Raw genomic sequence first — 72,089 nt, forward strand, 5'->3', positions numbered from 1 at the left:
CCATAAAAATCTAACCAGTAAAAAACTTGAGGAGGATTTAACCTAACTACCCTCAAGGTAAAAAACATATTTATTATGAAAGAATTGAAGTTTGTACAATAGAACTTAGACCACTAACATTCTATTGCTACCTCGAGTAGAAAACCTACTACCACGACCCCATGATAGCTCCGAGTCCACGGACTACTTCTTTCCTAGGCCTTTGCAACATAAGTACCCACACTTGTGATAAAAAAACACAAACTCTCATGTTTGTGACTCCAAGACCACCCTTGAAGGTTTAGATCATCAGCACCTTTGATGACTAGAGAAGGCAGCAACTTCTACAACACTGGATCTTGAGATTCTTCAAGGAATAACACCTGTAGAAGATATGAGAGAGCTTTTTGGTACAAAACCCTAGATATAAAAGAGGCACACTCTCCTCTCTTCGAAAAGCCTTATAAAAATGTGCTTAAGGTTTCCTTTTGCATACTAGAAGAAGTAGATCTGAAACCCTAATCCTTTTTGGGCTTGAATTGCTGTTGGACCAAACTTAAAATTCTGTAGATATGTGTTTCGATCGGTTGAGCCTATCTTTCGATTGATCGAATCAGGCAGTTTCTGAACTCTTCTTTCTACAGCTTGTATATTTTGGAATCTTGACTTGTATCACCTTGAGCATTGTCTAATAATACCTATAGACTCTAGGATCTATATCTAGACAAGTTTTTATTCACGATTTGCCAATTGTTCTAAACTTTTAGAACTTAACAAAAACAAATATAAGTTAAGTTACTTGAGGATTATTGTGACGCTGCATGCAATAATACAGTCGTACGTTCTTGCTGCTAGTCCATTTCAGAGAGAGAAGGAAATAATATCTTTACATTTAAAAGAGAGACCAGATTTTCAATTTCATTTATCGTAGGACATTACCAAAAGATTTCACAAAGCCTTCCACCTAAACAGTAATGAAAAAGATTATAAAATCTCTCTCTCTCTCATTTATATATATATATATATAGAGAGAGAGAGAGAGAGAGAGAGAGTAATGCTACAAGTACAAACTATTTTACAACATTTAAAAAAAAATGTTAATGTAGCCAACTTTTTATTGGTTTTCATCTAAACCCGCTATTAATATTACTTTTTCATTTACTAATAATCACTCATCATATCAGCAGTTTATAAAATTTTTTGTAAAATAGTTTGTATCTCTAATGTTATATATATGTAAACTGAAACATAGTATTTATTGTTGCTAAACTCCTTTGAAGCCACCTTATCCATCATGTCATTAGTCACATGACTCACATCATTATTATCTTACATATTTATTTTTGGACAAAGTTTAGTTACAAAATTGGTTGTAATCTACAACTACCTTTAAAAATATTAACACTATTATATATTTTGAAAATCTAACTGTGGAGGTAAAATGATTAAAATATGTATTTGGGCCTTGGACCTAATTTGGTGGTGTAAGCCTATCCGAGCGGAGCCTGTGAGGCCTACAAGTCAGTTCATGCTACAAGGGTTGGAGGAGTTGTCATAGGACACGTCAGGGTGTTTGGAAAGAGAATTCCGAAAGATCTATTGGGTAAAGGCATGATCCACACAGTTATTGGAAGGAAGAACGTATGAGAAATATCAGAGGGAAAAGGCTGTTACCACCGCATTAAAGACCCTGCACCTACCTCCCTGGCCGCATTAATGGGGAAATGACCTCTGAACAGTAATATTCAACATTTCAGCTATTGTTTGAAGAGTTTCAAAAGGTGGCGGATGGGACAAATATCTATTTAAAAGATCTGTGTTACACGTAGAAGAAGAAAATGAAGAGTAAGATGGATATAAGAGAACAAGAGAAAAGAAAAAGGGAGAAGGAGGGGGGGGGGGAAAGGAAGAAGAAGGAGGAGAGAGAAAGGGTTGAATACTTGAACTGTAATTGTAATATTTTGCTTAAAGAAAGAAAGGCAATACAAGTGGTTCTCGACTTACGTCTGATGAGAGTTTCGTTGCTATTTTCATCTATTGAATACGTGGATAATGGCAATCTAGCCTGTTTTTCTCTTTATCCAATATTCATAACCTAAGTTTCAAGCCCACATTCTACAAATTTTATTGTATAAGGCTCTTTGGGCCTGAGTCCATCTAGTAATTGGACCGGATACAAATTCTGCCCCTACACTAACTGTCGGATATTATTATACCAATCAGATACTATTATTTACTATATGAAAAATGTCAAATTTTTCCAATCGAACATCACTACTATATTCGTTACGTTCTTAATACAAATGTCAAATTTTGTGGCAATCGGATATTGTTTACTATACAGTCTATAAACTTATATTTTATATATAATTTTAAACTACAAAAACTTACATTTTAAATAATTTAATGATGACACTAAATACTTTTAATGAATGGTGTTTGTTTTTTACATGATTTGGAGAAAAATCATATTATAATATGTCCATTTTTTTTGGTTAGGTTTTTAGTTTATTTGGAAAATAACAAGATAATCTGGACAATATGACGAAGAACTATTAGTATAGTCAAAGAAGATGGTCTTTATGTAGTCTTCTTTCACTGTTTGTAAATATTATGTTTAACAAATTAGCAACAAATTGTTATGTCTTTTTTATAAAATATTCTTAGATATGCTTGAGTAATTTTTTTAAGCGTTTACGAATATTTTATATCATTCTTCATTTTTCTTATCTCATTAGCTTATTCTTTGAGATTTTTTAGAAAAAAAATTCAATTTTGTGTTTAAAATTATTTATTTATCTATTCATTTTTCACATGTTGGATTAGATGTTAGATTAGATTATGATTGTATTAACACAATACTTCTTCTTTTTTCAAAAAAAAAAAAAAATTCACTACTTTTTCCCATTTGGAATTATACTCTTGGTTTTTTTTATTTTTTATTATGATAAAAGATGTACAATCATTATGTATAAAGCTATAACCAACTCTTTTGATTAGGAACAATGACATATTTCTATTGCATTATTTCAAAACCTTATTAAAAATTTTGAATTTGATTATGCATTGGATATTTGGCTTGATCATATCATATTTGATATTTGTACATCTTCGGGAGAAGGAGCTTGACTTTGATGTGAGTTTTATTTTGCCCTTTCTTTTTTATTTTGAATTGTAGTTTTACTAATTTTTTAGAGACGTTTCTTGGTGTTTTTTTATTGTACAGTAGAAAAAATTAGATTGGAGAAAGTTTGTTTAAAACTAAAAGAATAATTTTCAAATTAAATCTACTTTTTAATGATATACAAAATGTTATAAGTAAATTTTATTAAAAATAAATATTTTTCCTACCTTTTGAATTCATGAGATAAATTATATTGCTTTCATTTTGGTATGACATAAATTTTATATATTACATTTGTGATTGTCCCTATAATAAATGAAAATATGATTATGAAAGACATTAATATTTATTAAATTAGTCTAAATTGCAAAAAATAAATTTTATGGGACCACCCTAAAAATATTATCACGCGTAACGGAACCCATAGGTTGAAACTCTCTTAAAAAAAAAAAAAAATCTCTTGAAGTTTTAGTCCTCACTCCTCACTACGTTGTCTGTTTGGTATTCCATATTTTTTGGTAGTTTATTCGTTAGACCCAAAAAAAAGAGAAACCAACAACTGCTACAACATTTTGCCTTTTGCCAATTCCAGTCCTTTTTGCAGCTTGTCAAAACCGCAGCACATTCTTGTCTAAAAAAACAATCATGCTCCACAGCTACTACGGATTATATGCATGATATAGATCTCAAAGAGAAGATAAAGAGGGACTAGATATGTGTAATTTCCATAGTAGATTGCTTCTAAAAGAAGGATTAAGCGAGCGGTTGGATAGGAATTATCTATGTCTGGCATTTTGAGTTTTGCCTCTTTTTTTTTTTTTGGCACGCATTTCAAAAAACAAATTTCACTGTTTATTTGCTGTTCATGAATAGTAGCCGTAATATTTGACTTTTTAGTCACTTTTCAGCACACCAGTGGGTCCCGTGCACTATTTACGAGACCCACAGACTTCACTTTTCAGCAACTTTTTCATTAAAATGAGTCCCACGATACTATTTACACATTTAAAAATTATTTTACTATAGTGTTTTCAGTTTTCAGTTTTTAGTTATATCTAAACGGACCCAAAAAAGGTGCAAAAAGTAGGTTCTCTTTTTCTTTTGGGATAAACACAAAAAGTAATTGCTCAGTTTTTGAAAGTTTGTTTGATTTGGCATAGTTGCATTAATTGCTCTTTTGTATTTTCTGCCTACTTAAATTACACTGCATTCTATGAGTGGCAAAAATAATTTTTGCATATAATTTTTTTTTTTTGCTATACGTTTGGAATTGTTAATGTGCTTGTTAAAGTCAGATTTGAGAAAAGCACTATTAGTGATAAGAAATCCATTTCAAGATAAAAGATTTAATTTCTAATGCATCCAAATGTGTAAATCACATGGTATCACCTCTAGGGGTGTCCACGGGTCGGTTCGGGTCGGGTTTGTACCCAATCCGCGACCGACCCGACCAAGTCGAGTTCCAAATCTTCAGACTCGCCGCCGACCAGTCAAGAAATCGGATCGAATCGGACGATTCTTGCCAGAAAGTGGTTGGGTCTCGGTCGGGGTTGATTATTTGGAAAACGGCGAGAATCCGGCGAGGAAATTTTTAAAAACGGTAGAAATCCGGCCAGATCTCGCCAAATCCAGTGAGATCTTGGCCATTTTCAGCAAGATCTTGGCTAGATCTACCGAAATCTCGCCGGATCTAGATTTAATCTTCCAAAAAAATTCTCAAAACCCGCCGGATCTACCCAAAAAAATCTCAAAACTCACTAGGAAAATGATGGGTCGGTCAAATTGGGTTTCTTGGATTTGAGAGGAGGAGATCCGATCTCTGACCCGTTGATCTCGAATTTTGGAGAATGAAATCCGTCACCGACCGCTGGAGTAATCAGTTCGGTTGGCGGCGAGTTGGCGGCAGCGGGTGGGTCGATTTCGGCAAGTCCTTGGACAGCCCTAATCACCTCATTTAAATTCATAAACTACTTTTTGTTTTTTTGAGAGAATTTCAATCTATGACATTCGCTTCTAAATCTTGATAATAACTCTTTATCATCAGACCAAGACACTAATCGGTTTTGGTGCAGGCAAGAATTGAACTTCAGATCTCTTATTTAATCATCAGAAATTTTACCAGTTGAGCTAATTAAAACCCACAAATTCATAAGCTACTAAATAAGGAATCATAATTGATTTTAAATGAAATGGCACCGAGTTATCCTTTATACCTTTGGAAACTATCTTCAATACTTCTTCAATGTGAAATGGACATTCTATTTCAAAGTAAATTCTATTTCAAAGAAATGCAGAGGGAGAGGTGTTGAAGATTAGACTGTGCTACAAGTAGTTTAGATTTTAGTATGACAGAATGCTACAAGTCGTTTCTGTTAGTGTAAATATTACATAAGTGTGAGTAATTGTTTAGCTTGGAAATTTTCTATTTAGGAGGCAGTTAGTTTTTTTTTTGAGAAACTAGGAGGCAGTTAGTTTGTTTATCTTTCCTGCTCTATTTTTCTCTTATATAAATAGAGCATAATATATTTCTTTCTTAGTTATAAAATCACAGACAGTAATTAGAGATACTTTCTCATAGCTTTTCTCTCTGTCCAAGCACTGTGTTTCTTGATAAGAGGGTTAAGATTGAAGGGAGAAGGAGGAGAGAGATTCAAATCAGTCAAAGACAACCTTAGCCCCAAAAAAAAAAAAAAAAACAAAGGGTTAGAAGACTAATGACTAACGATAAAATAAGGAAAACAAATCCAAATAAATTTAAAGAAGCTTGGAGAACGAAATCTGGTTATCACAATGTACATAATGGAGTTAACGATTCAAATTATGTTCTTTCTTTTAAAATTGATATTAAATGTAATAAGAGCAAAATTTAGGTACAGTATTTAGGTTCTGTTCTTTAGGTCCCCTTTTAAAATTCAATCATGTGATTATACTTAATTAAAAATATACTTCCATCCTATAAGAAAAAAAGTTATATGATTGAATTTTAAGAAAATAACCAAAGAAACAACTGTACTTAAGTTTTTTCTGTTATATGGTATTTTTTTTATACTGGGCATCAATACACATTCACCCAAATATCATGACTTTTTTAGTGTAATTACAACTTCTTTAAAAAAAATTGAGAACCTAATTATTATAACATTTCATCAGTGGAAATCACATTGTATTGAAAGGGAAAGAGTTCAATTCTTGTCCAGTGAGAAAAGGATGGAATATATTAGGAAAGTTCCATGTGGATTATTCTCCTTTTGAACAGGGTGAGCCTGAGCCATGCCTGTGTTCCATGTAAACAGAATTATGCTTCACAAAACACGCTTTGGTTGTTGCAATCTTAATGAATCATGTTTTTAATTTGCAATTGTTTAGTCAATTACAATATTTTACCTCAAATTTATTCTTAACAATCCTATTAGTATTTTGTTTAAGAGGTGTTTCACGCTTTGGTGGCATTGAGGAGAGGTCATAAGATTGATTAAAATGCCAAGACCTTCCTTTCTATATCTTTTCCCTCCTTATATTAAAATGGTTCTCATTTCCGAGACAGACACTACAAGAAAAACAGGCTATTGCAGCGGATTTTTTGTGGCAGTTTCAAAACTACCGCTATATGCCCAATAGATTAGGGACTGTATGAGAATTTCATAACCTGAATGGAGAGCATATTTTAAGCTTTGAGTTCAAAATACTTTTCTAAGATTAGGGACTGTATGAGAATTTCAAAACCTAAATGGAGAGCATAATTTAAGCTTTTAGTACAAAATACTTTTTCTACAACTTAGGGTTCCAGAGTCTGGACCGCAAGTCTGCAACATGTGCCTCAAAGGTTTTGCATTAAATTGTACAAAGATGAACCAGCTTGCCAAAGTTAGACTACACCATATATTAATTAACTGACCTCTATATATAACTTCTGTAACTTCTGTGATCATGTGTGTGTGTGTATATATATATATATATATAGATGTATTCAGAATTAGCGATATTTTTTTAGTAGTTTAGATGTACAATGCAAAGTATATCATAAGGATTCAACTCTAAATTCTTAAAGTATCAATGGAGAGCATGCTCGTTCATGATCAAGAAGGGAAATACCATGCATAGGTTGAACCATTGTTATTAATACTGTTTCGGACCCCGTTTCGGTTTGTCTAGTGGAATAGAATATTTCGGTACCGGCCGATTTCGGCGTACCGTTTTAAGGTGTTTCGGGTTCCTAAAAATTAAATTATATATATTCTTGTAAAACATAAAATTGTCAATTCTAATAAATTTCAAATAATACAAATCATTTAGTCTTAACTCTTAAGTCTTAAACCTCAATACAACATCAAATAATAAGAAGATTTATAACAAGTCATTACTCATTACATAAGCCCATAATAATTAATAACTAATAAGCCAACAAAATTTGTAACATAATATTAGCCATCAAATAATAATAATTTTTTTTTTTCCATAGGCCAAATCATGTACCGGCCGGAATTCACATCTCGGCCGGAATGGCCGGAATGGACCGGAATGGCCCGAAATCTGGCCCGAGGTGGAACGATGGGTATCCTGGTACCGGTTTGCATACCGGAACGGAAAATTCCGGCCGGAACGGAACGGAATCAATAACAATGGGTTGAACCAGTTTCGTGTTAAAATAATTTTCTTTTAAAAAGTCATTAGTCAAAATTCCCAAAATAAATTTCTGTTGAGTTTGTTTTTTGATTAGTTGACTTGATATACCAATAGTGATTGGAGGAAAAAAAAATAATGGTTCCATACAAAATAGTGATGTAAATGGCAGATCCAAATAACAACTAATAAGAATTTGTAAAGTATATATTAATATTTAAAAAATAATTTATTTTGGGGGGAGGGTGAACATCCACCCCCCAAGTCCATGACTCTCTCAGTCCTGTCTCTGTCTGGCATAAACTAACAAGTTGTTGAATCGGGTGTGTCTCGAAAATTATTCTTCTTCCACACCATGAGAGAATAATAGTTTAGTTATATAATTTGATAATAATGATGGGATGCTATTGATTGAGGACGCTAATTCCTTTTGACCAAGCTAAGGCAAATAATTTAGCAATAAATATAAGTTAAAGTTTTTTTTTTTTTTTTAAATACAAGATAGAAATTCTACTTTAGCCTAATCTAAGTGTATATGTGTGTAAAACTCCCTCTTGGAGACTTGAACCCCGGCCTTTACCTTCCCACACCCCACAAGCACTTGTGGAGTAACCATTGCTAGATATTGGAACCTCAACACTAGATGTTGCCAACACTTCATCATCAATATCAAACATGCAGTTTACTTTTCTATGATCTTACAAGAAAATGGTAACAATTAATTATAAGGAATGAAACCTACGTCTACCTACCATTCAAATAATATTTTGACATAAGTTTGACAAATTTCTCACATTTCTTAAAAAACAACACTATCATACAAAATTACAAATACCACTGCACACTCTTGGTGCAATGGTCACACCACAAGTATAAGTACTTGTGGGGTGTGGAGGGGAGGAGGGTAAGGGTCGGGGTTCAAGTCTCTAGAAATGAGCTTCATACACATATACACTTAGATTAGACTAGAATAGAATTTTTATCTTGTATTAAAAAAAACACACTATCATACAATTTATTACAACAAACTCATTAAGTTTTCTTTTAAATTTTAAAAAAGTGACATTTTAATTAGTTATTAGTTATTACAACAAACTCAGCATAAAACTTAAAAAAAAAAGTACTTCTAAAAAGATAAGTAACATTAAAGTTTGTCGAGGACGTTTTTGTGACAAGGGCCAAAAATGTAAGATTAGCCCAAATCTCCCCTTGGGTTCTCTAGAAATGTTTATTTGTGTGGAGAATCAAGCCCAAAATTTCAAATGTATAATGAACAAAAGGTTAATAGTGCTTTAACAATAGAGAAATCAAAATGCCATAACTAAAATATAAGAAAATGCAAAAAAAGTACACAGGTTTGAAACTTCAACCCTCAATCAGCAAGAATTGTGAGAATGTTAGCTGACTAAATGAGCTTTGGGTCTCAAGTTTCAGCTCTGTGAGGAAAAATGTAGTTGGTTCATTTTGAATCTAATTAGGGTCTTTTGTATTGAGTTTAGGGTGCTCTAAGTTATTGGTTTTTGATCAATAGAAGAGGCTTTGAACCCCAAAGTCTCAATTGAAGAGGTTATGGTCAGATTTGCTTTAAACTGGGTAAGAGGGTTGGCTTGCCTTTTGCATAATTTGGGAAATGGAATGGCTTAAATTCACGGGCTGATGTTTCTTAGACATGGCAGGTCCTTGGAGTCTGCATTTGGTTGTTGCAGCAAACAAGGGCAACCACTTAGGGTCAGCTATATGTTTTAGGCCAAAAAATGGTAGAGCTGAAAAGTTAGGCAATAGTTAGTCTTAGCATAAAGACTCTTTTAAGGTGGAAATTTCGGGTACAAGACCTCCTCCATAAGCTAGAGGTGCTATTAGTGTCCCTTACCCACTTGGTAACATGCATGGGCTGGGCTCATGCAAAAGGTCCAAAAGGAACTGACTCATACCCTCCAAACCACACTCCCTCAATTTCTCCAATAAATTGCATGGGCTTGGATCATGCTTAAAAAATATATATACTATAAGATAATACATGAATTGAGCCCACAAGGAGTCAAGCTTGGTTGAATCGAGCTTGTACAAAATGTATCGTGAAAATAGGTATCAACAAAGTTTAAACACTTGCATTATGGACTGAGAATCACATGGCAAGTTGTGATTGGTGAAACGTAAAATAGAACACAAAAAAGTACAATTTTATAATTTTTATTAATATTAATCACTTCACAGTTCATATCTTTTTTCTTTTTTTTTCCTAATACAAGATAAAAATTCAATTCTAACATAATCTAAATGTATATGTGTGTAAAACTCTCTCTTGAAGATTTGAACCCCGACCCTTACCCCCACACCCTATAAGCATTTATATTTGTGGAGTGACCATCGCACCAAGGGTATGCAGTGGTACGTCACAATTCATATCAAACAATAACACTTATCACATTATTAGTAAATATAGAAAGAGCATAGTGCAGACAGTAGTGACATTAACGAAAAAATAAAAAACAAGTTATCATTCTCACAAAACACATAATCATAGCCATACCTCTCAGCTAATTAAACTAAGGTGGAGAGTGTGGGGATGCCAACAAAACAAAACTAACCCAAGCCACTGGCTGCGATTGAGTGAAGGAAAAATAAGAGCGAGAGAGCGAGACTAACCTAGAAAAATCTAAATGGGTAAAAATTGGGGATTTCTGATTTGGGTTTTCTGATTTCAAGCTTAAGATTGTTTTGTGTATATTTTATTATTATTATTTAGAATGGAATTTGGGTTTGTCTAAAGGTTGTTCTAGTTATTCTTGGGGCAATTGGGTATGTTTAGATTGGAATTGTGCCTTATTTTGTTGTTAATATTAGTTTGTCCACAGGTTATTCATGTTATCTTTGGGCAAATGGGTTTCTTTAGACCAAATTTGTGCCTTTATTTTGTTGTTATTGTCCAGAGGTTATTGTAATTATTCTTGAGGCAACCGGGCAAAAGGGATGGAGCATTTTTTTTTTTTTTGGATCTCATCACCAATTTATAAGTTTCTTCTGGAGGAGAGGACCAAGATTACATATTTTTGGGACAAATTGTAAATTTTCTTAGTGTATATTCATACTAAGCTTCAATTTTTTTGGGAGGGGGGATGGCCTAACCTAGGTCCGTCTTTGATTGCTCCATCTTCTCACATGAGAGGTGGGTCCCATGGCGGGACTCAAATGTAAGGGCCACACCTATGTGAGAGGAGGGAGTATTGCTCCCAAACTATCTAATAATTTTCCGTTATAATCACTTATCACCTAAAAAGTTACGTAAAAAAAAAATGAAATATATCCCTAACACTCAATTTTGTGAAAATTATGATCCTCACGACTTTGTCCATTTAATACCTTGTTTTTTTTTTTTTTAATAATATATTTGTTAAATACGAAAAAAAAACCGGTGAAAGTTAACTTTAAAGAAAAAAAGATACTAATAATTTTGTTAATTGAAAAAAAAAATAAAGAGAAGGGAAGACAACAAAGAAATGATCCAATCCATCCCTTTATAAGGTATCATAAGTGTCCATTCCTTTATAAGTTACGTCCTGCAGTTTGTCAAAATCATAAGAATCAATATAGGCACTCGACAGCACAAATTTGTCTTATAATAACTACAAAAAGTTTAGCACCAAAAAAAAAAATGCACAACTCCTGCCAAAAAAAACTATTATTATGGCTAACTATGATTGATGGAGAAAAAATAGTAGTTCCTTGCAAAACTGACAAGCAGCCTGTCATAATCTGCCAAATAGAAGAAGTGAAAAAACTCAAAAAACTATCATCTTGTACAAGAATATGCAACAATTCTATAGTTGATTGCTTTCAAAAAAATGATCAAGAATACACAGAAGTAGGATCTTATGCAGCTTTTGGCGACCATGTTCAGATTTTGAAAGATAGTTTGATTTGGTTCTTATGGCATAGTTGCATTAATTGCTGCTTGTATTTTCTCCTACTACTAAATTACAGCGCATTCAAATTCTTTTTTGCCTATTATACGTTTGGAACTGTTAATATTCTTGTCAAAGTCAGATTTGAGAAAAGCATTATTATTGTCTCAATTCTTTTTTGCCTATTATACGTCTGGAATAGTTAATATTCTTGTCAAAGTTAGATTTGAGAATGGCATTATTAATGTCTCAACTTGATGAATAGAATCGGGAGAAATGACATTTTGGGCATAAGAGAATATACATTGCTTCATGATTATCCTCAAAGACCAAAACTTTGTGACATTATCCTTTGGTAATCAACAAAACCAAGGCTTTTCAATACACTGATAATTGAGATTTAAGAGATTGCTAATTTCATATACCATCTATCAAGACTCAAAATTGATCTCTGCCTTAGTTCAAAATCATATGAGAACATGACATTCTAATACTCTCATCAACTGCTGCAAAAGTAGTCAGGCAGACACTAAATGAACAAACAAAGAAATTTTATGCTTGTGGTAAAGATACCGCGGGACCTTGAAAGAATGACTCAGAGATAAAAGGACATCCAACTTTCATTGATGCCACATGGATGATGTAAGCTACAAGTATCTTAAAGCTTCAGGCACTGCCTGCCCACATTGCTCAAGGATTTCAATCAATGGTCCAGCAAGCGCAGAGTTTTCTCTAGTTACAAAGCTGTGCAACACGCCATTGACGGTGTGGCGGGCCATCTTCGTGAGAACATGCACATAACTGTCTATTGGTAGTTCAAAACTTGGTATTATTACAATCTCATACTCCTCCAAATTAGCAGTACTTATCTGATCAACAGTGATCATAGAGACTGGAGGTTTCTTTTTGCTGTCAAAATCAAGAGTACACAATTAAGACATTATTTATATGTACAGAATAGTTATAAGCATCAGATTTTGTGCTGCAGAGAACTGACAAGAAATTTGGCAATTCTTTATAAATAACAGTAATTGAACTTTTATTTGAAAGAATAGATAACTGTAATTGAACTTCTACAGCTGAAATGATTTGTTTGGAGTTTAGGTATAATTTGAATGTAACATGGAAAGCTCCATTCTCCAGTACAATTTAAGGTGAAGATCTGAAGAACCCTGGGCTGCAACCTACCGTAGAAGTGGTATGAGGCCTGAAGTTAAAACATCTTTCTCTAAATGACACATTCATCTTTTTAATTCTTACTAGTAGAATATTCCATTTGCTGAAAACCTTTCTTTAGTACACAAAACCCCACTTTCACACCCTTGTTCTCTCAACACCATTGACCCTTCAAGTCTACCACCCTAGAACCTTTTTGAAAAGAAGAAGATTATTTGTGGCACATTAAGTTCAAGACCCAAAACTTAGTTCTTTTTTTGCCTCAGAAAAATAAAAATCCAAACCCCGCAACTACTCACTTGCAGCCTTATAGCCAACCATTTTTTTTACAAGTCATGGTACATAGCAGTATTCCACTTATCAGTGTTGTCATAAATAAGATATTTGAATTTGGGGGGATATCACATAAAAATGGCTGAGATAATGCACATTCCCAAGTTTTTAATTTTGTCAATTAAAGTCCCAAACTTGTGAAATCACTTCAGTTTGAAGCTTCTATCCATCTCCATTATTTTGGGTAATAACAAACGAGAGAAAAGCAAGAAGCCATTGATAAAATTCTGTGTTTCACCCATGGTATGTTGTTCATAAATCAATTTGGCAGCCATTGAACACAGAGGGTTTAGAGAAAGATCCAATTAGAGAGAGAGAGTTTTGCTTAGAGTAAGAAAGTGAATGAATCTTCTATAACAAAAAAACAAAACTAGTTACCTAGATGAAGGTTTTCAGTATTTTTCTGCTCTGTTATTGCTCAGAATAAAATAGATGAATGGAGGCTTCAAATTGAATTGGTTTCAAAAGTTTGGGACTTTATATGAAAAAATTAACTACCTCAAACCTAAATCTGAAACAGTGCATAAATTCTAGGCCAGTTTATGTAATTTCCCTTTAAATTTTCCAATACATTCACTGTAAAAATTTCTACCTTTTATCTACAAGCCTCACAGTTAACAACATGCAACCAAAATAAGATGAAAAGATCAAAAAATTATTATGAAGATTGATAAGGCTTGACTTGAGAAAATTTCACCAACCAAACTAAGATGCATGAACAAATTGCAGGAGCATTTCAAAACAAGAACTTATATTTTCAACAGGCAAATATGAGCAGAGTTTACTTATCAAAAAAAATAATAAGAACAGGATTTTCTGTTCACCTGTTTTCAAAATTTGATATGGTACATGATGATGGACCAGTTGATATGGAATAATCCTTGGCTTTGAGAGCAGTGACTAAATCACGGAGCTTGCTATCTTTACCACATATATATAGCACCTTCAAAGGCTGAGAGTAGAGTTTATTGCAATAAGCTTCGTCCAGAATTCGGATGTACTGCAAAAATCAATGATTGTAAGAAGATGCCATTTCAAGGAACCATTGTCCCATTGCCCAACAGGATGTAAGATGGAATAAATGCTATTTCTTCATGAAACAAATTTAAAATGTTTATTTATTTTTGGCTAAAATACGCTTTACACCACACCAAGTTTGGGTCTACTTCTAAATTGGTTCCTCAACCTTCAAAACTTACAATCTCACCTATTACAATGATGTCAATTTTCTGACCAAACAATGTTTGATATTCGCTCATATTATAATGCATTAAGAGGTTCCTCTTAGGTCATTTTCCCTTGTAAAGGTATATGGGGGGTCATGGTATCCAGACAGGTTTCATTCTTTGTTTGAACTACAGCTTGGGGGAAGACACACTAGTGATAAGTTGAGGAGGAGAGTTTTCCCTATTGTAGATTGGTGTTGTACGTGTAGGTGAAGTAGAGAGACCATGGATCATTTAATGATCCACCGCGAGAAGGCATATTAGTTGTGGCATTTTGTCCTCAAATCTTTTAGTATTTCTTGGGTTTTACCAAGAAGGGTGATAGATCTTATTTTTGGATGGAAGAATTGGTTGGGGAACACTTGACATTTGGAATTTGACTCCGTTGTGTTTGATGTGGTTTATTTGGAAGGAGTACAATAATAATACTTTTGAGGATGTGGAGGGCTCTGAAAATCAGTTTTGCCCTCCTTTGTTAGCACCTTGTTTGATTGGCCTTGGGTTTGGGGACTCACAACCAGCGAATCTCTCCTGATGTTTGTAGATTTGCTTTTTCTTGTATATATTTTCGTTTTTTTTTTTTTTTTTTGGGTATTCTTTGACTGCTTTATGTTTTCTTGCATAAAGTAGTCCTTTAATAATACTTTTCTAACCTAAAGAAAAATGATGTTTTTGGGTGAGTTAATGAAAAGAGGTAATAGTTGATGGTGTAAATTGCAAGTTTTGAAAGTGAAGGGACCGATCAAGAAGTGACCCCAAACTTCAGGGTGTAAAGTGCATTTTAGACTTTGCTTAGCTCAACCACAACTAATCAAGACAACTTTTATTATATAGTATCTGATATGAAATAATAGAATATATATAAGTAAAACAAGCATTATGAGAATAAGGAGAAATGTCTCATTCTAATTCCATCTAGCAAAAGCAAACAATGACGTCCCCTGAAAAAGAGATTTTCTTTCAGGCACTTTCATCTGTGCAATATAAGAATTCTTGCATATTATACTGATGGAAACACATACATACCTTTGATAGTTTTTCTTCTTCTGAGGCACACACATTCACAGACTGGATAATGCATGAACTTAGACTGGTAATGGCATCATTAAGAGATAATCTGAAAGGTGATCCCAACAGAAGATTTTGAACCAATGGAACAGAGGTATGGCTAAAGCAATCATCAAAAACCACAGTAAGGGGATTTCCGAATATTGATTTCCTAATTGATTTTATCATATCAGAAAAACCTCCATTTGAAAGAGGTTTGAGTCCATCAACAACCTGTGCAATCATCACAACATTAAATTAGAAATTGAAGACCAAGCTTGAAGCAGCATTCCCATTACAATCAAGGGCTATCATGGTAACAGAAGACATAATTTTGCCAACTATTTAAGAACAATTCATAAATCATACAGCAATCATTCAAAGGCTCATCAACTAAAAAAAAAGCAGAAAAATGGATGGGGTATGTATAAAACATAAAACGAAAACAAAGATACAAAGAATCTTGAGAAGATCCTGGATAGTATGAGGATCATCAAAGCATACACACAGGAACACACAGTTATATTGGAAACCACATCACTGACTTAATCAACTTCAGTCACACGAGCACTAGAGAAGGAATCTTTCACTCTAAAAGAGTTGTATGTCCCAAAACCTTCACTTGTTTGTGTATAATCATATTCCTAATTCATCAAGACTAAACAAATTTCAATCCTGACATTTGAGGTGACTTTAGTTCATGGAGTTGTGGATACATTTATAGAATTAGAAAAACTGTGAATTTGGGACAAGTATCAATGAAGCATGGTAGACAGAACTGGAATAAATTACTGGATGAGGTGCTTGTCGAAGTATCTGTGCAGATGGTCACAAGCAAACATAGTTAACATTTGTATGTCACCCATCCAAAACATTAAATTCCACATAAGAAATGCCATAGACAAGCTTTTCAGATGAATCTGTAATAATAAAGATACTTCAATATAATAACTAAGACTAAATTACCATTTGGATTTATTATACAAGGGACAAGCTGGTAACTAAAAACAGTAAAACAATCATCACATGTGAAAACACACACAAGGGGAGTAAAAAAAGGAAACTTATTTTTCATATGTACTACATATTCAACACACAAAAAATTACCAACAAGGAGACACCAGATATATCAATGGCCTTAGATGTAACAAGCTCCAGTAGCCTCTCAGGTGAAGACACAAGGAACTCAGGCTCACAGCTCTTTAAACTGCCAAATACAAAATAAACTTTTAATGAATAGGAAGAGAAAAACTTACAGTTTTTAAACAAGACTGTTACAGCAGTGCACATTGGGTGTGTAACAGTGGCATAAAATTAAAAACTATGTACATACATACATACATAAATAAACAAGTACACCCATGCAGATAGGCACAAGTGCATGCCTAAATGGTGCACACATACAAACACAGCTTATGCTTGATTAAAAGAATGTCCACTTGCAATAGAAAGTGGGTTGTGATCATGCGAACAAGCAAAATATTACCAAATGCAAGCATAAGCTACCTTTTAATGATCTCATCAACACTTTACATTATAAAAACACAGATGCCAATTCCATACTTACCCTTGAATCTGGTGATCCAAGGATGCACCTGGATGTATACTCACAGTATGTATTCCAAGAGCCTTCAAAGGCTTGCAGATTGAGCGAACCTGCACATAATATTGGAGGATAAAGAATTTATCACCAAAAAACAAATAATGACTTCATACACTGCATACCCCACAGGCAAATGCAAATTAGTTTCCTTATTATTCCATGTAAATGAGATAAGATCATTTGTATTTTTTAGCTTTTAGAGCTTATCAAAATTTTTCTGCAGATGGAGAGTATTATTAAGGCAGAAAGACAAAAGGCCAAACACCCATTCATTTAAGCATTTACAATGTCTATAAGACCAACAAATGATAGAATTTCCAATCACCCCCAAATTAAGGTACTGACTAGATAGTTAAAGAAAACATTTACGACTCAAACCAAAAAAGTCCATTGGGCAGTAAGAGAAGAGGGTAACAGTTAAGGTTGAGAATAGTAAAGAATATATATATTCACAAACCTTAGCAGCTTTCTCCTGGGATGGTACAAGGAATAAGAGAAAGGGACTGGCAAACGATTGACCTTCTTTCTCCTTTCTTGCAATCGTGTCAGCAGCAACGGAAACAATCCAAGCAATTTGCTCTATGGAAGAACAAGCTCCACTTGTCTCCAAAATATCCTTCCCAGCTGAATAACATTTCCAGAACTCAACTCCCCAATCATTAACAAATAGAGGCTTGTCCTCTTCACTAATGTAGGTACCATCATGCCGCAATGCATTTTCTATTGAATTCAAGCACATAAAAAGAAACTTTGATGGAGTTGAGTTTTCAAAGGCCCACCTATCTTGACCATGGTTACCTTCCTTCTCAATCAGTAGAACCTTTTCTTCCGGGTCAACAAGACATTTCTGGCCCATATCATTAACAGCAATCACTAAACCTTCTTCATCATCCATGAAATCCACAACCTTCACAATATCATTTTCTAGATTGCTAGATTGCTTTTCGTTCCCCAGTGCAGCACCCTTCCCTTCAACAAAATCCTCCTCATCCTCTTTGGAAGGAATTTTGTTCTTGTGTCCCTTTCTTTTAAAATTCTTTTTATCATGCCTGTTGTTGAAAGGATCCTCAGGAGTAGGAAGGCTAAAGCACATCCCCTGTAATGTCAAGATAGTAATGTCAACATAGAGTCATCATATATGATAATTGACTTGGGAAAAGAACAAAAAAAAATCACAAAGACTTGCATAAATTAATATCAGCCATATCAGATCATAAGACAAAATAAAGAGCACATTTTCTTAATTTTCACAGCTTCAGTGAATCTAACGTGCGAAGATCTAAATCACATAATTGCAAGAATTTTACAGACAATATGAAATTGGAACTTTTCATAAAGACTTTGATGCCTGTGTAATCCAAAGCAATAAATTCCATTAGAGAACAAGTCAAAAATTTTATTTTCAGCTATCACTAGTACTTAATTCCAAATAAATATGTATTTTCAGGCAATTCCTTGATTCTTACATCATTCACCTTAATATAAAAAATATATATTTATTGGAAACCAGATAAACATAAAACGCAGCATCTCTTTAGTAAAAATTCTCATTTCACATAACTCAAAATCAGAGAAAAACTACCATCTTTTTGGTAGCTAGATAAACTAACTTGTTTTAGATGAAAAGCTCTGAAGAAGCCACAGCCAACTAGGCCATAAAGTTGTCTGTTTTGGGCCCCTAAATCAGTGTTGGTAAAAGCGAGGGGTGCACTTAAGCGCAAGCCTAATTGAAGTGAAGTGCACATTTTTAAAAATAATTAATTAATGAGAAATGCAACAATCAAATTATCATATAAATTGAAATAATTTTTTTTATATAATTCATATAACATTTAGATAAGCCCTACTTTTGCAATTTTAACACAAAAATTGCAAGTCAAGTTATTTTATTTTTTTGGATCAGCTAGATATGAGTATTTCCTTGTAATATCCTTTCTTAAATCTCCAATATCCATAATTCCCAGTGACTAATTAGTAGTATTAGTTAATAATTTAATCACTTAATGAATATGTCTATAAGAATTAGTTGTTATGTTCAACATCAACCACTAAAGTAACTAAAAAGTTACCACAATTATATTATATCACACTTTTTTTTTCATGAATGACCTAAGAATATGAGGACATAGCAATATGGTAATTGGTACCAAGCAGATATCCAAAAGGGTAAAAATTAGAATTTGAAGAAGAAGCTGGGTGGGTTACTGTTTCAAGGAGAAAAAATCAAGAAAAAATAGAAATAAAAATAGAGAAGAACTGGGAGGTTGTGGGTTCAGGACAAGTTACACTCAAAATAAATAAATAAATAGATAAAGACACACACACACACACCAATAGTTTTAATTTAGTTTTAGTTTTTTTTTTTAAATATAAAAAAGCGTCAAAAGGCGCACTTAGAGCTTTTTGAAAAAGCGCAAAAAATCGTGCCTAAAGCGCGCTTCTTTGAATGAGCCTAGATTAGTGCCTCATTGTTTGATATGGTGCATTTGGCATGATAAGAGTGCTAGAAGCTTTGAGGGTTGTGAACGTTCTTTGCTAGAGATTAAGTCTTTTTTCTTGCACACTCTCTTTGAGTGGAGTGTAGTCTTTCCTCATTTTTCTTGTTCTTCCCTTCCTGTTTTTCTTGATCGTTATAATTTTGGTTCCTGATTTGTGCCCCAGTACATCCCCAATGTACTTGGTTTGCCTCAAAAGAATGAGCCTAGCTTTTGAAGCAAATAGTGCTGGAGCCTTGGACCTTCGCACTTTGAGCTTAAGCGCTCTTTTACCAACACTGCCCAAAATTGAAGCCGTATAGTTCAAAATCTTAATTTACTTTCTATAATATTTTTTCCCTAAACCAATCAGAGCATATATGTGCTTACACATACAACCAAATTCTCGTGATAGACGCAGCCATATATCATGGAAACAAAGGAATTGTCCAAGTGCCATTAGCAAAGCCATAATGTAACTAAATTACATACATAAAAACCAACTAACAATCTTTAAAAGAACCCAAAAAAAAAAGTTCTCGAATTCCATTACTCATTAGTCTTCTATTTCCATTTAGAATATCTTATTAATGAAACATTGCTTCCTAACCCATTTGAATAAAATTTATTTAAAACAAAAAAACAAAAAAGACAAAACTTCAAATATCAAAGGCCAATTTCAATTATTTTTCTTTTCCAGGATCCCTCAGCTTCCAAACAGAGCACAATAATGCAAACATGCTGCAAAACCCAATGCCCATAATAGAAAATCATCTAAAAAAACCAAACTTCAAACAACAAGACCAAGTTCAATCAAGTTTCCATCTTTTTCCAACATATTTCTCAGCAACCAAACAGACCCACATAACCAAAATCCCCAAACTCCAAAACCCAGTTACCAAAAACGCAACAAGAAGCGAAAAAGAAGGTACCTCACACATGCGGCGTTTGCCTGCCTTGCGGCGCTTCTTGGAGGCGATGATGGCTGCGACCCGAGAAGAGACCTTAGCCGAAGAGTCCCTCTCCTTCTTCCTGTTGGCTTTGTTTCTCTTCCTCCTCAATGCATCGTCACCTTTCGCCATTGCAGAGAGAGAGAGAGAGAGTCACAGAGGTCGGCTAGAAGAGCTGGGATTTCGCGAACCTTTTTGTAGGTCAGTGGCATGATCGATATTTGCGGGACAAGTGTAAGGCTCAAAGAGTCATTTCGATAACCTTTGGAAGTCTTGGAATGAAACCTTGGGCCCTCTCAATTTATTTGAAATTTTTTCTTTAGGCCCAACATTTTTTGAACTGATTTTAAAGCTATTTGGGCTGGCAACATGAGTATAATGTTTTTTATTTATTTATTTATAGATATTATTGATTTTTTAGTAGGTAAAAATTGAATTTCAAATATCTTATCTGACGATAATTAATAATTTATTTTACCGGTTGAGTTAATTAAAGTCCTCAGAAGTATAAAAGTTAAGGATGAGGAACTAGCAAAGATCCGGTTAAATTAACCCACACACTTGATTGAAATAGAATTTAAGTCACATAAAGTGACCTTTTGATATAATGCCACAAATTTTTGAGATTTCATAATTTAACATGTCATTTGTTTAATATACATTTTTTTCTTATTGAATTTAAATTCTACTTTATATTTAATAATAAATTTGAATGTATGGTATTTTTAAGTTAATAAGAAATGATTTAATAAATTTAAATATATGGTATTTTGGGCTAATAAGAAATGATTATGTGGGGTCATAAATTATCAAAAATATTGTGAAAACCTTTGAGGGAAATTTCTAATTAAATGACCAATTAGCACAATTTATTTAACTAATGAACAAGGTGAAAACTCCACAATGGGAAACTCAAACAACTAATTTATGAAAGCAAGGTTATATTAATATTACTAGCAACAACTATTAAACTCATTTCTCGTGGGAATGGGACTCAAAGATAAAGGAATATCTGATCTCCATTTTTTTTTCTCTCTCTTACTTAGTCTTTTTTTTCTCATGGTCCCCCTTCTTTGTTGCCATTCCCTTCTTTTTAATAGTCCATCTCCTTTCCTTATCCCTCCAGCTAGCTTACCCTTAACCGGATCTTTTTAGGATATTTTCCCATCTTCTATTGGTTCCGCCTTGTACATAACACCACAAAAGCACATAAGAATGCATAAGTGGTTGGATCTGGACTCTACACGTTGAGCAGCTGTGAGAAAAGGGAGAGTAAGTGATGGCTAAGAGATTTTGCCTAAGTCAGTGCTAAAGGCGTGATTGCCTTGGAAAGAAAGTGAGATTTACACCTGACACAGTATTTAAGTATTACTAAAAAAGGATATAGTGACTTTTCAGAGTTGAAGGCTATGAGGACATCTCTTATTAGTTGAATGCATAATGAGTCACCTTAGACATCCCTCTTGATGACCAAGACTTGTCTCCAAAACAGTGACAAAGCTACCTACCTACGGGTCCTAATGCCACGACGCAATTCTTATCCCTTAGACAGCAAATAACATCACAGTTGTGAAAAGATCTCAAAAGAGAAAATGTGATGATTTGACACCTGTCCTTGTACTCAGCCATGTTCCTTAGAGTATAAAAGGAATATGTAGCTGAACTTCTAGTGCAAGAATCCAAATAGATATTTTGACATGAAAGTGGAGAGTTGGTAGGAAGGAAAAGTAACTTCATTGTAAACTAATCTCTTTTTGATACATAATACAAGCTGAGCCAAGCAAGAATGTTATGTTCTTGCTCAAATTGTGGTTTTTTATCCATCCTCTAGGGTTTTTCACATACATCCTGCGTTGTTTGGGTAGTCAGCTTCTTCTTCTTGTTTAAATGTGCGTCTTTTTCGTGTCCTACCATCACTTTCTTTATTTCTTGTTTGAGTGTCATGTCAAAACTTGCATCTTTTCAAGCTTTCCCATGTAAATGTACTATTAGATAGCTTACTTCACTTTCATAAATAAGCTCAAATCTAACTTGCACGTACATTTTTGGCAACTCCACTAGGGATCTCTAGTTATTTTCCCTTTTAAGGGTGTTTTTGTTGGCTTTTACATCTGTCTGTAGTCACTTTCTCTATGCCTCCAAGGAAGAAGGTGGTTACTGGGATACTGATTGGTGTGGGTGAGAACTATCGGTTAGAACCAAATACCAATCATATATCCATGCATTCTAAGGCATAGAATCTTCGGGTGGAATTACTCATTCGTGAGAGTAGGGAGATGATGGCTACCATTGAAGACCTTCAACGTTCTCAAGTTGCTATGTGGACAGAGTTTTAGTGCTTACATTAGGAGACAGCCGTACCTCAAGCTCTTCAAGGTCCTTAGGGGTCTCCTTATTTGACTAGGGAAGATATACATGCTATTTTTTTTGAAGCTAAAAAGATGGAAAGTGCTATTTATGTTGATACTAGGCCTCCTTATCCTAAAGAAATAGCTGGGAAACCTTACCCTGCTAACTACACACCTCTTATATTCCTTAAGTATGATGGCATAATAGGGAACGCTAGAGAGCATATCAGATGGTATGTAGATCTGCTGACAACTCACTCTTATGACCATGAGTTGAGGTTCAGAAAGTTCTCTAAGTCCTTAGAAGGTCGAGCTTTTACTTGGTATACTAGTCTTGCACTAGGGTCAGTTTTAAGTTGGAACAATTTGGCAATACAGTTTATAAAAAAGTTCTTTTCTTTGGAGGAAAAGCTCACATAGTCAGATCTACAACACAAGAAGCAAAGGGTGTTTGAGGTATTGCTGGAGTATATTCACAGGTTTAGAGACCTCTCTTTGTTGTGTTATGATCCTATAGAGGAAGAAAGGCTGGTGGATGTCTGTATCGTGGGTATATTGTATGGATATAGGCCTTACTTAGAGAATCTTCAGATTTCTAATTTTACGATACTTGTAGAAGCTGCAAGGAGAACAAGTATGTCCGTAAGAAAGCCTTCAAAAGGTTCAACTTCACAAACTGTGAATGCTCATAAACAACCATGGAGGAGAGAAAACAAGAAAGTGGAGGTAGCTGTGATAGAAGAATCTAAGAAGGTAGCCAAAGGAAAGAAGAGGGATAGAGGTGGCCTTCCCCCTTCTTTTACCATGTCCACTAAAGAGTTGTATAGAATCCTAGAAGTTTGGGTGAAAGATGGTGTAGTGACGTTGCCTGAATGTAAACATGAACCTACTGAAAAGGAAAAGCAAAATCCACTTTATTGTAGGTATCATAGGAGATGTGATCAGCATACTATGGATTGCTATGCTTTGAGAAATATCTTCCATGATAGGGTAGCCAAGGGAGATTTGGTTATCAAAGCTAGGAAGAAAGTTGACCTAAGAATGCGTAAACCAAAGTTAGTAATGACTTTTTGCATAGGTCGTGAGGATCCTATGGAAGAAGAAGCAGAGAATATGGCTAGCAGTAGCTCAACACCACCATCATTGGTAGACGAAGAGATGATAATGAGAATCCAGCAGGAGGATAAAATATAGTCCATTCTTGAAGGAATAGGTCTTAGACCAATGGCTAGAAAAGAAGCAGCCCAAGCCTTGACTAGGGTGATGGAAAGGAACCATGAAGTGGCCTTTGTTGAAGGGAGTTTGATGCAAGTGACATACCAAGAAGCAAAGGATTCAGTCACTTTTTCTAATAAAGATCTAGTCAACCAAGCTGTTGATGGCGATAGACCTTTGTATGTTACTGCCTTTGTGGGAGCATCTCGAATCAAAAGAGCCTTGGTAGACACTAGTGCATCCACTAATATTCTACCTTTCCCAACCTTTGATGCCTTGAGAATTCCGAGGGAAAGAATTATTCCAGCGCCAATGCAGGTAGCGAGAATAGGAGCCTTACAGCAAAGTACTCTTGGCCCTGCATACAATTGGGCCCAATACGATTATTTTTTTCCTCAAATCCGAGTCACGGAGTACGCTTACAATAGCATACAGTCCATCCATTAAGCCAAAACCACCATAGAAACAAATTTAGAGCTTATTGTTGCCAAGAAAAATAAAAAATTTCTTATGGCAAGCATGCCGTAACGCACTGCCAACGAAGGAAAACCTGGTGAGATGATGCATTATCAGTGCTATAACATGCTCTTTTTGCACTAATCAAGATGAAGATGTATTGCATGCTATATGGAGTTGATCAAGCCTATCACAGGTCTAGGATGCAGATTCTCAATGGTGGTTTAGACAAGTCTCAACACACTTAAACTTTGCTCAGTTGTTGTCCACGGTACTGGGGTCAGAATGTGATTCAAAACTGTTTGCAATGATATCGTGGACTTTATGGTTTAGGCACAACAAGACAAGCTTCTCACCACAAGGTCTCCCACTTGAACAGGTGCTTCAACGTGCCTGTGATGGCCTTCAGGAATTTCGGGCAGCCAATCAACCAGCCCAGCAACAACCAACAAGGGTGAGAGGAAGGTGGTCTGCTCCACACGCTAGTTTCTATAAAATTAACTTTGATGGGGGTGTTGTTTACCTCATTGGACAGAGTAGGCATAGGTGTCATCATTTGGGATTGTAATGGCTTGGTAATGACCTTTTTATCTCAAGCCATTCCTTTTCCTCTCACTTTGTTGGAGACAAAAACTATTATAGCAGCAAAAGCCTTGGAATTTGCATTAGAATTGGGGTTGGACTCGACCATTTTGGAAGGTGACTGTGAAATATTTATGAGCTCATTGATGGAGGATTCGCTATCCTTAGCTTCATCTGGTCTTTTGATTCAAGATGTAAAAGTTATTGCTGAATCTTTTCAATGTATTATTTTTTTCTCATATTCGTAAGGAAGGTAATAAAGTAGCTCACAACCTAGCTAGGCATGCATGTCATGTCACTAGTTTTTTTGTATAAATGGAAGATGTCCCATCACATACCTTAGTTGCTTATCAGGCAAATTTGCCTATTTTCTTAATACAAATTTTAAAGTCTTCTTTCTCAAAGATACAAAAGAAAAGAAATATAATAGATATTTTGTATTAGTACTTTCTTATACTTGTTTGAAAATAAAGAAGTGTTACCATATGTAATAAAAGTGGCTGAGTTTGACTCCAAATCTTTTGTCCTAACCTATATGCTCCACTCTATACTCCACCAAACATTTCAAGCCTTGTGAACATTGTTTATTAAACACAAACGGAAGACTTCAACAGAGTCTACTTCCTCAGGCTCCCAAATCATGTTCCAAACCCAAAAAAAAAAAAAAATCAAAGGGCCACAATCAAAATACTCAGCCACAACCAAATTCTACCACCACCTAGAGAAGATGATGACAGTGAATCTCATCAGCCACCAAATCCTATTTCGGTACACCCAACAACAAGAAATCACAGGACAACCACCCACAGTAGTGCATAAAAGATTTCACAACCCCTATATTGTTTCAACACCAATGCTAGTATTGGAGAAGATGATAACACAATCCATTCATTGAGACAACCCTTCTACCCATGGTTGTTTTCTCAACCAAACACCCATCAACACAAAAGAAAGAAAAAAAAAAACCAAACTCACCAAATCCTAGCCCTCATCGTTAATTTTTCTCTTTTATATATCAAAATAATGGAGAGAAAGCAAAAGAGCCCACAAACCCTCACTTCTAAATCTGTATAAATGGATTTGGGAACACTCTAATTTGGGTTTGTGAGAAAGAAAAAAAGAAAAAAGAAGAAGTATTGGCTTGATCATGAAGGATTGCAAGCTCTATTGTTGAGATTCACCATTGTCATCTTCTCTAGGTAGCCATGGTGGTGGAATCTGATTGTCAGCCTTTGGGCTCAGTATTTTGATGATGTGGGTATTAGAAAATGCTAGATTTAATGATGTGGTTATTAATGTGGCTGGGTATTAGACAATAGCTAATTCTAATGATGTGGCTATTGATTATGTGAAGAAGAAAACAAAAGAAAGAGATAGTAGCATATTAGGTGGTGAGTTCATGCAAATGTGTTGTTGTGCACATATCTTGAATTTGATAGTGCAAAGTGGGTTGAAGTCCATTCAGGAATCAATTGCCAAAGTTCATAATGCGGTGCGATATGTGAGAGCCTCTCTTGCAAGGTTTGAGAAGTTTCAAGAATGTGTTGATAATGAGAAAATCAAAGCAAAATGTTTGTTGTCCCTAGATGTGCCAACAAGGTGGAATTCGACTTATCTCATGCTAGACTGTGCTTTGAAATTTGTGAAAGTATTTGATAGATTGGAAGAGAATGATAGACATTACAAACTTTATTTTTGTGAAGCAAATGGAAATGGTAAAAAACCCATTGGTCCTATGGTTCTGTAATGCTTTATTAAGTGGATACATTAACATTTATTATTATTGACACTAACACACACAGTGACACTAATGATATTATATGCTACATGATAGTGTTTTGGGAATTGAACTCTTATTGAGGCAATTTCAAAACTTTTTTGCATGGTGAATGAAATGATGAAATTTGGACAATTTTTTTATGAAGTTTATGTGTGAACATTTTGCTTGAAATTTCAATTTTTTTTTTTTTTTAATACCAGGTCAGGGGGTTCATTTGAAGCCCTTAGGCTGAATGTAGAGATGCCCTTAACAACTTGTCATCTAGAATTTATTGTAAAATTATTGTGAAAATGTTGTGAACATATCACTTATCTTAATTTAAGCCGAATCATTACTAACTAAAGCAATCACTTGACCTTTTGATGGATGGAGATGTGTTAGGTCATTGTGGATACAACGAGGAGTCGCCACCTAGTTTTTGCAATGGTCTAAAAATCATATATATAACATCCTTTCTAGGAATGACCTTTTGATCTTATTACCAAAGATATGGGTTTGGAGTTAAGGTACGGTCTTAGAAAGGTGTTAGGCACCCAAAACCGTCCAACCCTAAGGTTGGCTTCCCTTTATGTATTAACCTTATCAAAGGCACACTCAATATTGTTATCTAACTCTCACACACACACTAACATACATCTAACAATCAACATAACATCAATCATCCCTAACCATACATTTATCATGGCAATCAAACAAGGCCTATTATACATCTAATCATGGCATAGCCTATTATACATCTAGCAAACAACCTAAAATTCATCTAATCATGGCATATCATCATAAACCCTAGCATACATGCTAAACAACCTAGCATTCATCTTGCATGGTATAACATCATCTTGGCATGTTACTATCATCATATCTCATCCAAAGCAAAAGCATATGAACATTAAATCAAGGTAGAAACAAGACCAGCAAACCATGTCATTATCCAAGACATTAAGAATACAATAATATCATTAAACCTAAACAAGATCATGTGATGTGCATTAATAATAACTTAATTTTGCATATTTATATCATTGTTAGAAAGCATTATCATACTTATTTTGAGGTAATTCATGCATTTTATATTTGGTTTTGGAATAATGGTGAATAATCAATTTTGTGCTTAATTGAATCTTATTGTGTGAATTTATCTTTTGTAGGAAAATGGAATTAAATAAGTGGATTTGTGCAAAGAAGAAAGCTAATGGACTTTAATTTTACAAGGGCCATGATGAAGTTAAAGAAGACCAACCCAATTAAATTTAAGTCCAATTGGAGCAGGGAATCAAAGGAAATTTGCATCAAATCCAAGTTCAATTCGGATTAGGATTCCAGCCTGCACATCAGTTAGTATTTTTGGCATAACTTTCGGCTCAGATGTCCAATCAAGATGATTCAAGTTGGGCTAGAAATTTAACTTAAAGAGCTACAACTTTGTAGTTTACCAAAAGTCAGAACTCTGACATTAAATGGGCCAAAATTGTCGGTTAAGTGAAACCTAAAAATCTGAAATTTTCCCCAAACGGGAATTCAACTTGTAATAGGATTCTTTGACCTATTTAAAGGCTCTTTAGGGCAAAATTCAGGGGGGCTAGTGCTAGGGCTGGGGGCTGAACATAGAGAGTGTGGCTACTTCTTTGGTTTTCTTCCATGACAGTTAGTTTTATTTTATTTGTCTAGTTTAATGTTTAGTATTTTATTCTTGTGTTTTATTTTAATTACTATGAGTAGCTAAATTTATAATTAGGGTTGAGGATGAAATCTTGTTAAAGATTATTAGTAATATTTATGTGATTTTATTTTTCCCACAATAGTTTTTCTTTAATGATTTAAATTTTTCTTGCTTCATATCAATTGACTAAGATGAGATTCTAGATATGAGTTCAATCATGTTTTTCTCATGATTTAGGATTTGTCTTAATTAATTGAATGCTTGGTTTATTAATTATTGATTATAAAATTGGATATCGCTTGTGATTTATCTGTCAATGGATACAATTTATGATTTGATTTTTAGAATTGGATATATCTTGTGATTTGTTTGGCTATAGATACAATTGATGATTTGATTTTATACTTAAGAAGTGAAGAAGAACATGCTTTTGATTTTTAAAATAAAGATTTTAATGAGAATATTTTCCATGATAGCAAGATTAATTTTTAGATTATCATGTAGTAGTTGGGAAAAATTAATGATCATAAATATACGTTGATATGATTTACAAGACGGATTCCAAAACCTTAATTCATTTCCCTTGATTGTTTACATCTTTTTATTGCTTTATATATTTGCTTAGTTTAACTATTTGCTTAATTTGATTATTTGCTTAGTTTATTTAATTTTAAAACAACAAATTTTTATTAAACTAGATTAGGATTAATTTGGTTAAGATTTAATTAATTTTCCTACGTTCATTTAAGTCTCTGTGGGTTCAACCTCGTTCTTGTCAAACTATACTTCGGTACGGTTCGTACACTTGCGAGTATTTTAAAATTTCACAACATCATGCATGTATATTCTGAATGCATGACTTACCTTTACTTACTTTGTAGCAACTCATCACCTATGACATTATGCATGAACATGTGAATGAATGACATGGTATTTAACAAAGAAATAAGGACAAACCCTAATCTAAGCATGTGAAGGCAAACACACGAACAACATGTGAAACATAGACTTAAAACCATGAAAACATGAAAAAGGATCTAAAAACAGAAGTATACATGTGAAAGCAAAAGTGAAAACATCCCTATTTGATTCACTATTTCTAGAGAATCTTAGAATTTTCCCGTGTGATTTTTGTGTGTTTTTGGAAGGTATCATGTATGGCTATTTATATTGTGAAAATGAGGGTTTAGAGCGGCTCCTAGACAATGTGGGATTCATTCCAAACCTCAGCCTTTAATGCAGAAAATTTGCCTTTCTGGTGCTCCTTAATCCCTACTTGCGTGCACTGAATCGTGCCTACGTACGCAAGTTCATGTCTACGTACACAGGTTTAGGGTTTCTTCTGGCCTTTACTTTCCAAAAACAGATTTTTAGGTCATTAAAAATTTATATTTTCCATTTTAACATCTCTCAAGTCAATTTATAATCTGACTGGAACCTAAACCAACTTTGGGTCTTAGAATTTCAGCATCATTGGAGAACGGGAGCTCGAGTCGTAAGGGGTACAAAATGTAGTGTCTACAGTCATAATTTTATGTAATTGGCTAATCCTTTGACAAAATGTACTTTACTTGTAATTGAGTAGATCTAAATTAGGTTTAATATGTCAAAAAATATGTTGTTCAAGTATATCAAGTGTTCATAGTAAAGACGTGAAGATTGATCCAAGAAACAAGTGAAGGAAATCTATTTTACTTAGTCTCAATAGATAGCTCGATAGATACTACTATCGAGACTAAATGAGAAGTTCAACAGATGACTCGATAGAAGCTCGATCTATCAAGAATTACGATTTTTAGTTTTCCAGATCTGAAATTCAGCCCAACCTTAGACATATATAAATCTTATTTTAAGGGCTGTCACACATGGATACAGAGATCAAGAGTTTATTTTTCTCTATGAGAAGCTACTGCGTTTGTCCGTCATAGGGTTTTATAGCCAAGTACTTCTTGAACTTTATTGTTGATGAAGTGAAAAACTTTACAACTAACAACATCCATTCAAGTTGCTGGAGTTAGTCACGTATTGAGATTTGTGCAAAATAGTTAGTCACATATTGAAGATTTATGCATCAAAGAAAAGAAAGCTGCTACAAGATCAAGTTCAATTGGGTATTGGAGTGAAGGTTCAATTGTAGGTTAGTATTTTGGGATAGGCCAGGGTAGTGGTAAGATTCCTCATACTTGTAACCGCTTAATTGTTGATTAGTGAATTTTTGGGAGTAGTGACCTTAAAATCAACCGGTAGGGTTTTTGCCTTGCGAGAGGTTTTTCCCATTTGTCAACAAATCAATATGTCAATTTATTTTCCGCTGCATTTAGTTTAATTGGTGATTTGTTGGTGCTTTCGCGATTTGCATATAATTTAACCTAATTAATTAATTTGGGTAATTAAATTAATTAACCGGGGCCAAGCTATCTTAACCCAACATAATGTTTAAAAATAAAGTAAAATTATTCACCAAAAAACAAAGTAAAATTATACACATATATCACACACAACCATAATTAATTTGTAAGTATAAGCCAATCGATCATTACTATGTATATTTTATTTTTATTTTTTGAAAAGTGCAATTTATAGCTATTTTTATTCTACATTCAGCTTATAGCTATTTACCCTAATTTGTTTTGTGTTATTTTTCTATTCCTACTTGACTACTAAGACGAATGATTGTCCACCTTTGAACAGGTCTTGAGGAGAGACAAACACGAATTTCCAAGTTCCATCTACGGACAAAAGTTGCTTTCTTGTTCTTGTTTTCTCCGAGTCATCTCAATAATTGAGAATAGGACTGAGTTATTCTATTACTACAAGTGAATTTTCAACTTTTGCTACAATTCCTGCATAATAAGCCATGATTGGTTGCCTTTTACTTTTATTTATACCCATAACTTTTTGTTGTATTAGATAATCCTTTTTTTGTTAATCTATGTAGGATTTTGGACTCAGATGCTTTGGGTCTGTACTCTGTAAGGCTCACAGCCAGCGACTTGCCTGTTTTGGGCTTTTAGTTTCAATGAATTCTCCATTTTAACCCCAAAAAAAAAAGAAAAAAAAAAAGAGTAATATTAGAATCACAAATTTTATCATATACATTTTTACAACGGTCTTATGTGATAAATTATGATTTATTGTCTACTATTTTTATATAAATTCACCATTTTTTCTATATTACTCACAGTATGTCACATTAATGTTGTGGCACAAAAGGGTGTGGTCATAAATTTTTTCGTTAAACATTAAAAAAATCTGCAAGTGATATCCATGGATTTAGAATCTCCAATTACATAGGTTTTAAAGCTTCGAACACGCATAGGTTAGCTCACAAATATTCACTGAAAGAGATGGGATCCATCCCTCCAGATAATGTAAATGCAGCTGCAAGACAAATGGAAGATGGAAGCACCCCTAAGGAGCTTGATGCTGGAGCTTTATTTGTGCTCAAGTCTAGAGGTAAGGCTAGAAAGGGTTTCCTATACGTATGGAGATGCATCTCTGTTCCTTAATTTGTGTGAAGTACCTAATTTATTAATTGTGATAGGTTCATGGTTGCACTGTGGATATCACTTGACAACTTCAATTGTAGCACCAGCACTTCTAAGTCTTCCCTTTGCACTATCATTGATGGGCTGGTCTGCTGGTGTTTTGTGCCTAATTGTGGCTGCAGGGGTTACCTTCTATTCCTATAACCTTCTCTCACTGGTTTTAGAGCACCATGCACAGCTTGGTCAGCGCCAACTTAGGTTCAGAGACATGGCTAGAGATATATTAGGTAGGTAGCATACTACATGTACTGTGTCTTCAGACACTTCAAATGTTTGTATAGCTAATAAGCTCATTCTCTTTAATGGCTTGAGTTGCCCTTGCAAGGTTGAATTTACTTCATAATGCTTAGAAATCAAAATGTGCCAAACTATATGTATAACTGATGGGTTTAGTGAGTGGACTAATTTGACAGGACAAGGATGGGGCAGATTTTTTGTTGGTCCTATTCAGTTTGGTCTATGCTATGGTGCAGTCATTGCATGTATTCTTCTTGGAGGGCAGAGCCTCAAGGTTGGTCTGTCATTTTTGCCAATAGGCCTACTGATAAATTGCCATTTTAATCTGATTATCATGTACTAGAGATTTATAGAATGGTATGCCAGACCAATTGCCATTTGATCAACTCTTCAATGTTGAATTTTTGTGAGTTGCACCCCATGGAATTAGCCTATTTACTAGTTCCTGCCTTCTTTTTCTTTCAGGCTATTTATCTACTCTCTAGTCCAAAGGGAACCATGCAGCTCTATCAATTTGTTAGCATATTTGGTGTGTTAATGCTAGTCTTGGCACAAATTCCATCCTTCCACTCCCTAAGGCATATCAACCTTGTTTCTCTAGTCCTTTGTCTTGCTTATAGCGCTTGTGCCACATCTGGTTCCATATACATTGGTAAGAAATCACATGACAATCATTTTTATGGAGTTTGTGTCTTTAGTCTAGTCTCTGTACTTTGATGGATTGTCTAGCAGGTTATTCCAAGAATGCACCTACTAAGGACTACTCCATCAATGGAAGTGCACAAAATCGCGTCTTCGGATCCTTTAATGCTATTTCAATTATTGCCACCACATTTGGGAATGGTATTGTTCCTGAAATACAGGTATTCCAATTTTTTCTTCTGTTTAGTTTTGTAAAAAAAGTAAGAACCAGAAGAAAGTAACAAAATCTATTGTTTTCAAACAATACTTAATAAAGTAAATATTACATCATAAGTTTTGTTTAATCTAAATGGCTATTTACTACTCAAAATGTAACATTTTATATATGTTGGCATTTTACGTAAAACCTTGGTATCCGAACTATCATGTTGTTCAATACAAAGGAGTTTGGAAGAGAATTAAATTTCCCAAACCAATTTTGGTTGCAGGCAACTATTGCACCTCCAGTCAAGGGGAAAATGTTCAAAGGACTATGTGTGTGTTATGCTGTTGTAGTATCTACATTTTTCAGTGTGGCGATTTCTGGGTATTGGGCATTTGGCAATCAGGCCAGGGGAACAGTTCTAGCCAATTTTATGGTCGATGAGAAGTCTCTTTTGCCTACTTGGGTTCTCTTAATGACCAATGTTTTCACCCTCTCGCAAGTAGTAGCTGTTACTCTGGTAAGAATGTCATACTCTCTCATAACTAGGTACAACTGGTAAACAGTGAAGAGAATTAGACATCTATTTGGAGCCTAGGTTGCTACATGTATCTTCCTACCTTGAAATAGAATGATGTTTTGGCACCCACCACCAAGATGTGGGCTTGTTAATGAAGGCCTAAAGGAGTAGCCTAAGTCCTAAGCCTAGTTAAAATGAGTACTCTTAGCTCTTGGGATAGCCTGAACACTTATATAGTCATGATCTAACTCTATCCATAATGAGTTGAACAATAGTTAGGGGGAATTTACAAATTTACATTTCAGTTGGTCAAGATAATTTTACAGGGCAAGATTTTGGAATATATATGGGTTAGTACATAGCAACTGTCCCTTAAGATAATGATTCTGCCTTCATTTCACTACCATAAGTGTCCATAACACAAATGAAAAGCACAAATAAATTGTTTGCTAGCAAAATGAGATTACAAATTTCACCAAAGTTGATCAAAACCAATTAAAGTTTACTAACTCCTTTAATTTAGTTATGAAATCAATAAACTGAACTGATAAGCACAACTCAATTGATGAATGGTCATGGTTTATATTTCGTGTGTCAAATTTAAGGTCAACCGCTAAGAACATACAAATATTTTTACATTACCCGTGTCTTGTGTCACATTTTATAGCTTGATTTGATTAAACTTCCTAGCCTATTGCAGGCTTACTTGCAACCAACAAATGAAGTGCTTGAGCGGAAGTTTGCAGATGCAAAGATTGATCAGTTTGCAATTCGTAATGTTGTACCAAGGTTGATTTTTCGGTCACTATCAGTTGTTATAGCCACAACTATAGCTGCCATGTTTCCCTTCTTTGGAGATATTAATGCAGTGATTGGAGCATTTGGATGCATACCTCTTGACTTTGTTTTGCCCATGGTCTTCTACAATGTGACTTTCAAGCCCTCCAAGCATGGCCTATTGTTTTGGGCTAACACACTGATTGCCACAATCTTTTCAGCATTGGGTGTGTTGGGAGCAATATCCTCAATTCGTCAGATAGGTCTTGATGCCAAAACGTACCACTTGTTTGCAAATTTGTAGTTAGAACAACTGCTCTGGTAATTAGACAATGACTCCTTTCACTGTTACTTTTGTCAAGGAATTCAAAAGTGAGGCAAATGTGTATAAACAGCAGTCTCAAAAGCAAAACACAAGGGGGGAAATTGGATGCAAATTTCAAAACAATGTAGCAAAAGCGTTACTTGGTGCTTACTTCACAAGAATGGACTATATAAAGTCGCTGCTAGTGTTAATGTATAATCCCCCCACACTATCTATCAGAAGGATCAGATCAAAGGTGAGCCAAGGACTTGAATTAAAACTAGCCAAAGGAACTGAGCAGGAGCTGTCAATGAACAGAGCACTGGAACAATTGTAATTGTTCCTGCATCTGCATAAACGGCAGTAGCTTTATCCTCTAGTTTGCAATACTACTTGTAGCTTAGGCTTAGCTTTAGTTGTGCTGGAGCATTTTAATATTATTGAATTAAAATGGATAATTATGACAATACAAGTGTAAAGACGGGGGAGTTAATATAGAAAATAAGGAATTAGTGAAATGTTTAATCCCACATTTAAAATAAGAGAGACTCTTTTATTCTTTTTAATTGTGGTGATTAATAGACTAAAATGTATTGGAGCAATTAGTGGGCTAGATACATTCAGAATATTTTCCATATTCATTAGTGAGTAAATGACCTTTTTATTATAGAAAAATGAAGAGCCATTCACCCACTTAATGGATTAATTATTGGGCATTTTCATTCTTCATAAACTCCTTATCTCATCCATTAATTGTGTAAGTCTAGCTCATCAGATTAATATCCAGCAATTAATCTTGTAACACCTATTATATCAGAATAATGGACCTAATTAATCATATTAATTTGAGTAATAATTTTGTAAGGCCCATTGAGTCTAGAAATAAACTCATTCAGACCCAACACCACACACAAGATTAGTACGTACACCAAAAAATTCAGCAAATTGCAACCATTCTTATACACTAAAAAAGAATGGCGTTCTTTCTGGTGGAGCTTTGGACTTGAACACTTTGTGTAGAGATTGTTCTAGCCATCCAACATTTGTTGGGCTGTTGTATCCTGGGGGAGATAAGTCAGAGAAGGTCTACACTAAAAGCTTGAATATACTTAAAGAGAGCAAGTGCTACGCCTCAGTCCAAATAGTGTTGTGTAATTTTTCTAATCTCAAATTAATAATATTTAGAAGTATTATTCAGTTTCTCTTTGTGTTATTTCCATTATTATTGTGATTGTGATGTGCATTGATAATAGCTTAATTTTGCATATTTATATCATTGTTAGAAAGCATTATCATACTTATTTTGAGGTAATTCATGCATTTTATATTTGGTTTTGGAATAATGGTGAATAATCAATTTTGTGCTTAATTGAATCTTATTGCGTGAATTTATCTTTTGTAGGAGAATGAAATTAAATAAGTGGATTTGTGCAAAGAAGAAAACTAATGGACTTTACTTTTACAAGGGCCATGATGAAGTTAAAGAAGACCAACCCAATTAAATTTAAGTCCAATTGGAGTAGGGAATCAAATGAAATTTGCATCGAATCCAAGTTCAATTTGGATTAGGATTCCAGCTTGCACATCAGTTAGTATTTTTGGCATAACTTTCGGCTCAGATGTCCAATTGAGATGATTCAAGTTGGGCTGGAAAGTTAACTTAAAGGGCTACAACTTTGTAGTTTACCAAAAGTCCGAATTCTGACATTAAATGGGCCAAAATTGTCAGTTAAGTGAAACTTAAAAATCTGGAATTTTTCCCAAACGGGAATTCAACTTGTAATAGGATTCTTTGACCTATTTAAAGGCTCTTTAGGGCATAATTCAAAGGGGGCTAGTGCTAGGGCTGGGGGTTGAACATAGAGAGTGCGGCTACTTTGGTTTTCTTCCATGGCAGTTAGTTTTATTTTATTTGCCTAGTTTTATGTTTAGTATTTTATTCTTGTGTTTTATTTTAATTACTATGAGTAGCTAAATTTATAATTAGGGTTGAGGATGAAACCTTGTTAAGGATTATTAGTAATATTTATGTGATTTGATTTTTCCCACAATAGTTGTTCTTTAATGATTTAAATTGTTCTTGCTTCATATCAATTGACTAAGATGAGATTCTAGATATGAGTTCAATCATGTTTTTCTCATGATTTAGGATTTGTCTTAATTAATTGAATGCTTGGTTTATTAATTCTTGATTATAAAATTGGATATCGCTTGTGATTTATCTGTCAATGGATACAATTTATGATTTGATATTTAGAATTGGATATATCTTGTGATTTGTTTGGCTATAGATACAATTGATGATTTGATTTTATACTTAAGAAGCGAAGAAGAACATGCTTTTGATTTTTAAAATAAGGATTTTAATGAGAATATTTTCCATGATAGCAAGATTGATTTCTAGATTATCATGTAGTAGTTGGAAAAAATTAATGATCATAAATATATGCTGATATGACTTATAAGGTGGATTCCAAAACCTTAATTCCTTTCCCTTGATTGTTTACATCTTTTTATTGCTTTATATATTTTGCTTAGTTTAACTATTTGCTTAGTTTATTTAATTTCAAAACAACCAATTTTTATTAAACTAGATTAGGATTAATTTGGTTGAGATTTGATTAATTTTCCTACGTTCATTCAAGTCCCTGTGGGTTCTACCTTGTTCTTGTCAAACTATACTTCGGTACGGTTCGTACACTTGCGAGTATTTTAAAATTTCACAACAGATTGCACCAACAAGTTGGTTAGTTATAATTATTAACACGTGTAAGTAGCCGATTGGTGTATTTCATAACAAAGTTTTTGTAGGGAAGATTTGTATAGTTTGGAAGTAAGTTTAGAGAGTTAGTTTCTCTTCCGTGTATAAATATCTTCTTCCACATTCAGGTTTTTAATTAATACAAAATATTCATTCATCCAATCTTCATTTGGTATTAGAGTGCTCTGAGTTTTTCTAGATATTTTCTTTTCACCTTAGATATTTTTTCCTCTCTAAGTTTGAAGGTCCTTCAATGGCGACCACTTTTAATCCAATCATCACCATTGATCACATCCTTTCTTTCTACACTATGGAGAAAATCCAAGCGCAATTTTAGTTGCTCAGCCTCTAGTCAATGATAATTACCCTACATGGGCTAAATCAATGCAAAGAGCTTTAGGCGTGAAGAGCAAGTTAGGGTTTATTGAAGGAAGTCTTTCATTGACTCTTGCCAAGCTGCCATGGCGAAAATCCATTACTTGTTCAAGCTTGGACGAAGTGCAATAATATGGTTGTATCTTGGATACTCAATTGTGTTTCTCCAAAGATTCTTACAAGTGTTGTCTACAAGAACACAGCTTTGGAGGTCTTGAATGATCTCAAAAATTGATTTTCTCAGAAGAATGGACCAAGACTTTTTCAACTCCAAAAGGATCTTGCGACAATTTCTCAGGGAGATCTTTCTATCACATATTATTTCACTCAATTGAATATTATGTGAGATGAGATAAAAAATTACAGAGCTCTTCCATGTTGCACTTGTGGTTCTTGCACTTGCTCAATCAATGAGAAATTGACACAGCATTAGCTACAAGATTCAGTGATGTAATTTCTTATGGGACTAAATGAGTCATATGGTCAAATCTGTGGGCAAGTCTTGTTAATTGATCATCTTCCTTCAATTAACAAGGTACACTCTTTGCTAATTCAAGATGAGAGTCAAAGATCCATTGGTCATTACATTGGAGCTTATGTTTGTCACATCTATTGGTTGTTCTTGATTGTTTGGCACATAATCCCCCCATTGGTTTCTTCATGTTTGGAGAATAGAGTGACATATTCATAATTAAATTGTTGGTTTTAATTGCTTTTTTCCTTGTCTCAATAATATCTTCGCACGTGTGTGCTTTCTAAATTGGAAATTTTTATTCAATAATTCTTAAGACATACTCAATTTCACAACATGTTGAAGTGATTGACACTTTTTTCACACTACCTTTTTTCACAACCCACAATCGGATCACTTTAACGTAACCTAAAATAAGGTGTGTCAATATTTAGAAATATTATTGATTTCTATTTCTTCATTTATCAAAAAAGAAAAAAAAAATTCCATTTCAATTGTTTGTATAACTCTTAAATTTTAAAAAGAAAAAGCGTATAAGATTTTAATTAAATATAGCGGGTTTGAATTAGCTTTTATTCCACTAAGTTTATTAGTTTATTTGTTCATGTACAACTTTTTGAAACTTTTTAAAACTTCACTTTCCTTAATTATATTTCAACTTTTATCAATTCTTAGTATATAAAATTTTAGGATAAAAAAGTAAAATAATAAAATAAAAACTAATCTAATAAACTAAACAGGAATATTTTGTTGGATAACCTAGGGATACACCCTTTAAAAAAAAAAAAAAAAAATTCAATAGCTTACAATAGGGGAGAGGAGATTTGAACATTGGATGTGTTTGTAGTATGTTGATTTTTGTTTCTTCATTTTTTTGTATTACTCTTAAATTTTAAAGAAAAGATAAATAAATTTTGATTAAATATATAGTGTGTGTTAAAAATATTTAGTATTCTCCAAAAAAAAAAAAGTGGGTTAATCCGACATTGGAAAATGAGTGTGAGTTAAAGAGGTTTAAAGCATGTGCTGTATATTCAAAAGTTAGACCCTTTTGGATATACACCACTGTAAGTTTTTTTAAGACTTTCTCCCCACTTTCCGTGTGTGAGTTAAAAATATTTATTATTCTAAAAAAAAAAAAACTTTTTAAAACTTCACTCCCCTTAAATATAGTCCTACTTTGTCAATTTTTAGTATAAAAACTTTTAGGAAAAAAATTAAATAAACTAAATTTCAGCCTAGTTGTCTATATAGTTTTATTTAAAACTAGTGAAAGTCTCGTGCATTGCACATCTTTAATCATGAATTTTCTTGATATATATATAGATACACACACTAAATGAGTTATTATTACATAATTTTAGAACTCGTTTCTAACTAAATGAATGATTATTATTAGAAAAAATGCATAATTTTGTATATTTGTCCTTATACATAAAATATCTCTAATTAAAATAATTAATAAAAACTTTTCTAATTATTTTTTTAGGGTAAATTTCACAAACCTCCCCTGAGGTTTGTGATAATACCAACCATGTCCAAAAAATTCTAAAACCCACCAATTTGGTCCTTAAAAGAAAATTTTGCCCTTAATTTTCTTTCTCTTTCTCTATTTTGTTCTGTCTCTTTTCCTCTCCTTCTCTCTTCTCTAAGTTCTCTCTCTGATCTCACTCTAACCGGCAAAACCCACCACCAAACAAACCTGTCGCTAGAAAGCCACCACCCAGCAAACTCATATCACCATGCCAGAAACTTACAATTAGGGAAGAGTGTGGCAATGAAGGTTGTAAAGTGGGTATGATGGAGCAGATCAAGAGAGAAACCTCGGTGTGAAGATGGTACAACATCCAAACATAGTCGAGCTCCACGAAGTTATGGCGAGCAAATTCAAGATCTACTTCAACATGGAACTCGTTTGTGGAGGCGAACTGTTCTGGAGAAGAAGTGGCGAGAGTCTATTTCCAAAAACTCACCTCCGCCATTGATTCTGCCATAGGCGTGGAGCCTACCACTGAGATCTCAAGCCAAAGAACTTGTTCTTAGACGAAGAAGGTAATTTGAAAGTCACTGATTTCAGTTTCAACTCTTTCACTAGGCATTTAAAGCAAGATAGGTTGCTACACACAATGTGTGGCACATTGGCTTATGTGGCACCAGAGGTGATTGGAAACAAAGGCTACAATGGTGCTAAAGCTCTCTAGGTGGTTCAAGTTTGATGGTTGTGGGTGTGGGACCTTTCGGTGATATGGGTTTGTTGGAAGGTGGTTTTAGCCAGATGTGGGTATAGGTGATATGGGTTTGCTAGGCAGTGGGTTTTCTAGGTAGTAGTGGGTGTGGGTGATATAAGTTTGTTGGGGAAAAATTCTGGTGCCACAACAAAATGCACAACTTTGGCCATAATTTGTCCATGTGGCAAGTTGTGGTTGGTAGAGGGGTGATGGTGGGTTCATGTGGGAACACCCTTCCACCGACCACAACTTGCCACATGGGCAAGTTGTGGCTAAAGTTGTGCATTTTGGTGTGATACAAGAATTACTTGTTTGTTGGGTGGTTCGTTTTGTAGCGATTATGGGTGATATGGGTTTGTTCAGTGGTGGGTTTTGTCAGTTAGAGAGAGATAACTTAGAGAAGAAAGAGGGAGAGGATGAGAGATAGAATAGAGAAAGTGAAAGAAAGTTAAGGACAAAATTGTCTTTTAAGGACTAAATTGGTAGGTTTTAGAATGTTTTGGACCTAGTTGGTATTATCACAAATCTCAGGGGAGGTTTGTGAAATTTACCCTTTTTTTATAATTCCTTATTTATTAATGAAGAGGGTGATTTGACCTCAAGTAGTAAAATCTTTTCTAATACTTACATTAATAAGGTTATCCTAAAATAATTAATTCCAAAATTAAGATAAAAAAATAAATTGTTTTTGTATTCTTAAAAGATACTGAAAAAACTACAGCCTTTTTTAGTTGAAACACCTCGGGGGAGGCAAAGGAGACTTTGAGAGTGATGTTGGGTGTCCTGGTCATCAAAGATTATGAGAAATACTTGGGGCTTCCTTCGTTTGTGGGTCGCTAGAAAAAAGCTTGCTTTAATAAAGTCAAGGAATGCACTTGGGCTAAAATGCAAGGGTGGAAGGAGAAGTTGTTGCCTCAAGCCGGAAAAGAGGTGATGATTAAAGTTGTGGTCCAATCGATCCCTACATATTCCATGAGTATGCTTCGCTTACTTGTTGGACTTCTAAAAGATATTGAGGTAATGATTCGAAAATTTTGGTGGGGATGTGCTAAGAACTGTCAAATAATTCATTGGGTGCGTTGGAAGAAGTTGTGCTCTTCTAAGTTGGTAGGCGGTATGGGGTTCCGAGATCTCCATCAATTCATTAATGCGTTGCTTGGGAAACAGGTGCGGCATCTATTCCAAGAAAAGGAGACTCTATTATACAAGGTGTTCAGCGCTGAATACTTTCCTTCTGGTGACATTTTTTGGTCTGTTCTCAGTCCGAGGTGCTCATTTGCTTGGAAGAGTATCATGCAAGCGAGGGAAGTGATTTCTAATGGAGCCAGGTGGAGGATTGGGGATGGTAAGGACATTCGGGAACCATCGATTCAAGGCCATAGATTGTTTTTGGACCATTTCGATTGTCTGGGTCGGTAGCGTAAAGTTATTGGTGTTCGGGCCCTTGCAAACTGGATTACCCTCAACGGGATCTCCTGAGACTGAAGCTTCCAAGGGAATGTGCACCGCCCAACCCTGAAAGACTGTGCCCCCTAAACTGTCCTGTATAGGTTCGAGAGAATCGTGCCTTGCTATTAGGGGACCAAGGTGTCTGGCTTCCCCGGACGTCAAGCCGTGTTGTAAGAACCCAAGCAGCCATATGTCCAAGTAAGAGAGTAATGGGCTACTAATTGTAAGGGCGCTTGATAAATCTTGATAGCTCGTGTAAGAAGGCACGCAACCCAGAATCAGGTGAGAAGCCCTCAGCTGCCCATCAAAATGCATGAATATATCTAAGCAGAGGAGGAAATTCAGCTCCTTGATGCGCATGACATTTATGTCCAGTCGAAACTTTTTAGAAACTGCAACAGAGAAGAATTGTAGTTAGGAAAGGCTTTTCTTTTTCTTAAGTAAAAAAAAAAAAAAAAAACTAATAGAACTGATCAACAAAAGATAGTTAAACACATAAATAAATTACGAAAGGGGCAGGAGACACATTTGTTGGGGCTTAAGAGAGAAAGTACTGATCTATTTGGCGAGGTGAGGTCGGACAAGTCAACTTTTTCATTCAGCCAATTGCCGCCCACTCTCACAAATTCTCCTGCCGAGTTCCTATTGGAATCGGGGAGGCAGGATATCAGCCTATCATGGTGGGTAAGGCTCAGGCCATACAAACGGTTGAGGTGCCCCACATAGTTGACTACCCTATAAAAGTTGGGCATACACTAGTCGGGGCTCAAGCCATAGAAACTAAGGGTTCTAAGTAATAAAGGGTCTACTGGGAACCTAACCCTGCCCTCTAGGATGGACATCAAGGGGAAGAATACTACATGAGGGTCTTCTATGTCAACCTTATGACAGTATGAGATTTCAACGTTATGAGGAATGTTATACCTAGCTTTGAATGATGCCACATTCTCCCTAGTTTTTAAAAGGTAAGCAAAAGGCATGGAGGTGAATCTAAGTTGAGACAGAAGAAGGAAAAGAGACTTACAAAGTAATTTCTTATGGAAGAGGGAGAGGTCTCGTAAGGAAGATGAGGGCTTGGGAACCAAGGGAGAAGTATGTCTGAATAGGAACTAAAGAAAGAAAAGAAGAAAGTAAAAAGAAGCCATGGTTGGTATTTATAGAAACGAGAGAGTCATTAATGGTAACTGTCCCATGACAATAAATGTGTGCCATCATTTCACATGATGCACGCTTCGGTAAATGAAGTGTCAAGTCATTTGGGTTGTCAAATGTCTCAGATCTTGCCATGTTTCTCCTAAAAAGACCAGGTTGTCCTGTTCATCGCATTAAAAAGTGGATTGTTGGTCTTCCCGAGATACAAACGCTTCACCCCTAGGGCCAAACGAGAACCAGTACACTGTCCACAATGCAGTCGGACCCCGATCCTATTCTTGCTACACAAAAATAGGATCATGGGGAGCTATTGTGGGTGAGTTGGGCCTGAGGAACTAGGTTAGCCCACTTGGATAAAGCCCAACATGAAGCCCAAGGCCCATTAGGTGATCAGAGCCCGATACTCATGGGGGAGATAACCTCGGGCCTTACCATAATGGGCTCGATCTCCGATTGTGTATTAGGAACTGGGGCGGCAATACTCGAGGAGTTCCTAAGAGGTCAGGGGTGGAGCTGACCACAAAGGGAATTTGTGCACAGCCCCAATGAGATCGAGAACCGAGAACTAATGGTTTTGGGAGGGATCCACTCTTGAACACTGTTCGACATTTGAAACAAGTTCCAAGGGAATCCTTTGAATTCGTGAGGATCTCTTGGGATTCTGGTGGGCATGGGAATGTGGGTAAGTGGAAAAGGTAATGATAGCCACCCCACTAACAAAGGGCTATAAGAAGGCATGGAGCCAGAGTTAAGGGGGTTAGACATTTGGGAGAAGAAGAAGAAGAAGAAGAAGAAGGGAGGAAAAAAAACAGAGAGAGAATACGCTGGGATACACAAGGAAACTAAAGGGGAGTGCTAATACTTGTTTGGGGTCTTTATTGGTAGGATTGAGCTTAACCCCGCATACAAATAAATTGTGATCCCGCTATTGCAGTGGAGACGATACTGGGCACGCACAAGTTGTTATCTTACTTATTTTTTAAAAGGAAAAATAAATCATTAAAAATAAATTATCCCAAACAAAAACTCATAAAAAGTAAAAAAACAAAAAACAAAAATGGGGGCCATGGTTGATGTTAATTTGATTTGTCATCATTCATCTATTGTTCTCTAACTTATTTTTTTTAAATGAAATAAATCAATAAAAATAAATGATCCCAAATAGAAAATAATAAAAAGTTGAAAAGAAAAAACAAAAATGGGGGCCATGGCTGATGTTAATTTGATTTGTCATCATTCATCTTTAACAGGCTAACAACTAATCAAAGATGTCTTTGAGACTGATAGAGTTCTCAGCTGGTAGGTTGGTTCTATCCAACTCTTATGACTTTAGTAGTCAATTTCCTTCCTATCTTAGTGAAGATGTTTCTGTTTCCTTGCAGTAACTAGGTTGCATGCAAGACTAGGGTTTCTTTCTTTGTGGAGTTTGGGAAACAATTCTTCTAGATGATGGATGATCTCTTTGATCGATGGACCAAGCTTTCCCATTCTCATAAGGAGGCTAAGAAACTGGCCAAATCTAAAAATAAACAGTTGCAAGAATATGCGTTGGCAGCATCGGCATGGTTGTCAAAATTGCAATTTGGATTGTAAAATCACATGATTTTATAATCTCACCTCACCAAAACATTTAGGATCACACTATAGGATCGTAAAAATTGTAAAATCGTATGTAGGATCGTTTGGGATCCTACTGTTCCTACCAAAACATTAATTTTTGGTTTTTTTTTTTTTATGGGATGAATTTTTGGTTTTGATGAAACTTTAAGGGTTTTTATTTTTCCATGTTGTGATGGTATGGTTTTTTGCTTTTTCTAAAAAATTATGTTAATGTAGGCAAATGATTTTTAGGTTCTAGTAAACTTGTAATCAAAATGAAGGAATGCTTATCATTTCTAAACGAGGAATTTGATGTTGGCTTTGCTACCTTTTAAGTTATAATGTTATTAAATTTGTTTGATTAGTATACTAATTTGTGTTATGAAATTACTAAAATATTATATATATATATATATATATATATATAGCTTTTTTAGTTATGCTTGTATTTGTATATTGATTGATTTGGTAAACTATGTGACAAAAAATTATACTTAAGCAAAAAAAAAAAAAAAAGGAAGCTAGCACCATGATGGTTTAGGACTGAATTTTCTTTTAGAAGTCTGGTTAATGAGTGCCCTTAGACACTTGTTAATAGTCATTTCAGTAAAATTTTGATACAATTTTTATGAGAAATATAGAAAGTTGTAAAAAGATCAATTACTTTCTTCTTTTTTTGTAAAAAGCTTTAAAAAAATTATAAATTAATACCCTTAAAACACCCGTTCACTTTTCCCTTCTTTTTAAATAACACATTTTTTTTTTTTAATTATTCATATTCTGCTGGAATGTAGGAATTAGGATACACGTGACTACGTGAGGTTCTGGGAATGAGATGCAAAATGACATTTCATTGAAGTGCCAAAAATGTTTTGAGAAAGTTATGTCAATGCCATATATTTTGTACTAATCAAGCATAGGTTTCAACGAGGAATTTGGAGTTTATGACCGATCTCAAGGCGTTGAAAGGTAGAATACGTACCTATACTTAAGCAATGAAAGAAGCAAACAAATATGCTGATACTTTAGCAAGGAGAGAGACCAGGCTTCAGCACGATTTTGTCTTTTCTGGACAATTTGTATTGTAATTGACTCTATTCTGCAGGTGTTGTTGATCTTTCTAGAAAAGGATAGAGAGAACAGCAAACATAGTCTCATTCGACTACAGCGTATAACTCATTAAAAATGAAAAAATAAAAAGAAAAGAACAGAAACTGACACATTGTAAAAAAAAAAAAAAAAAAATACTCCTTAATATGTAAAAATTAATGTTAGGGAGTAGGGACACTCATTCCCGCACCTAAATCTAGACCGGGTGTGGATTTTGGTGTAACATACAAAAGGGTGTTGATTGTGTCTAGAGTGACGATTTTTGTGCAAAAGTAGCGTGCGTACGGTTGTATGTAAGAGATATTAGCCTTTACACATCTCTTTTTTTGTTTTTTTTTTTTGCTTTTATTTAATACAATGGTGAAAAAACTTGCGAATAAAAAAGTTGTGTGTAGTATAAACAAATAAAAAGTCACAATAATTTGATAATTTTACAACATTTTTAAATTAGTTTATCATCTAACATATTTAGGCCCACCATAATTTTTAATAACCATGTATAAGGTGATAGATTAGGGAGACTTGGGAATTTTTGTTGTGTCCCAAAAGGCTTTCATAGCATTGATGTTTATCTTGTCCCACCTTTTCACAATTCTCTCACAATATTTTAATTACTGGGTCCCATATTCACAAATAATAATTAAAAAAAAAACTACGTTAGCTTATAGCAACAACCATTCATCCGATATGCGTATTTTTTATTTTCCAATGAATTTACATCTTTCATTAATGGAAAATTTTTGATGCAGTGAGTATAAATAACCTCAGCAAAGTGTTCACTTCTTTTTCACCAGGTTTCATTCGATTTGTTGTGGATTGGATGATGGAAAAACCAGCAACCTACTAGGAAATGTTATGGTAAAACTTCATTTAAAACGATGTGGTAAAAAACAACGTGCAACTTGAGGGATATGGTCATCTATGGATTTTTACATCTAATCATTTTCTTTTTATATTAATTAGAAAAATTTTATTTATTGGAAAAGAGACGAAGAAATAGATTCATCATTCCATTAAAATCGATTCCAAAACGAGAAAAAAGGGGTATAATTCTGAAACGAGAGAAAGGGGTAATACCCCCTTTTGGTATTTCGGTTGAAATACCCTATGATATCTATATAGTGTGATGTATGGAATATATGACAAGGATATTTCTATTGATTGGAGCTCGGCATGTCTGGAAGTACGAGAGAACGTTCTTTTGTTGATATTATTACTTGTATTCGATATTGGGTTGTTGCGATTAAAATAATGCAAACCTAAGTTCAGATTTTCACAAGTAATAATATCTCGGTAAGTCCGAGGTCGATCCACAAGGAATGATTGACAATAATGTGAAAACCTCTAATATTAAGTAGTAAATAAAAACAATTGTTTGTTTCTCCACTCAAAGATGGAGCAAGATAATATTGAAACTATAATTGGAAATAGAAAAATAAATCTAAGAGAAATTAATGGAGAGAAAACACTAGGGATTTAAGGATCCACCTAATATTGTATTTCATGAACTTGGATTATTTTTAACTCAATTAAGGTAAAGAGCCAACTTGCCTAATCGGAGGATAAAACAATAAAGTACTCAAACAAAGTATAAAGTAGATTGAATATGAGTGATTGAGAAAATCATCCAAGTGACAGGTTATAGGGGAGATTAAGCATTCAATATATTCTCAAATCAAAATGAATCAAGGAGTTCAGCATTCAATATAAATAAAAATCATATTAAATCTTAAAAAACTTATCAACATGCAATGATTCCAAATAGTAAATCAATCTCAAAATTCAATCATCAATCCATAGAAAGCACGTAGATAATCCCAAGAACATAAGATAAAAACATTAGATTTCACCTCTAACCCTAGCTAGAGATTTAGCCACACCTAGTTATGCAAAAGAAATCCATAAAAAAAATACTAAATGTCTAAAAAAAATAAAACCAAAGATGAAAAATGTTCTAGGGTTTGCATTATTTTAATTGCAACAAGTTTTTGGTGCTATTGCCGGGGAATGTGTCTTGAAAACTGTGTTTTAATCTATATCTATATATTACTAAAAGCTGAAGCGTAGCATTTATTATTGCTACGCTCTTGTTGAGCCACATCAGCATCCACATCATTCATTTTTTTTTTCTTCTCTATTTAAACTTTTCTTCTCCCTATTTTCAAAAAAGAAAAGAAAAGTAAAAAAAAAAAAACTCTTCTTCTCCCTATTAGTTCACAAACCTACTGTTACACTTCTTCCAACATTTCCCTTTCATTTTTGACTCTTTATCTCCCCACTACTTTACCATTATACTTCTTTCCTCTTTTTTATATTTTGACTCTTCTTCTTCCCATTTTATTTTGTACAAATTTGATATCATTTTCCCATTCAATCCATATTTTTCCCACACAAAACTATGAGTGCTCTCTCTCTCTCTCTCGGTGAATCTTTGTTCTTTTTTATAACTCTAATTACGGTTGACGGTTTTTTTTTTTTAATATGTGTTTTGGTATTGTGTTTTTTTTTTAATATCCCATTAGAAAGTCTTCTCTTTCCCTTTTATAACTTTGGTTGAATTTTAGTTTGGGTTTATACTTAGTTTTTTTGAAAACAGGAATTTGAATATGCTTACCAATTGTTTGAGTAATAAATAATTATAAAGCCTATTGTTTATTCCTTTAGTTTCATTTTAATTTTGGCTAAGATAACATTGTGATTTTGTAATGAGTTTTGATTATTATGATAATTTCCTTATTCCTTTAGAGATGGAAAATTTGAATAATAAATTTGACACTTATAAAGTTTAGTCGTATATTAAGCAAATATAATACATTACAATAAAAGTTAGAAGAATATGGTTTACCTTAAAAAAATAATAATCAAACATAAAAAAATAATATTAATAAAATGATTATTTGAAGAGATAAAAAGATAAAAAAAATACTGGCAGAAATTTTTTTTTTAAATAGACAATAATTGAAGTAATGGTTACTTTTTATATATTACACTACATTATATAATATTTATAGTCCCATGCATCGCGTGGGTCTGCGGCTAGTTTTTATTATTTTCAATAGTTTGCTAGATTTTGGTTTAGATTAGTTGTTTTTATTTAATAGTTTTCTTTTGTTTTTATTTAAGTACTTATTCTCATCAAGGAGAAAAGTTTGGGGAAGTTCATCAAGTTTGTAGAACTCTTAATAAAAACTTCACCAAAACTTTTCAGGTAATTTGTTCCAATTTGTTTGAAGTTACTGATTTAATTGTGTATGAGCATTTGGCAACATGACCATACAAGACGGCTTTATAGAATTGAATTGGAGCAAGTTATTGTTGAGTTGGCTAAGCCTTATACAGAACTTTTTGATATTTTGTCAACCATGGTTGATGATGAGAATACCCAAGGGGATAATGAGTACCATAATGACCCACCTGTTAGATACCTTAGGGATTATTTGCAACCTACCAGAACCAGTACACCTTCGTGTATGGTGTTCCCTAATGCTATGGCAAAATTTGATATGAAACCGGGTGTGATCCAATTACTCCCTAAGTTTCATGGGCTTGATTCTGAAAGCCCATATTTGCACCTCAAAGAATTTGATGAGGTATGTGCTACATTGCAATATAACAATGTTACTGATGATGTTGTGATGCTTAAAATGTTTCCTTTTTCATTAAAGGAGACGGTCAAATCTTGGCTGCACTCCTTGAGGCCTAATACCATTAGTACATGGCAAGAGATGACTAGGGAATTTCTTAAGAAATTCTTCCCGACCCATAAGACCAACACATTTAGGAGGAACATAATGAATTTCTCTCAAAAGGAGAATGAAACTTTTTTCCAGTGTTGGGAGAGATTTAAAGAGTTGTTACTGGCATGCCCACATCATGGGTATGAGAAATGGAGCGTGATTAGTTTTTTCTATGATGGCTTGTTTTCAAACATGAGGAAATTTGTTGAGATGATGTGCAACGGTGAATTTATGAATAAATCATCAGATGAAGCCTGGGATTACTTTGATCTTTTGGCTGACAATTCTCAAGTTTGGGGGACCACAAATACAAGTGAATGGGCAAAACTTGGACCTAGTTTTAAGGGAGGTTTATATCATCTCAAGAAAGAGGATGATGTAAATGCTAGATTTGCCAGACTGACTAGAAAGGTAGAGGCCATAGAGTTGGGAAAAACTAGTGAGGTTAAGAAACTTGGACCTAAGACTGTAGGACTCCGTTTTTTCTGACATATTTTTGTAACTTCCCTTGCAAGATTAAAGTCTTCACCTGGTCTTTCAAATGTCTACACTTGTCGGTGTGATGCCTGTGGTCCTAGTGGAATCCACAGTTCTTGTTCTTGTCTCTTCTTTCAGTACTAGAGCACTAATTGGCTTCGGCCATTGTAGGGAGGGATCATCCCTTATTTGCATCAAGACTTACTCAATTGGCATTATTAGAGGAGTGAAGTTAGTGAACTTTGGCCTCTTATCCAAAAGTTCCTTCTTTTTTCCTGTGATCTGCCCAACACTTCGTGTCTCCTTCTTCTTATCACGATTGCTACTTGTTCCTTCGTCTCTCTTCCTTTTTCCTTTCATTTCTTTTGCAAGTATCGCATCTTCTGCATTCATGTACTCTTGAGCTTTTTGAAGCGATTTCGCGACTGTTTTTGGTGGGCTTTTGGTGATTGAGAGAAAAAAACTCTGGGTAGCAACCTCACTTGGAAAATTGTTAGGATGACTTGATCTTCAGCTTCGTCTACCTGCAATAGCTCTTTATTGAATCGGGTCACGTACTGTCTTAGTGATTCTCCTTCTGCTTGTTGAATGTTGAGAAGATGATCGGTTGGCTTCTTGTGTCTTTTCCCCCCAATGAAATGACAAACAAAACCCTTGCTGAGTTGTTCAAAATTTACAATAGTTCTTGGGGGTATCTTGCTGAACCATACTTTGGCTGATCCTTTCAATGTCATTGGGAATGCCTTGCACATAACCTCATTTGGGGTCATCTACAACAACATCAGTGTCTTGAATGATTTAATGTGATCCAAGGGATCCTTGGAACCGTCATATGATTCTAGCTGTGGGGGACGAAATTTCGGTGTGAGGGGACAGTTTAGTACTTCAATGGTGAATGGTGAGTCCGTCCTTCAAATCATTCCATCCAAATTTTCCCCGCCTTTGTCCTTCATGACACTTCTTAATTTGTGCATTTCATGGTCACGAAAGGAATTGTTTTGGGACGCATTGTTTCTTCCAATGGAATAGAGGTTGACAAGGCAAAAATTGATTTAATTTTTAATTTGCTAGCCCCTAAAAACATTCGGGAAGTGTGGTCTTGCCTAGGACATGCAGGTTCTTATAGGAGATTTGTAAAAGATTTTAGTTCTATATCTAGACCTTTATGTAATCTCCTACAAAAGGAAATCCCATTTGAGAGTGGACTAAAGCTTGTCAGTTAGTTTTTGATAAGCTAAAGGGTATGCTCACTTCAACTCCAATAATGCAACCATCCAATTGGAATCTTCCTTTTGAGATAACTAGTCGGAAACCCATGCGATACATGGGAAAACTTTTCCTAAAAGTATGTTGGTCTCAAGTTTTGCATAAAAAGTATAATTAAATTATATGGGTTTCAAATTGAAACAATAAATACTATAGGAAGACTTTAAAAAAAATTGGTGTGCATCTAACTAAAATTTTTTGTAGTTCTCTCTAGTTTCTACTGTGGAATACCAAAATTATTTTGTATCATATATTTTATGCCAAATATTTGTGGCTAGAATCCTATAAATTGTTTAGATTTTCAGAAAAGACAAATGCTATTAGAATCTACCAAAGTAACAAATGCTATTAGAATCTATTACCGCAGTATCTCAATTGTTTGTCAATATTTGAACTTATGGTCATCTTTATGCTTATGATGGACCTACCACTTTCATGCATTTGTGTAAAAAAAAAAAAACTTGCAATTCGAAAGCACACAAACAGTTTGATCCAACTTGTTATGAATTTCTTATTTAGTTGTGGGAGCATATCAAAAGTCATTAACAAATTGGTTTATATACCTAATACCATAGCATCACATCGACTTAAAATTCAATATGACTATAGTTGAATGCAATATGACTATTGGTGACTATGTCATATCACATAGCATTTGACTTTTCCTTAACACAGAAAATTCTTAGGTACTCTTGGAGTATAGTAAAATGATGCTCTCTTATTTCACATTCATTATGGACCCCACCATGAATTTAATGTGTGGACCCTACCATAAATGTGAGATAAGGGAGCACTATTCACCGTGCTCTAGGAGCACGTAAGAATTACTCCTGTAATATAGCAAGAGAAGCACTCGTTATCTTAGAAGACAATCCTTCCAATGTGTAGCCCATTGGTAAGATTGAATATCATCTTCAATTTGGGGAATCCTAATATAGCACTCAAAATGAGAGAGAGAGAGAGAGAGAGAGAGAGAGAGAGAGAGAGAGAGAGAGAGAGAGAGAGAGAGAGAGAGAGAGAGAGAGAGAGAGAAGTTTTGGAATATCCCTAAAGTAGCCACCAACCAGATCTATAAGTCCTCATGATCTTGGAAGAGAGCCTTCAAGACAGATTACCATGTCAAGAATATAGAACAAGTTTATGGTATAAACAAGGAGTACGAAACATGCTACTTGTTATCCCCTTCAGCCATTCAAGCACATAGGAAACAAGGTTATAACTTCCTACACATAGGTTTAGTCCAGGTCGGAGTTAAACCACTCATCAGAAGAGGTTTGAACAATTCAATCCTCATGGCCCTCAGAGATGCTCGTCACATTAGATTTAATGACAACCTCCTAGGAACCATAGAAACTAGTCTTAGCAACGGACCAGTCCATTTCAACTGTTTCCCAGATTTTACTGTCCACATCCATGATAAAAATGTTATCAAAGCCCTCACACTCAATATCAAGACCCATGGAACCCTCATGACGCAAGGAACTAGTTAGATCGCCTTGATATATAGAGTATACTACAAGTGCATGAGAACAAACATGAATGTCGGAGCACTTGACAAAAGGGAAAGAGGTGAGACAACCCTCATCTAAACCACTGACCCTAGTGCTAGGATTCAGGTTCCAAGAACCCTAAAATGGACAGAGGTCACTTTCCTAGCCAATTGGACTTTAGAGAATGAGAACCATACTCTACAGATCCAAAACCCAGCCCAGAATCCAGATCTAGAATTTGTCCAACAGCTAGCCGACGGCATGGTTAGGTTAAGTTTTGACAGATCTAGGCTTAGCACTCCTCTAGACTATGAGTGTAGACCACCGCTGGATATATCCCAGTTTAGATCCCCAACAGATCTACACCAGCCCCATAGGCAGTCACCTATCTACCTTAAAGATAGATCTGCATCCCAGTGTAGCTCAACCAGACCTCTAGGATCACCATTCCCAAGGTTTAGAAGAGATTTAGGTGTACAACTCCAGGGAGTTAGAACCAATTCCCAGCTTACCACACCTTGCTACACAATCAAACAAGATTCGATTGTCAATGAGGAAGACGACCGTGAGCAATCCCCCCCATCCCCATCTGGAACTGATATGGAACAACCACCATTTTAGCAAGAATCCATAAATAGCCAGCTTCTGGTTTTAAACAGAGACTTCGTTCTTGACCTAGAAGAATTAGGAAAGGAATTTGTTTATGAGGAAAACAGAATCAAAAGAGAAGCCTATAAAGCCAATTACACCAGAGAGCAAAAAGAAGAAGTATTTGAAGCATGGACGGCATTCATGAGGGAAATATCCTATAATGTCCCCTTTTTCATATACTTTGAAAGGTATTTTGGCCAGCACAAGCAATTTTTTGTTCTCACCAAAGCTTGGACCATAGAAGGACCCAATGCAACTAAGGAAGTTGTTAGGTCTAGCCATCCACCCCTACAAGCCATAACCTTTTACCACTGCAAAAGAGAGATAGTTGCCTCTCCCTTCAAAATCTCCACTGATGAGGATAAACTAGTCAACAAAGTGATTGAACAGAATAACTATACCAACCGGTGTTTAAGTGTTATAGGAAAACAGCTTGACATGATAGAAGATAGGATCGAAAACAAGGTTATCCTCCAGCCCAGGAAGCTTTAGCAGACCTATCCAAGCCTTAGAGAAACCTCTAGTCAAGTTACCCACAACCAGGCACACCAGCCTCAGTTACCCTAAGGACAAAACAGCCTTAGAAATAGTTGCCTAAAAACTAGAAGAGCTAGTAAAGAAGGAACCAGTCACCCCTTCACCAATTGAAACTAGTTAGCTCAACGTTTTAGACATCTAAGCAGCTTCTAGCAGTTCTAGTCAAGAATCTGACAAGGAAATAGAACAACTAGAAAACCAGTTTCAAGATTTACAGGTAAAACGGCTTTACCATCCCAACATAAATCCAACCAGTTTAACCAGGAATTGGTACCCTAGACCTACACCCCCTGACCTCTAATTCGAGGAAAGGAATGTTAGCAACCAATTCTCAGTATCCTCTGGTAAACTCTATGAATGGAATATAGATGGTTTATCGGAACAAGAAATCCTAAACAAGATCCAACCTATGACTATGGTAGCCAATAACTACCTAGACGAAGGCCGTCCTCACAAAGAAGTCATAAATATGATGGTTTTAGGATTCATATGAAAACTCCTGCAATGGTGGAACAACTGCTTAATAGATATGTCTAAGGAAGACATCAAGCATGCATTCCAAAAAGATGGGGAAGGAACCCCCATCTTTGATAATATTGATAGAGGAGTTCTTGATGGAGTCAACACCCTGATCTATACGATCATGAAACACTTCATAGGAAAACCTAGCAATATCACATCTAGGATTTACGAGCAGCTAAGTAACCTTAGATGTAAAACCCTAGGAGACTACCGGTAGTATGAAGATATCTTTACTACCCGAGTCATGCACAGGACTGATTTTAACTCTCCATTTTGGAAGGAGAGGCTCATTGATGGATTACCAACACTCTTTGGCCAGAAAGTCAAAGAAACACTTTGTAGCCCCTTAGGTGTCATAGATTATGATAACCTAACTTATGGAGACATCTCTAGCACCATTCGAAGTGAAGGAATGAAGATGTGTAGGGATCTCAAAATCCAAAGTCAAGTCAACAAGAACAAAGCCAAGTACGAAATGAGACATTTTTGTACACAGTATGGCTTACCCTCAGTCAAACCGTCCAAGAAGAAATCTAAGCACAGAGGAAAGGAATCCTCTGAGAAATCCCATAGGAAGAAAGCAACAACCAAGTATTATAGAAAACAACGGTACAAGATTAATGATTTCTATAAAGGAAAATCCAAGGAAGCCATTCCACAAGCATCAGGCAAATGCTACAATTGTGGAAAGAAAGGTCATTTTAAGAGCGAGTGTAGAGCTAAGGCCAAATCCCTTATCAATACCCTCATTAGTGACCAACCCAGCAAAAATCAGATCTTTAAGTTACTAGGACTTGATCACTTTGACAGTGAGTCGTTCAGCAGTGCTAGTGACAGTGAACTCAGACAAATATATCGGTCATCCTCTGAACCCTCTAGAACCAGTACTTCTAGCGGCTCAGATGAACCCACACCTTGTAAAGATGGTTGTTGTAGGAACAAAACCATCAATGTTCTCAACAGGCAAGAAGAACTTCTTCTAGACCTCATTGAGGCAATAGAAGATCCTGTCATCAAAGCTCAGAAGCTCACCCTTTTCCATCAGACCTTAGTAAAGGAAACCAGCAAACCTGAACTAAGGATTCAGCAACCCAAAGTAGATTTATAGCAAATCTACAATAGGTTTACCCAGTCCAAGAAGGAAGTTACGATCAACGACCTTCAAAGAGAAAATAAGGAGACCAAGTCAGAAGTTAGAACCCTAAAGCAAGAACTAACCATTCTCAGGGTTGACTATGATCTTCTTAATTGAAGAGTCCAACTTTTGGAAAATACTTCTCATCAAGGCAATAAGGAAGGTCCCTCATTTCAGAACCCTTCTGATGATGAAGAAATAGTTAACCCCACAGCTGATCTTATCAATGAACCTTCCAAAGAATTGTCCTTAGATACCATCAGTAAGATTAACTTCCATAAATGGCATTCCAAAGTCAGGATTGTCATTAGCAAAGATTTTGAATTCGAGGTCATAGCTTTAATAGATTCAAGTGCTGATCTTAACTGCATTCAAGAAGGAATCATTCCCTCCAAGTACTTCAAAAAATCTACGGAGTGATTGACATCTGCAAGTGGCGGAAGAATGCAAATAGAATTCAATCTCCCACAAGCTGAGGTTTGCCAAGGCGGCATATCCTTCAAAACAAAATTTGTCCTTGTTAAAAATATGATAGATAGGGTTATCCTAGGAAACCCTTTCTTATGTTTGCTCTACCCTTTCACCACAGACAGTGAAGGAATCACAGCCTATCCCTTTGGTCAGTCTGTCAAGTTTGAGTTCATAAGAAGCCCCGAACCTTGGGAGGTTAGCTCCCTCCAAAAAGCTTCTATATCAAAAACTCTCAGTACTGTCACCATTCAACCCCTTCCATCTCATAATCAAGTCCAGCACCTTGATTCTGCCATATCAATTGATGATTCCTTTGACCCCAATCGGTCCCAGTTATCATCATGCATTCATCACGAAAATGTTTGCATCTCTGCATCCATCAGTTTTAAAAACAAAAGGTTTTTTAACAAATATTTGAAAATCTCAAATGATCCAAACCTTTCTTAGCAGGATAGAGAGAGAGAGCAATATTTAATACCACTAGTAAGTGGACAATGACTTCTTCAGCAGAGAAGAAGAACAAGGGAAAAGCACCAGCAAGGGGCTATCCTCAACACAAAAGACTACCAGTGAGACAGTATTTTGTAATGCATGAAGGTGCATCCTCTACCAGGCATAGAGGATCAATATCCCTTTAGGAATTTGTCCCACTAACGGTGACATATTCTAGTGGTGATATGGCTATTGTTTTACAGGAAGTTTTATCTAGGATTTTACAATTCAATGATGGAGCATATACAGACTTACCCTACTCCATTAAATGTCTCCTTGATAACCTTCAATTTGCCCACACCCGAAAAAACCAAGACCTTCTTCAAAAAACCCTCATAGCACTAGAAATTCACCTAGTTAACCTTGAGGCTAAGAATGAAGTCTTAACCAGTCAACTCTTTGGCAAAGAGGATATCTATTCAATGGATAGAATGACTATCATAAGCCCTGATTATGCCAGGTTCAGTCTTAAGGCTTGAGCTACTCTAAGAAGTGCCACTGCCAACTTGCCATCAGACTTACAATTTCGTATTCTGAAAAGCAAGGCTATGAACAAATCTCTGAATCTTTGGTATAAACATTTCAAAATATTGGTCACAACCACTATCCCTAATCCAGATGATTCAGATAATGTCCTCATGCAAGCCACATGGGAAGAATACTTTGGAAGCAGCTCCAGAGTATATGAAAACAAACATCCCTTTCCGGGACTTTTGGTCAATTATAAAGACGGAACAGATGATGATGAAAGAGATCCTACTTGGCTCTCACAAATGTTTGAATCCGGTTTCATCAGACTTATCAAGCTAACAACTCATGACCAAATCAGCCAACTACCCCAGATCATCCAAAATCCTGTTAAACAAATCAACAGCCCTTTTGTTTCTATCAGATGTTGGAGTACTCTACCAAAATGGGACAGAGATAATTGGATGGAGGTTCACCCCTCGAAGCATCTTGTCCTCATCAATGGTTTTACTTATCAGGGCCCATGGTATGAAGGAGACACATATATTTCATACAAATACCCTAATGCTCTAGCAGATCGCTGGAGGAACTACTTCAACAACCAAATCCTTGATGTCAGCCAGGAAAGATTACCATTTTATAGGTTCTACAGACAGAATCTATGTTTTTGGAAGAAGACCATATGACTCTGCTATTCAGCATCTTAAAAAGCTTGGTCCTGATAATCCTAGGGAGTTTCTTACGGGAAGAAAGCCTGTACATGAACCTCTCTTATATTATGGACTCTGCAATCACTATGCCAGGTATCACGAGCATAATTGTGACGACGATTCCCCATGGGATCCTTACGAAGGATATCCATCAGATGCTCCTGATACTGACTAAATTATCCTGACCAGCAACTCAGGATAAGGTTCCAATTCGGTTACTATTCAAAATCAGCACCAGCCATTGATATGAACAGTACCCGCATCATGAACAGCACCAGCACCCAGTAAATTCCCGACAGACTACTATTCATCCAAAAGCGACAGATGAACAGTACTCCGGAAAAGCAAGGGGACAAGGCACTATTCATGAACAGTAAAAGTTACTGTTCACAGACATAATCATTCAGAATCACTGTTGCTTTCGGTGGAAAGAGTTTTTTCACCTCAGTAAAAGCAATTCACCTTCCGTGATTCCAGCAATCTTCAAATGGCATCTAAGGCTCCCTCCAGTCTATATAAGGCAGCCAAGATTCCATTCTGAGGCAGGTCCAATTCTAGGAAGAGTTCCAAAATACCTCAGAGGTTCAAATTTTAGGAGCAACTCCAAAATACCTCACTCAGCTTTGCCTCCTCTTTACAACCCTTAGCATTGTAATCAGATGGCTCCCCTTTACTTTTGTAATACCTCAACCGGTTTTCACAATTGTAATCCCATGGCCTCAACCGGCCTTTATCTGTATTTTTCGCACATGGCCCTAATTGGGGACGATTTGCAGGGATCTCTAGCACCATTCGAAGTGAAGGAATGAAGATGTGCAGGAATCTCAAAATCCAAAGTCAAGTCAACAAGAACAAAGCCAAGTACGAAATGGGACATTTTTGTACACAGTATGGCTTACCCTCAGTCAAACCGTCCAAGAAGAAATCTAAGCACAGAGGAAAGGAATCCTCTGAGAAATCCCATAGGAAGAAAGCAGCAACCAAGTATTATAGAAAACAACGGTACAAGACTAATGATTTCTATAAAGGAAAATCCAAGGAAGCCATTCCACAAGCATCAGGTAAATGCTACAATTGTGGAAAGAAAGGTCATTTTAAGAGCGAGTGTAGAGCTAAGGCCAAATCCCTTATCAATACCCTCATTAGTGACCAACCCAGCAAAAATGAGATCTTTAAGTTACTAGGACTTGATCACTCTGACAGTGAGTCATTCAACAGTGCTAGTGACAGTGAACTCAGACAAATATACCGGTCATCCTCTGAACCCTCTAGAACCAGTACCTCTAGCGGCTCAGGTGAACCCACACCTTGTAAAGATGGTTGTTGTAGGAACAAAACCATCAGTGTTCTCAACAGGCAAGAAGAACTTCTTCTAGACCTCATTGAGGCAATAGAAGATCTTGTCATCAAAGCTCAGAAGCTCACCCTTTTCCATCAGACCTTAGTAAAGGAAACTAGCAAACCTGAACTAAGGATCCAGCAACCCAATTTAGACCTAGTTCATATAATAGATCCTCTTGCCCTAGCCATGGAAGTTCTGCCACAAGGATGACATTTCTTACCAAAGCATCTAGAGAAAAATATCAAGTTCTCTAAGAGTATCCTCAGACAGGAAAAGTCAGTTCAAATAGAAAACATCTTCAACAGCAGGGACCCCTTAGTAGTCATCTATCACAAGTTCATCATCACAAGCTTCGTCAGTTACCAAGATTGAGGACAACATCCTTCTAAATTAAGGATCCTCAAGAACTATAGATCTCCCTCAGGCTCATCACTCTATTATAGTTATTATGACTATATTGATGCCTTTGAGAAAGTTCTCTTCATTTAGAATCAGAATTACAACCATTCACGGTTCTTAATGTTTAGCCGAGACTTCTTCAGTCAGCTTTCATCCTGGTTCCTAAAATGGTGGGAAATGGTACCCTAGACCTACACCCCCTGACCTCCAATTCGAGGAAAGGAATGTTAGCAACCAATTCTCAGTATCCTTTGGTAAACTCTATGAATGGAACATAGATGGTTTATCGGAACAAGAAATCCTAAACAAGATCCAATATATGACTATGGTAGCCAATAACTACCTGGACGTAGGCCGTCCTCACGAGGAAGTCATAAATATGATGGTTTTAAGATTCACGGGAAAACTCCTGCAATGGGGGAACAACTGCTTAACAGATATGTCTAAGGAAGACATTAAGCATGCAGTCCAAAAAGATGAGGAAGGAACCCCCATCTTTGATAATATTGATAGAGGAGTTCCTGATGGAGTCAACGCCCTGATCTATACGATCATGAAACACTTCATAGGAGAACCTAGCAATATCACATCTAGGATTTACGAGCAGCTAAGTAACCTTAGATGTAAAACCCTAGGAGACTACCGGTGGTATGAAGATATCTTTACTACCCGAGTAATGCACAGGACTAATTGTAACTCTCCATTTTGGAAGGAGAGGTTCATTGATGGATTATATATTGATTGATGTGTGATGCAAGTGATTATGTTGTAGGTGCTGTTTTAGGGCAAATAGAGGACAAGAAACCTCATGTCATTTATTATGCAATTAGAACCTTGAATAATGCTCAAATTAATTAATCTACTACAGAAAAAGAATTTTAGCTGTAATATTTACTCTTGATAAATTCAATTCTTACTTAATTGGATCCCATGTTCTTGTTTATTCTGACCATGTAGCTCTCAAGTACCTTCTCACCAAGAGGGATGCTAAATGGCGATTGATTCGATGGATCTTGCTACTCCAGGAATGTAATATTGAAATTAAAGATAAGAGGGGAGTGGACAATGTGGTAGCTGATCGCTTGTCAAGAATTGTTCTTCCAAATTCCATTGAACATTCTCCTATTCATGATACTTTCCCTGATGAACAATCATTTTCTGTTTCTAAGTTGCCATGGCTTGTTGATATTGCTAATTATCTTGTTACAGGCAGTGATTCAGAATATTGGGGACAACAAGATAAGAAGAAATTTCTGATTGAGGTAAGGAAATTCTTCCGGGATGATCCTTATTTGTTTAAATACTGTCCAGACTAGATAATTAGGAGATGTGTCCCTGTTAATGAGTTCATGAGTATAATTAATTTTTGTCATTCTGAGGCTTGTGGTGGCCACTTTTCTACAAAGAAAACAACTGCCAATATTCTGCAATTAGGTTTTTATTGGCCTACACTTTTTAAGGGCACCCATAATTTTTGCAAAACTTGTGAGCGATGTCAAATATTGGGAGCAATATCTCATAGGAATATGGTGCCCTTAAACCCAATTTTAATCATTGAATTGTTTGATTGTTGGGGAATTGGTCTCTAAGGCTAACTGATGCACTTTGGGCATACCACACTGCTTTCAAAACCCCGATTGGTATGTGATGATACACAAAATCAGCAGTTGAGCTCTTCGTCATAGTGGATGGACAAAGTTGTGATTGGGGTCGTTTCTGTTGGAGGAAAACCTGCAAAATGAATTGGGTGGAAGAGTAACACACCGGTGTGGCATTAGCCAAATTGCCTCCGATGTTTAAGTCGGTTAGGGAGAAGGATTTTAGAGAGAATTCACTGGAAAGTGATTTTCGTAGAGTATTTTTGTGTGTACCTTTAACTTATGTTGCCTTCTCTTTTATAGTTGCATGCCTCATTAATGGGCAATGAATTGCTATATTTATGCTCAAGGTTAGTGCGTTACAAAATCTTTGTCTGAAGTTCACAACTCACTCTGTGACCATTGCTCCATCCGTTACACTTTGTAATAAATGCGTAATGTCTTCTCTTGGTTAATGACGATCTCATCTTAATGATGATCATAAATTTCTGACTCATCAGTATGTCACCCTATAGACTTGTCTATGGGAAAGCTTGTCACTTGCCTGTGGAACTTGAGCATAAAGCTTATTGGGCAATAAAAACTCTGAATTTTGATTTAGACAAAGCTTATGCTCAACGCAAGTTGCAACTGAATGAACTTGAGGAAATAAGGAATGATGCCTATGACAATGCTTGGATTTATAAATGTTATGTAGATAGCACCTTAGGACCCAAATCAATAATAGTAAATAAGCAGAAATTAAATAACAAGCACACACAAAGAACATAAGAATATACATGGTTTGCCAAACTGCCTACCTCCATGGCGACGACGGAGAAATTTCACTATAAAAATAGAGAGATACAATAAAACCCAAATCCCAATACACCCTAACTCTCTCTCACCCACAAGACAAGAAAACACTATTCTTCTTCTCATGCGGTTGCTGCTAGGTTTTTAGGAATTGTCTAATTCTCTCTTGCCATACAACACAAACCTAATATATATATATATATATATATATATATATATATATATGTCATAGGTTGGCTGTTCTAGGATTTATATTCCTAGTTGTATTCGGTTTAGAAGACCGAATTGGGCTTGGTAATTCAAGCCACATGGGGCCCGAGATCAACAAATCTCCACCTTGGCTTGAATTGATCAAGCTTTACTAGCAAACTCCTCCATCGCCTCCACCTTAGCCCTTAAGTGCTCACAAGCTGCAAACACCAAATAAGTCCAAGCAGTGCTTGAACTTGTTTGTTGGAACTGGCTTTGTTAACATATCAGAGGCATTCTCATTAGTGAGAATCTTCAACATAGAAATATCACCAGACGAAACCCATTCTCTAATCTTGTGATACCGCACAGCAATATGCTTTGTTATTGCACGATATACCTGATTCTTCGCCAAATGAATTGCACTCTGACTATCACAATATAGCACCATGCTATCCTGCTTGAAACCAAGCTCATTAACCAGTCTACTAAGCCAAACGGCTTCTTTTCCGGCCTCTGTCGTTGCCATATATTCTGCATCTGTAGTGGATAAAGTAGCTACATCTTGTAATGTAGACTTCTAGCAAATTGGGCCACCAGCAAACCTAAACACATAGCCTGTCATGGACTTTCTAGAATCAATGTCCCCTGCATAGTTGGAATCCACATAACCCACAACTTCTGTACTAGCTCTCTAATCAAATAGGATATCAAAATGACAAGTGCCTGTAAGATATCTAAAGATCCACTTTATTGATGCTCTTTGCCTGGATCTGCCATATACTTACTAACCACACTGACTGCATGAAAAATTTCAGTCCTAGTGCACACCATCAAATACATGAGACACCCAACTGCATTCACATATGGCACTTTAAACATATACTCTGACTCCTCATTTGAACTTGGACACAACTGTGAGGAAAATTTAAAATGGGCAGAAAGCGGTATACTAACAGGTTTTGCATCAAGCATACTAAACCTCTCTAACACCTTCTTAAGATATCCCTTCTGAGATAACCATAATTTACCAGCCCCTTTATCTCGGTGAATTTCCATCCCAAGGATCTTCTTAGCAACTCCAAGATCCTTCATGTCAAATTCACTACTCAACAAAGACTTCAACTTCACAATTTCTTGCTTACTCTTTGCAGCTACTAACATGTCATCAACATATAGAGCAAGAAATATATAAGAGCTATTAGCAAGTACTCTAAAATAAACACAACAGTCATACTCACAGCGCATGTATCCATGTGTGACCATGAATGAATCAAACCGTTTGTACCATTGCCTGGGAGACTGCTTCAAGCCATATAATGACCTCTTCAACATACAAACATAATCTTCCTTGCCAAGTTCTTTGAAGCCTTTAGGCTGTTGCATGTAAATCTCTTCTTCTAAATCTCCATAGAGGAATGCGTTCTTCACATCTAGCTGCTCTAACTCCATGTCATGCATTGTCACAAATCCTGGGATTACTCGAATTGGGGTGTGCTTCACAACTGGTGAAAAAATCTCATTATAAGCAATTCCTTCTCTTTGTGAGTAACCCTTAGCCACTAACCGTGCCTTGAATTTTTCACCTTCCTTTTCTGACAATGCTTCTTTCTTGCGAAATATCTACTAGCAACCAATAACCTTCTTTCCCTTGGGCAATTTCACTAATTCCCAAGTCTTATTCTTCTATAGTGACTCCATCTCTTCTGACATTGCTACAAGCCATTTATCAAAGTCTTTCCTATTTGTAGGCTCCTTTAAAGTGAATGGATCTCCACCGTTGGTTACAAAAGAAAAACTAACCATATCTTCAAAGCCATATCTCTGTGGTGCTTTGTGAACCTGCTTCTTTCTACCTTTAGCAATTGAATAAGGTCTTCTTGTTGCTGCTGTGGATCAATCTCAACATCACCCTTATCACAGGGTGAACTATTCTAGTCAAACTCTACCTCAACAGTTAATTTCTCTTGTGGACTATCATCACATGTCTCTACTTCATTTTGTTTCAACATAAAGGCTTCATCAAATATGACATCTTTGCTAGTCACCGTTTTCTTTGAGATTAGATCACAAAGCCTATAGCCTTTAACACATTTTTCAAAACCAAGAAATACGCATTTTCTTGACTCTGAATCCAATTTAGAACGCTCTCCACTCTGCACATGCACATAAGCTGGACAACCAAAGATTTTTAGACTCGAATAATCAACTGGTCTACTTGACCAAACCTCTTCTGGAATCTTGAAATCTATGGCTGATGATGGAGATCTATTAATAATGAAGCTTGTTGTGTTAATTGTCTCTGCCCAGAACACCTTAGGCAACCTTGCATTCAATCTCATGCATCTGGCTCTTTCTGCTAAGGTTCTGTTCATTCTCTCTGCAACCCCATTCTGTTGTGGAGTTCCTTTAACTGTGAAGTGACGAGTAATGCCTTCTAATTCACAAAATCTTATGAATTCTTTATCTCTATACTCTTGTCAATTATCTGTTTTAAGGTATTTTATTTTCCTGCCAGTTGGATTCTTAACATGTGCTTTCCACTTTTTCAATATGCCAAACATATTAGACTTATGCTTCATAAAATAAATCCATACCTTTCTAGAGTAGTCATCAATGAAACTAACGAAATACCGAGCACCGCTATGAGAAGAAACTGATATTGGACCCCAAACATCTGAATGAATGTAGTCAAGAACACCCTTACTTGTATGAGAGATTGTCTTGAAACTGACTCTATGCTGCTTCCCATACACACAATACTTGCAGAAGTCTAGCTAGCATGTCTTCACCCCCTTCAATAAACTTCTCTTGTGCAACTGTAACAGACATGTCTGACATTACTAAGAACTCTCACGACTCCATCAAACATCTTGATCTTCAAGGTACCAATCCCAATAATCGAGCATGTAGCATCATTACCCATTTGGACCATACCACCGTTGTAAGGCTTATACGTGTCAAACCAATCTTTCTTTGGAGTCATATGATATGAGCATTTTGAATCTAAAACTCAAGATTCCAATAGAACATTGTTAGCTAACGAAATTGAAAGTAAAGCTACACCAACTTCACTGTCATCTGATGTTTCTTCAGCAACACTAGTTGATTCTAGGGGCTTCTTTCCATTCTTCTTCTCCTCTAAATGCTCTTTCAACTCTTTACACTAATTCTTGTAGTGCCCTTTCTTGTGACAATAAAAGCACTCTACATCTTTCTTTTGACGTGATTTAGACTGTGATCTATTCTTGTTGGAGTTCTGTCCTCTTGACCTACTTCTACCTCTATTTCTTGACTCAGACTTTACAATAAGTCCATTAGCCTGAGAACCATCACCATCTTGCTTCATCTTTATGTGTGACAAGAGAGCACTAGTCACCTCCTCGAGTACTATAGTTTCTTTCCCGTACATCAACGTAGTCACTAGATGATCAAAAGAAGTAGGAAGCGACACTAATAAGAGTAACACTTTATCTTCATCCTCATAATTTACCCCAAAACTTGACAATTGGGTATTCAACATGTTAAACGTGTTGAGATGCTCCAACAGATCTGAACTTTCCTTCATATGCAAACTATGCAGTTGCTTCTTCACGTACAACTAGTTTTTCCCAAACCTCCTTTGCGGTCTTTGCTTCTAAGATATTGTGAATGACCTTATCACCTAGGTTGAGATGAATAGCGCTAGCTACTTTCTCATCCATCTCTACCCATTCTACATCCTTCATCGTTTCCGGTTTCTTCTCCTTCCCAAGTAAGGCCTTATGAACTCCTTGTTGAATTAGGAGATCCTTCATCCGCCTTTGCCAAATATAAAAATTTCCCTTACCACAAAACTTCTCTACATCATACTTTGTGCTTGACATCTTTACTGTATTCAAAGGATTGAATCCTAACCTGGCTCTAATACCACTTGTTGTGCAGATAGCACATCAGGACTCAAATCAATAACAGTATATAAGCAGAAATTAAATAACAAGCACACACAAAGAACACAAGAATATACGTGGTTCGGCAAATTGCCTACATCCACGACAATGATGGAGAAATTTCACTATAAAAATAGGGAGATACAATAGTGCACAAGAACACTCTCAAGAAACCCAAATCCCAATACACCCTAACTCTCTCTCACCCACAAGACAAGAAAACACTATTCTTCTTCTTATGCGGCTGCTGCTAGGTTTTTAGGAATTATATATATATATATATATATATATATATATATATATGTATGTATATATATGTATGTATATATATATGTGTGAGTGTGTCATAGGTCGGCTGTACTAGGATTTATATTCCTAGTCGTATGCGGTTTAGAAGACCGAATTGGGCTTGGTAATTCAAGCCACACGGGGCCTAACATCAACAATAAAGAATTAAAACTTTTCATGATAACAATATAATAAGGAGGTCTTTTGAACCGAAGTTCTTCATAATTCAAGGCTACATCTGTTGCCAAGAAAGCTAAAATCTCGATGGCCTGGCCCTTACATTGTTAAAACTGTCTTCCCACATGGGGCCATTGAAATTGAGAATCCAAATAATGGTAGTATTTTCAAGGTTAATAGCCAAAGGTTAAAATCATTTCTTGATAACTTTGTTCCAGAGGTGGACACCACCTCTCTTAAAGAACCTGTTTATCTTGATTGATCCATGCTCCCATGGGAGGAGTTGTTGTACTTAAGTTTTTGTTCTTATTTTCCATTGAGATTGAGAATCCAAATAATGGCAGTACTTTCAAGGTTAATGGCCAAAGGTTAAAAGCATTTTTTGATAACTTTGTTCCAGAGGTGGACACCACCTCTCTTAAGGAACCTGCTTATCTTGATTGATCCATGCTCCCATGGGAGGAGTTGTTGTACTTAAGTTTTTGTTTTTATTTTGTTTTAGTTTTATTTTGTTCATTAACAATTGGATACAGTGATGTTAGTCTTTAGACTGCTTTCATCCTCCCATTCTCAGGTACTCTTTACCGACTCTCCTTATTTCATATTTTTGTTTTCTATGTAATAAGCTTTGCATGACTTATGCTTTGGCTTATAACATTGAGGACAATGTGAGTTTAAGTTGGGGGGTGTGGCTTTGCATAAATTGTTTCCATATTAATTTGAGATTTTTGTTCATTTTCATTAAAAAAAAAATTAAGATCACATTTGTTGTACTTGAACAAAATAATTTGGCACATGAGTTTGAGAACTTTTTTATGCTTTTTGCCTAATTCAAAAGTACATGTGTAATCATAGTTTTTATTTATTAGTCTTTTGTTAGCAGTGAGCAATTAATGTTGAACTTTTTGATAAGGCAGTGTTATCCTAATAGCCACTCTGAGGCCTGATGAACCTTGACTTGCTTGTTCACTTGGTTCGCTGAAGACGAAAAAAAAAAAAATTTTAGTTGAAATTTGGAGGCATTAATGAGGGACCAGTAAATTAGACCAGCTACAACGAAAAGGGCTACTTAGTTGCGAAGATCTCTAAATGAAAAAAAAAAATAAATAAATAAATAAAAAATGAAAAAAATAAAAATAGAAAGGGCGGTTCCGATTGAAGAAGGAAGCAACATAACCATGAATTCTATGTGATCTAATCTTTTTGTTTAATTGGTCTATCTGACTAGAGTGAAAGACATCATTGTAAAAATGCGAGTAAACTGGAATATTACAAATAAAGCCCTAGAGGTATTAAGGTGAATATCCACATCTCTCATTAACTTGGACAATGAGCTAGGTTTGGAATCAGAGTTCCAGGTTTTTGACCTATTCTTAGTGGATATTGGTGTTGACATTACCTTGGAGAACTGAAAGTTTACCTTGTTTAAGCCGTACTCAGAGTATAACTTGGTGCATATTTATATGCAATTTTTTAAGGCTAGAATTATTCTCAATCCTTTGTGCCTTAAAATTTTAGATTTGAGTATTTCCAATGTTCTCCAAAACTCTTGGTTGTGTTGCAATACTTTTGTTGAATTCTATACATTCTTTGCTTGAGGACAAGCAAAATGCTAGTTGGGGGTGTGTTGATTGCTTAAAATTACACTATTATCTTAGTCTTGGTAGGTAATATCACATCAATTTCATTTTTAATTACATGTAAATATATGAGTTTGAAATACTTTTAAAAAATATACTCATTATGTGTATTTTTCTCCTGTAGGAGGTTAAATCCATTCAGCTAATCATATAGAATCCAAGAGTCAAGATCAATTGGAGCACGATTTTTGAAGCATTAAATAAGTCAAAAACGTGACAATAAAAAAAAGGTAAGAAAGAAATTTGTCCAAGCCAAAATTGGGAAAATCCTGATATGGATACGTCTTGCACTGTTTCAGTATTGTTACCATAACTTTTTACATAGATGTCCGATTGACCTGATTCTTATGGCCACAGAAAGAAGACTTGAAGCTCTACAACTTTGTAGTTTACCACAAATTCCAGAAAAATCATTTTGAAGGTCAAAAGTGGGCTGGAAGCTGACAGTGAATAAAATTCCGAAAATCAAGGGATTCCCATCCTAAATTTGAGGGATTTTCTCTTTTTCTTTTGGAGGAGGCTGAGGTTATAGTGGAGATGAAAAACGTATAACCTCAGCCTCCTTCAAAAGAAACAGAGAAAATCCCTCAAATATAGGATGGGAATCCCTTAAGTTTCGGAATTTTATCCACTGTCAGTTTCCAGCCCACTTTTGACCTTCAAAACGATTTTTGTGGAATTTGTTATAAACTACAAAGTGATAGATCTTCAATTCTTCTTTCCGTGGCTGCAAGAATCAGGTCAATCAGATATCTGTGCAAGAAGTTATGGCAACAATACTGAAACAGTGCAGGATGTTTCCATATCAGGATTTTTCTAATTTTGGCTTGAACGAATTTCTTTCTTCTTCTTTTTTTGTCACACATTTTTGACTTATTTAATACTTCAAAAATCATGCTCCAATTGATCTTAACCCTTGGATTCTCTTGATTGTATGTCTGTATGATTAGCTGAATGGTTTTAATCTCCTACAAGAGAAAATTACAATTAATGAGTATTTTTTTTAAAAGTTTTTCAAACTCACATATTTACGTGTAATTAAATATGAAATTGATGTAATATTGCCTACCAAGACTAAGATAAGGGGGTCCCTTTGAATTCCATATTCAAAGTTGCAATTGGATTTATTCATTAAAAAGAATCGATTCAATACAATTATTATGTACTCACAGGTGTTATATTGGATTTTAATCAGATTTCAAACCTATTATTTGGAGATTTATTATTCTTCCATTTTACTGGATGGAGTTTCAATGAATTAGATTCATAAGTGTTAGGTTCTAAAAATTTAGAACAATTGGCAAACCGTGAATACAAACTTATCTAGATATAGATTACTAAGTCTATTGGGTATATTAGACAATGCTCAAGGTGCTGCAAGTCAGAATACAAGAAAAAGGAAGTTACAAGGTCAGGAATTCAAAACTTGTCAGGTTCGACCGATCAAGAAGAAGGCTCAAACAATCGAGATGCGATTCTGCAGATTTTAATTTCAATCCAATAGCTCATTAAGCCCATTAAGTGATTAGGGTTTCAGCTCTAATTCTCCTAGTATTTAAAGGAAACCCTAAGACACGTTTTAAAAGGGTTTTTTAGTGAGAGAAGAGTGCATCTTGTGCCTCCAATTGAAGATCTAGGATTTTTGTACCCAAAACTTTCTAAAATCTTTTACCGGTGATATTCTTTGAAGATTCTCAAGATCCAGTGTTGTAGAAACTGCTACATACAAGATCAACTACTGCTAATGGTCTAAATTTTTTAGTAGGATCTCAAAGTCATAAACGTGGGTGTTTGTGTTCTACAAATTCAAATAAAAGAGTTCATGGATTCGAAGCTACATGTGGTCACGTGAGTAAGTATTACAAGATGTAGCTTTAAATTTAGAGAAAAATCTATCGTAAAACTTCCATTCTATTTAGTGAATTTGTTGCCTTGAGGATAGTTTAGATTAAATCCTCCCCAAGTTTTTTACCATGAAACTAGACGGTTTCATTAGTTTTCATAGGTCATCATATCACTTGTCTTCTTTATTTTTCCACACTTAGTGATATTATTGTTTGTGTTTAACCTTGATCTGAATAATAAACCTAAGTAACAACTTGGTTAATTAATTATGTTAAACAATCTAAGTATATAGGGGTCTAAATAATCTAACAATAAGAACTACTAAATCACTTTTCACTACAAAGTGAATCATTTAGGTACCATTGAATTTCTGTTGGAAGAGGAATCTTACAAAGATAGTATTGATTCTTATCATAGAAAAACAGGATTAACTGAGGTTGTTCAAACAGGCACAGGTTAAATAAACGTAACGCAAACATTAGTGAGAATCCAATGCCTCAAAAACCTAAGGGTTCCTCCGCAAGGTTCATCCACGGAGGGTGAGTTAGGACCTAAGATCAAGCTTGGTTGCAATTAGATGTAGGAGAGAAGCTCATGTAAGAGCCACCACATACGTTTACTCTTGAATTGATTTGTGGCAAGAGAAATTGCTATATCCACTATTCAAAGGGAAGAAATGAGTCTGGTACTTTTCTGTAGAGTGGCAATAAGGGTGACTTATCTGTCAACTTTTCCACTATCACCCTTAAAAAACCAGACTGTGCCTTACATAAGGTTGCCAAAGTACGCTTAACCTCTGGGTTTGACATCACCAATTTTTTATTTTTTGTCATTAACATCTATTATTACCTTTTAAGATTAATTTTGCTTTTGTTCTTGTTCCCTAAATTGAAATCCTGGCTCCACCACTAATTGTTCTTGTATACTTCATTTAGCAAGTATTTATATGAGTCAATTGCAGAAAAGAGGTTTGTTCTTATTATATACAGGAACAATTATTCCTACTCAAAAAGCTAATGATGAATATTATAGTTTAGTCCATGTTTATGTCATTAATAATCCCATAAAATCTTTAAGTGATTTTTTTAAAATAAAAAACCAAATAAGTCCTGAATAAAAATGTTGTAGCTAGTATATTAGTTGGCTCTTTGCCCGTGAGCACTTTTCTGAGTCTTCAAAAACAGCTATCAATTACACTAGATAAGTACATAAAAGTCTATGTCTTGTGTTCTCCCTACATTGAGTCAAGCATCACATGATTATCAATATTTATTAGCAGCCTATAATGACCCAATTGACTAACAGTGCCAACTTTTTATATCATTTCTAATACATTAATATTAGGGCTGGCTCAATAGGTGATGCAATTGCTTAGGGCCCCCCCCCAAATAAAAAAATAAAAAAAGGCAATCTCTTGTAAATTATTTTTTATATATAATATATTTATTTATATATTTTAACTAAAAAATTTTTAAGCATTTTTATTGGTCAATAAAATGCATTAAAAGGGCCCTATTGTATACTAAAATGCAGAAGATTAAAGAGGGAAAAAACAAAAATAGTCAAACTTCAACTAACACAATTAAATTTTAAGAGACAAATTTATTAACTCATTCTTGAAATATGCTAAAATCAAAATTAATACCAGACAAATTCATTAATAATACAACGTAATTGTCTTGAAATATGCTAAAATAGAGATTATAAATTTCGAAAACAAAAGAAAAATCTCTCATCTCTCTATCTCTCTGCCTCTCCATTTATATTCTTACCTTTCTTTTCTTCATCTTCATCTTGATTCTTGATCTTTTTCCATAAACTCAGTCTAGCTTGAAATTTTTCTTTGTCGATTCCCTTCAATTCACAGCAAATTCAAAATTGAAAGAGGTAATCTTCTTCCCCTCTCTATCTTTCCAAAAATGAAGATGATAAGTGTACAGTCTGCTATTTATTTAACTTAAATTATATATATTTTTAGTTTATTTCACTGCACAATTGATTGATGGGACACGTTTTTAGTCATAGGACAGGCTGGGAAAATATTGATGCAAAATATTAAAACAAAATTCTACTATGATAG

At 35.2% G+C, this 72,089-nt stretch overlaps 2 protein-coding genes across 4 annotated transcripts; one reads left to right on the forward strand and one right to left on the reverse strand.

Moving 5' to 3' along the window:
* Positions 1 to 11,907: 11,907 nt before the first annotated feature.
* Positions 11,908 to 20,622, reverse strand: LOC142617580 (DEAD-box ATP-dependent RNA helicase 5). The gene is made up of 7 exons (XM_075790480.1): positions 20,417 to 20,622; positions 17,468 to 18,106; positions 16,975 to 17,063; positions 16,515 to 16,614; positions 15,387 to 15,641; positions 13,959 to 14,134; positions 11,908 to 12,534 (listed from the first exon to the last, which is right to left on the reverse strand). The coding sequence occupies exons 1-7, from the start codon at positions 20,564 to 20,566 to the stop codon at positions 12,273 to 12,275; spliced, it is 1,671 nt and encodes a 556-aa protein (XP_075646595.1). The 5' UTR covers positions 20,567 to 20,622; the 3' UTR covers positions 11,908 to 12,272.
* An 11,038-nt stretch (positions 20,623 to 31,660) lies between these two features.
* On the forward strand, positions 31,661 to 35,244 carry LOC142614837 (GABA transporter 1-like). Of its 3 annotated transcripts, none has more exons than XM_075787477.1 (7): positions 31,661 to 31,931; positions 32,020 to 32,250; positions 32,437 to 32,534; positions 32,726 to 32,912; positions 32,993 to 33,123; positions 33,391 to 33,624; positions 34,325 to 35,244. In XM_075787477.1, the coding sequence occupies exons 1-7, from the start codon at positions 31,823 to 31,825 to the stop codon at positions 34,703 to 34,705; spliced, it is 1,371 nt and encodes a 456-aa protein (XP_075643592.1). In that variant the 5' UTR covers positions 31,661 to 31,822; the 3' UTR covers positions 34,706 to 35,244. The 3 variants fall into 3 exon arrangements, with proteins under 3 accessions (XP_075643592.1, XP_075643594.1, XP_075643593.1); XM_075787478.1 differs by having other exon boundaries at positions 31,687 to 31,931; positions 32,146 to 32,250; XM_075787479.1 differs by lacking the exon at positions 33,391 to 33,624 and having other exon boundaries at positions 31,669 to 31,931.
* The last annotated feature ends 36,845 nt before the right edge of the window (positions 35,245 to 72,089 follow it).

Source organism: Castanea sativa, chromosome 11 (genome assembly GCF_040712315.1).
Source record: "Castanea sativa cultivar Marrone di Chiusa Pesio chromosome 11, ASM4071231v1".
NCBI lineage: Eukaryota > Viridiplantae > Streptophyta > Magnoliopsida > Fagales > Fagaceae > Castanea > Castanea sativa.

Coding starts and splice junctions, on each gene's coding strand:
- LOC142617580 (XM_075790480.1), bottom strand. CDS start 20,566: ATGGCGAAAGGTGACGATGCATTGAGGAGGAAGAGAAACAAAGCCAAC. Junction 16,615..16,974: donor TTGGATCACCAGATTCAAGG/GTAAGTATGGAA, acceptor TGTATTTGGCAG/TTTAAAGAGCTGTGAGCCTG. Junction 15,642..16,514: donor TATCTGGTGTCTCCTTGTTG/GTAATTTTTTGT, acceptor ATGATTGCACAG/GTTGTTGATGGACTCAAACC.
- LOC142614837 (XM_075787477.1), top strand. CDS start 31,823: ATGGGATCCATCCCTCCAGATAATGTAAATGCAGCTGCAAGACAAATG. Junction 31,932..32,019: donor ATTTGTGCTCAAGTCTAGAG/GTAAGGCTAGAA, acceptor TAATTGTGATAG/GTTCATGGTTGCACTGTGGA. Junction 32,535..32,725: donor TTGGAGGGCAGAGCCTCAAG/GTTGGTCTGTCA, acceptor TTTTTCTTTCAG/GCTATTTATCTACTCTCTAG.